General features: G+C 36.8%; 5 protein-coding genes and 2 pseudogenes across 6 annotated transcripts; 5 read left to right on the top strand and 2 right to left on the bottom strand.

The window, feature by feature from the left end:
- The window catches only part of LOC112910923 (olfactory receptor 52N2-like), a 1,013-nt pseudogene extending 171 nt beyond the window's left edge, over positions 1-842 (top strand).
- Positions 843-12,382: 11,540 nt separating this feature from the next.
- On the top strand, positions 12,383-13,345 carry LOC112910850 (olfactory receptor 52N2-like). The gene has a single exon (XM_025987159.1). It carries the CDS (start codon positions 12,383-12,385, stop codon positions 13,343-13,345), a length of 963 nt encoding a protein of 320 aa, XP_025842944.1.
- Positions 13,346-26,636: 13,291 nt separating this feature from the next.
- LOC112910922 (olfactory receptor 52N2) lies at positions 26,637-27,608 on the top strand. The gene has a single exon (XM_025987236.2). It carries the CDS (start codon positions 26,637-26,639, stop codon positions 27,606-27,608), a length of 972 nt encoding a protein of 323 aa, XP_025843021.1.
- A 1,376-nt stretch (positions 27,609-28,984) lies between these two features.
- LOC112910921 (olfactory receptor 52N1-like) lies at positions 28,985-41,968 on the top strand (annotated as a pseudogene).
- A 7,811-nt stretch (positions 41,969-49,779) lies between these two features.
- On the top strand, positions 49,780-50,952 carry LOC112910851 (olfactory receptor 52E4-like). Of its 2 annotated transcripts, none has more exons than XM_072727443.1 (2): positions 49,780-50,062; positions 50,285-50,952. In XM_072727443.1, exons 1-2 carry the CDS (start codon positions 49,780-49,782, stop codon positions 50,950-50,952), a joined length of 951 nt encoding a protein of 316 aa, XP_072583544.1. The 2 variants fall into 2 exon arrangements, with proteins under 2 accessions (XP_072583544.1, XP_025842946.1); XM_025987161.1 differs by having other exon boundaries at positions 49,780-50,077.
- Positions 50,953-56,029: 5,077 nt separating this feature from the next.
- On the bottom strand, positions 56,030-56,971 carry LOC112910943 (olfactory receptor 52E8-like). Its single transcript, XM_025987256.1, has one exon. The coding sequence runs from the start codon at positions 56,969-56,971 to the stop codon at positions 56,030-56,032; it is 942 nt and encodes a 313-aa protein (XP_025843041.1).
- An 11,260-nt stretch (positions 56,972-68,231) lies between these two features.
- LOC112910935 (olfactory receptor 52E8-like) lies at positions 68,232-69,170 on the bottom strand. The gene has a single exon (XM_025987249.2). The coding sequence runs from the start codon at positions 69,168-69,170 to the stop codon at positions 68,232-68,234; it is 939 nt and encodes a 312-aa protein (XP_025843034.2).
- Positions 69,171-72,089: the final 2,919 nt, after the last annotated feature.

Genomic DNA, 72,089 nt, shown 5'->3' with positions numbered 1-72,089 from the left:
CATCTAACTCATTAGCCATGAGGAGGCCCTGCATTGGCCCATGTATTACTTCCTAGCTTTACTGTCCCTTACAGATGTTAGTGTGTGCACTTCATTTGTCCCTAATATGTTATGTATCTTTTGGTTCAACCTCAAAGAGATTGACTTTAATGCCTGCCTTGTGCAGATGTTTTTCATCCACATGCTGACTGGTATGGAGTCTAGCGTGCTCATGCTTATGGCCCTGGACCGCTATGTGGCCATTTGCTACCCTCTACGTTATTCTACCATCCTCACCAACATGGTAATTATCAAAGTTGGGTTTGCCCCCTTCAGTTGAAGTGTGTTGCTCATGATCCCATTCACTTTCCTGATTAGGCGTCTTCCCTACTGCAAGGGCAACCTCATTCACCACACCTACTGTGACCATATGTCTGTAGCCAAACTGTCCTGTGGCAACATCAAGATTAATGCCATCTATGGTCTCATAGCTGCCATACTGATAGGAGGATTTGATATGTTCTGTATCTTCGTGTCTTACACCATGATTATCCGTGCTGTAGTGAATCTGCCATCTTCAGATGCTTGGCACAAAGCCTTCAGCACCTGTACATCACACATATGTGCTATTGTCATCACCTATGTCCCAGCCTTCTTCAACTTCTTTACTCATCGTTTTGGGGGACGCACCATACCTCACCACGTTCACATTTTTATAGCCAATCTCTACCTGTTGTTGCCTCCCACCTTGAATCCAATTGTCTATGGAGTGACAATTGGATTTAATTGTCCAAGTGACCAAGCAGATCTGTGAAGGAGTGATCAAACTGTTTTTAGAGAGAAATATTTTGAGGATGAGCTAAATTTATGGTATATAATTCTGTAGGTAGCATAAAGGTAAAGAAAAAAGTTATGAAGAAAAAGAATAAATGCAAAATTCATAGCCATGAGGTCAGAAGAAAACACTTGTCGATAGTCTGTTACAATATTTATGGGGAAACAATCTCAAAGAATTTATCATTCAAGACCTCTAACTTGATAGAAAAAATAAAATATGAAACGATTGTATTTCCTATATAGTTTAACTTTAGTTAGACCTGGTGGAATGAATTCACAGAATGGGAAATCTATAATTTGAAGTAAGCTCTTGATGATTACTCCTCTTTGGTCTAGGGCATTCTGAGGGAGTACACAGAAAAGAAAAAAGCAGGTCAGACAGCTGAGAGACTCCAGAGTATTGGAGAAAGCACTTATACTAACTGTCTGGGTTATTGTAGGGAAGTCAGAAATATTTCCCCACAATGTTTGTGTTGAATTCCATAGGTCCTGTCATCTTTTTTTATTTAATATTTAAGTGCAACTTGTATAACTTAAGAAAAAATCTTCCTTGTCTGCTCATTTATTTCTGACATTTTGCTGCCCCAGTAATTATTTGTATTCTTAATAATGTAGTCATGTATATACAAATGAAGCTGGAGTAGATATGATCATGGGAGTTCATCATAATCTGTGAAGTACCCCTTGGAGTTTATATCAAGCAGAATTTTGGAAAACATAGTAGATATATTTGAAGGGTATTTTAATAAAGGCCTTATGAGTAAAGGAAAGGAGACTTAAAGAAAATTTATATAATTTTCCAAACAAGATGTCTGGGCTTACCAGCTTTACTTGACTTTAATACAGGAGAAGAAATAGTTGAGTGATCAGGGACAATGAAGATTGAATGAAAAGTGAAAAAGAGCATTTTCGCATGTGCTTGTTGGCCATGTCTATGTCTTCCTCTGTGAGATTTCTCTTCATGTCTTTTGCTCATTTCATGGTTGGATTGTTTGTTTCTTTGCTGTTGAGCTTAATAAGTTCTTTATAGATCTTGGAAAGTAGCCCTTTATCTGATATGTCATTTGCAAATATCTTCTCCCATTCTATAGGTTGTCTTTTAGTTTTGTTGACTGTATCCTTTGCTGTGCAAAAGCTTCTTATCTTGATGAAGTCCCAATAGTTCATTTTTGCTTTTCTTTCTTTTGCCTTCGTGGATGTATCTTGCAAGAAGTTATTGTGGCTGAGTTCAAAAAGGGTGTTGTCTGTGTTCTCCTCTAGGATTTTGATGGAATCTTGTCTCACATTTAGATCTTCCCTCCATTTTGAGTTTATCTTTGTGTATGGTGCAAGAGAGTGGTCTAGTTTCATTCTTCTGCATGTGGCTGCCCAGCCATCAGGGAAATACAGATCAAAACCACAATGAGATACCACCTCACACCAGTGAGAATGGGGAAAATTAACAAGGCAGGAAACCACAAATGTTGGAGAGGATGCAGAGAAAAGGGAACCCTCTTACACTGTTGGTGGGAATGTGAACTGGTGCAGCCACTCTGGAAAACTGTGTGGAGAGGTTCCTCAAAGAGTTAAAAATAGAGCTGCCCTACGTCCCAGCAATTGAACTGCTGGGGATTTACCCCAAAGATACAGATGCAATGAAATGCCGGGACACCTGCACCCCGATGTTTCTAGCAGCAATGTCCACAATAGCCAAACTGTGGAAGGAGCCTCGTTGTCCATCGAAAGATGAATGGATAAAGAAGATGTGGTTTATGTATACAATGGAATATTACTCAGCCATTAGAAACGACAAATACCCACCATTTGCTTCGACGTGGATGGAACTAGAGGGTATTTTGCTGAGTGAAATAATTGGAGAAGGACAAACATTATATGGTCTCATTCATTTGGGGAATATAAATAATAGTGAAAGGGAATAAAGGGGAAAGGAGAAAAAATGAGTGGGAAATATCAGAAAGGGAGAAAGAACATGGAAGACTCCTAACTCTGGAAAACGAACTAGGGGTGGTGGAAGGGGGGGGAAGGTGGGGGGTGGGGGTGACTGGGTGGCAAGCACTGAGGGGGGCACTTGACGGGATGAGCACTGGGTGTTATTCTGTATGTTGGCAAATTGAACATCAATAAAAATAAATGTATTATTTTAAAAAAGTGAAAAAGAATAAGAGCATAACACAAGAAGTGATTGGAGTAATAGAATGTGATCAGGAAATAAATATAAATAGATAATTAGGTAGAAAATTTAATTATATTAAGATTATATTCTTATTACCTGCTAATATGAAGACTATATTTTAACATTATGTTATATATAGTCAAATGACTATAGAATGTATTAATCACATCATATATTTTTGCAATATAATTTCACATTTGTAAGAAAAGATTTTTTTTAATAGTAACATATGAAAATGCCTCTCTGTGATGTAAAATTTAAACTTATAATCAGTAAAGTTGCTATATCTTTGAATTATGTTTTTGGATTTTGTGAATTTTATTCAATTCAGGACTTTTGTTTAAGAAATACTAGCAATAAAATACTAGCAAACAGATCATGAACTTGCCTTTCCTAAACTGCCATTTTAAAATATATTGTGTCAGGTGTTATAATAATGATGCATATACAGCATTGCATTGAATTTTTAAGTTAAAACTATGGGATATCTATAATTATCCTCATTTTATAGAAGAGGAATATGAGCTACACAAATCAAGACTGGGTGAATCTGAAAACATTAAGACTAAAATGTAAATATAATCATGTTGATAGACTTATGCTGTAGGGTCGGGAGCAACAACAGCAATAGCAACAAAGCAAAACCAGAACACAAACGCAAAAATCTGGAGAAATAAAATGTAATAAATAACATTTATTTAAGGCACCTGAGTAGCAATTCCCTATTTATTTTATGTCATCTTCCATTACAAACTCAAAAAAAAAAAATGGGTTTCATGGAAACAACAACAAAACATTAACTCTGAAAACTAAGACTCGCAACCTATTTAGAACGAGCAGGCCAGAATAATTGAGATTTTTTAAAAATTAGAAGGTAGACTTGATAGAAATAAATTCTATTCAGTATTCATGGGGAGAGAGAGGAAGAAGAGGAGTAAAAGAGAGGAGAGGGGTGCAGCCCGAGTGGCTCAGCGGTTTAGCGCCGCCGTCAGCCCAGGGTGTGATCCTGGAGGCCCGTAATCGAGTCCCACGTCGGGCTCCCTGCGTGGAGCTTGCTTCTCCCTCTGCCTGTGTCTTTGCATTTCTCTCTCTCTGTTTCTCATGAATAAATAAATAAAATCTTAAAAAAGAGAGAGAGGAGAGGAAAAGATGGGAAAAAATGGTGGGAGACACTTTATTTCAAATTCTACCTCCTGCCCTAGAGACCAAGTCGTGAGCAAACCTCAATGGGCTTGGTAGAAAGGCCTAGCCCTCCCACATCAACCTCACCCAGTTTGATTAGCTCTAGAACCAAGGCAGCAGGTGTTAAGTACTCACACTTAGATTTCAATTTAGTTAAATCAAATTCCTTTTCAAACTAGGATATATTATTATTCCCAAAGGAAAGAAAGTAGAAGGAAATTACAAGATAATATAGCATAGTGAAAATTATTCTGTTCCTGAAGAATCTCCAGAACCATTGGCCAACCATTTCAGACTGGTCATATGTGCAGATGTATAGAGATAAAGACAACGTAATGATAAAGCAAGCCATACAGATGGGGGGACATAGAGTACAGTGAACATTCTCTATGACCCCTTCATAAGACTCCAGTAACAATTGTGTTTCTGTCTTATTGAACTGGTGAAATTAAGCCAAATATAATTAGAATCTTATCTCATCCTTTCCCTGAGTTCTGTCTCTCCATTATCAATGAACAGCCAATTTACTTTTCCTTGAAATAAAAAATGCTAAGGACATAGCTTGTGTTTCAAAATAACTTAAAACTATTTTCAAAGCAGTTTTATTACCTTTTTATTTTTTAAAAGACTTTATTTATTTATTTATTTATTTATGAGAGACCCAGAGAAGCAGAGAGAGAAGCAGGCTCCATGGAGGGAGCCTGACGTGAGACTCAATCCCAGGACCCCAGGATCATGCCCTGGGCTGAAGGTGGCACTAAACTGCTGAGCCACCCGGGCTGCCCTCAAAGCAGTTTTATAAAAAGTCTGAAAAATGAACAAGATTGCACAAGATTTGTTTAATCATTTTGTGAGATGATTATACATGAGAATTTTGAATTTAACATTTCTATATTTGAGATAAAGAAGTCAAAGGCATTTCAGTCAGTTGAAAAGAGGTTTTATATGGGTCTGGAATTTTCCCCTGATTCATTTGGAGCAATAAATATCAGTAGAAACTAAACAAGTATTCACATCTATCTACCTGTTGGTTACTTTTATGTTAAATAATAAAATTTATTATGTTAAATAATAAATATTGGTTTGTCCAGGCAATGCCATCTTCATGCACCTGATCATATCTGGAACCTTTGGATAACAATAAGGCATAAAGAGTTTGTAGGCTAATGTGCACAGTATTGAAGGTGAAAAGTGATGCCAGATGCACTGTGGAGGAAGAGTCGCAGATATGGAAAGTGGTATTTTGCTAAATATAACTCTCAAAGGTAAAACACTGCAACCTGCTGTAGTGATAAAAACTCTGGTTGCAATTAGAGCTGGAAATTTTGTGGTCATAAAAGAGGAAAATCAAGAAGAAAGAAGAGAATAAGAAAGAAGGATAGGAAGAGAAGGAAATGGAGGAGAGGTTATCACAATCCGAATATTGCACAGGAAGACATAGTATGATGAGATAGAGCAAACAGCAATAATCTTAAGGAAAGGAAAAGGAGAGATTAGGAGGAGGGGTGAAATTATTCTCCTCTTATTATTATTTCAAGTTTAGGTACTCCATTTAGAGTAACATCATAACTCATTATTTTAAATCTCATGCCTCCGAATAGGAAAACTTCTAGTTATGTACTTCATAAAATTGTTGACATTTTGGCGTCAATTTCCTTGCCCCCTATGTGTCTCAGTTAGCACTGAACTGGAGAAGAAGGAATGGAGTTGTTAAGAATAGACCATTGCAGGAGCATCAGGGTGGTTCAGCGGGTTAATGTATGACACTTGATTTCAGCTCAGGTCTTGAGTTCATGGTCATGAGTACAAGCCCTACATTGGGTCCTGTGCTGGGCATAAAGCCTACTTATAAAAAGAAAAAAAGAGAGAGGAAAAATAGGCCATTGCAAAACCAAAGTTTTAAGATGAAATTAGGACAAGATGGAAAGATACATGAGTAAGATAAAGAAAAAATCAAATAAAGCAAAAATAGAATTAGCACAGTTAATTTTACAGATGCAATGATGTCTCCAGCACAAATTACAAACATAAGATGTTTCCAGAAGAAATTAGTGTCGAAGTTGATGCTGAAGGATAAACTGGTGGTAATTAGGTGGAGTGAGGCTAGGAGGTGACAATTGATCCAAGAAGAAGAAATGGCCTGTATAAAGGTCTGAAAGGAACTATGGACCACACTCAAGGGACTGGGAAAAAGAGTAAGTTGGTTCAAAGGAAGGGCCAGTTCTTTATAAGTTTATAGCATATAAACACTAAAAGAGATCTAATGCATTACCTTTCTGTTGTTAGTTATTGTTTCTGTTTTGTTCCATACAAAACAAAGTCCTATGCATAGGAAGTCAAATGACTTCATGGAGTCATTTTTTAGACTCCATGGTAAAAACAAGAGAGAAAACAAAAGTTCTAAATAGATAACACAGGCTTTCCATTGGGAATAACAATTTTTCTGTGATGCAGAAAGTTGAGGATTTTTTTTTTCCAAAATAAGCTATTGACAAGAGTGACTAAAAATATAGGAAACATATTAAAAGTATTTGTAGTAGGTGCACCTGGATGGCTCAGTGGTTGAGCATCTGCCATTGGCTCAGGGTGTAATTCTGGGATCCTAGGATGGAGTCCTACATCAGGCTTCCCACAGTGAGCCCACTTGTCTATCTATCCATGTTTCTTCTGCCTCTCTCTGTCTCTCATGAATAAATAAATAAAAACCCTTTTAAAAAAGTATTTGTAATAGATATAAATTAAATCTTGGCCTCAAGATTTCTTGTGTGTGGGAAACAGGCCTGCTGTATCATAAATAGATCTAAGAAAAGAGGCTGTTAATATATGATCCTGAGAAATGCATCCCATGGTGTGACAAAGAGAAGTTTCTAAATATAGAAGAACAGTAAGTCCTTAAGGCAGGATGTAACCAACTGGAACACAGGAATGCACTGTTCATCATGCTTGAAATGTCCTTGTGCACTCTATATGGGAGGGATGTTTGTTAGAAGTTATTTTCATCTTGCCTCTTTGTATTACCCAACTTATCTAATGTAGATATTTCTCTTTCAAACACATAGGGTTAAGCACTGTACCTAATAAAAGCAGCAAACTTTATGAGCTCAGGACCTTCCGCCTTTGCGTTGGTCCCTGATCCCAACACTATTTTATATCTGTCCCTTCTTTTATTCCTAGCACACATTGCTCTTTTAGTTCCTGAAACTTCCAAGCTGAACTTGGAAGCAATACTTGTGTATATAATTAAATATAAAATGAAATTCATAAAAAATGGAAATGAAAAACAACTTTATTAAGAATGGTTAGCTCAAAAAAAAAAAAAAAAAAAGAATGGTTAGCCCTGTCAATTCCTAAACTCAAAGAAAATACTTTTTAGCAAAGTGATAGATTATAGGATACCCTATTACATCTCTTTCTAAAAGTCCCCTAGATTTTGATCCAGTTTAGGATAGCCAATTTGAGGACCACAGTCACCAAGTTAGGAATCCCTTCTGTGTAGTTAACTAACATTCATATTAATTCTTACTTCCCTAAATTTCAAATCTAAAAGGAGAGGATTTATAATGAGACCCATATGTAATTTTGGAATATAGTTGCATCAATTTAAATTTTATCAAAATAATTTCATGTGTGTTCTATTGCTTTATAACAAAACCAAACTTGTTATTTAATTGAAATCTGTCTTTCCAAGTAGTGAATTTGAGAGTTTCTTACAGTTGCCCCCCCTTATCCATAGAGGCATGCATTCCAAGACCCCCAGTGGAGGCCTGAAGCCATAGATAGTACCAAACTCTATGCATACAATGTCTTTTTCCTATACACAGATATGATAAAGTTTAATTTATAAATTAAGCACAATAAGAGATGAACAACAGTAACTCATAATTAAGTAGAACAATTATGATATACAGTGATAAAAGTTATGTGAATGTGGTCTCTCTCAAAATATCTTATTGTACTGTACTCATCCTTCTTCTCGTGATGATATGAGATGATAAAATGCCTACCTGATGAGATGAAGGGAGGTGAATGATGTAGGCACAATGAATTATGCATTGTTAGGCTCCAACTGACCTTTTGAGGATCATCTGCTTCTGGACCACAGCTGACAGGTAATTGAAATAAGAGAAAGCAAAACTGCAGATAAGGGAGAGAATTTTGGTACTCTTTTCTAGCAATATTGGGAATGCAAAAAGCTAAACAAAACAATATCAACTATACAGTTAAGGGATGTCCTGGCTGACTCAGCCGTGGAGCATCTGCCTTTGGCTCAGGGCATGATCCTGGGGTTCTGGGATCGAGTCCCACATCGGGCTCCCTTCAGGGAGCCTGCTTCTCCCTCTGCCTGTGTCTCTGCCTCTCTCTGTGTCTCTCATGCATAAATAAGTAAAAATAATAAAAAAAAAACACAGTTAATACACTAAAATTGTGTTAAATGCTTAATATAAGAAAACTTCTGGAAATATATACACCAGAATTTAGACCTTAATAGCATTCACTTTAGGAGTTAGGTGAGATGTGAGTTTTTGGAGTAGTGAAACTTTATTTTCTCTGTATGTCATTGCACATGGAGGGGTTGAAGCATAGAAAATTTTTCCTTCAATAAAAGAGAGTAAAGGGAAAACAATTTAATCTCTGTCAACCATAAACAAAATTTTAAGGCCAAACACTATTTTAGAAAAATGTTTGCAGACTATGACAGCAAATGGGTTTGTGTTTCAATATTGAAGGTGCCTAGCAAGCAATAAAATACAGACTAACACCTCCACTAAAAATGGATAAGGAGGATGAGATGCATAGGTGGCTCAGTTGGTTCAATGTCTGACTCTTGGTTTCTGCTCTGGTAGTGATCTCAGGGTCATGAGATCAAGCTTAGCAGCAAGCTCCATGCTCAGCAGAGAGTCAGCCTGAGATTCTCTCTCTCCCTCTTCCTCTGATCCTCACTCATTCTCTCTCTCTTTCTCAAAGTACAGTAAAATAAAATAAAAACTTTAAGAAAAAATGGATAAGAAGGTGAATTAATAATCAAAATATGAGAACAACTACTGAGCAAAATCACTTGAAAAAAGTTCATCATCACCACAAAAGAAGTTAATTTTAATTGAAGCTAAAATACCAAAGAGATGTATTCTCACCAATCCAGCTGGGGAAACGAAAACATATAATAATCAATAATCAGTATAATATAGAGGGGGTAGTCCACTAACACTGTATGAAAATAAAAATCAACACAGTTGTATGGAGATTATTTTTTTCCAACATTTATAAATATAATTAAAATTGTCCATGCCTCTGGTCCCACAAATTTTAATCCTATTTCTTATTATCTTTTTTTAAAAGATTTTATTTATTTAATTTAGAGAGAGAAAGCATGAGCAGGGGGAGGAGAAGAGGCAGAAGACAACTGACCACCCAGCAGGGAGCCTGCCATGGGCCTCAATGTCAGGACCCAGAGATCATGACCTGAGCTGAAGTCAGACACTTAACCAACTGCCACCCTGGCGCCCCCTATCTCTTATTATCTTAGGAGAGGAAAAATCAGTAATGCAGAATGGATTACAATATCCATAGAAGAATTATTTTTTATAAAAATAAGAGAAATAATTAAATATCCAGGAGTAATGAAATAATTATATTGGGTATAGCTATTAGGTGAAAGAAATTTAGCTATTGAAAACTTTGATTTCAAAATATACAGAATGACATAAGAAAATGTTCACAAAATAGTATTATGTAGAGAGGAAAAACTATTCAAAAGCCCATATACCCTGAAATTTATACAAAAACAGAATATTACACATAATAATTATAAAATGAGTAAATGCAATACAGAAAACTTTTTAGAGTGGTTATTCCTCTATGTTGGATTTACAAGTCATTTTCCAAATTTTTATACTTTTCTGAGGTTTTCTTTTTTTTTTAATTAATTTTTATTGGTGTTCAATTTACCAACATACAGAAAAACACCCAGTGCTCATCCCGTCAAGCGTCCACCTCAGTGCCCGTCACCCATTCCCCTCCAACACCCGCCCTCCTCCCCCCTTCCACCACCCCTAGTTCGTTTCCCCGAGTTAGGAGTCTTTATGTTCTGTCTCCCTTCCTGATATTTCCCAACATTTCTTCTCCCTTCCTTTATATTTTCCACAGCATGAATGTATTTTTTTTGTAATAATTTTTTTTACATGATGTTCATCTCCACCAGGTTTGGTGGTCATATTTTCCACTTGGGAAAAGGCATTAATTTTAATGTGGTTTGTTTTTGTTTTCTTTTCTACTCAAAAGCTTCTAAATATAGATCTGTTACCACTAGGCTGAAAGTTTCTTCTCTTTCAATGAGAATCCTTCTGAGGCATCTACTTCTGGAGACTCAATCCACCCGGGACATCCTGCTGGAGATTCTCCAGGGAAACTAAAAGTCCTATGTAAGAAGATGCCATCCCAGATTTTGAAGAACTCCTAAATATTCTCAGCCATGAATAGAATTGTGTCTAACACTGAGGTGAGTTTGGGCTTCATAACCTTTGGGCAAAAACAGTTACTTTAGGAAAAATAACAATATTTATGGCTAACAATATAATGGCTTAGAATATGCAGGCAGTTTTTTAAAGGCAATATTAGCAAGAGGGAATTATTTCTCTATCCCTTTCACTTCTGCAGAGGTAATGAGTCTCTTTCTTCCTTGGTGGCTTCAACATGACTTGTTCTTACTTTCCAGTCACCCATTCATTTTACTGTGGCATTCATATAAAAGACGGTGGACACTGGCGATTGTAATCTTTATATTTCTCTGGTCTAGGATTATGAAAGAATAGTTTCTCTACACAGGGACATTTCTGGAGAGGTCTGGGAGATGTCTGTCATAAAGACATTTATTTATATAAGAGGCAATCACCTTAGGAACCAGAAACCATGAGCCTGTGTAACTTGTATTCTTTTGTATCTTCTTTCTGTGGTGACTTCTATGTATCCTGGCTAGTAAGATTGGACACAACAGTGATTTCCAGGTTATTTAGGTGACAGGAACCTATGTCTGTTGTCTTCACAGCCATGTAATACATGTCATCACACTGCAAGTATCTATATAGTTCTGCTGGATGGTAGGAATGTTTGGCATTCACCTTGGTCCATGGAAAGGTGCCCATCCTGAGCTTTATTTTTCTCAATTGAAAAAAATATTTTAATCATTTGGTGACTTCAACTTTTTTCAAACATCCTTGAATCTGTAAATCCCTTCAACCATCATTCGGTTCTTTCTACTACCTTTACGAGAAATTGCAATCCAAAAATATGATATTGTCTTTTCTACTAATAATATGTCCTCTTATAACAAAAGAAATACTATTTAAATTAAAGCATTACAGACAATTAGTAATCCTTAGAACTTCAAGGGCTTCTTAAATGCAAGTCTTGCATTGAAAATGGATAGAAACCTAATTTTTAAAAAGTAGAAAAGCAGAGAAGCCAAATAAAAATGATACTACACCTGACTGAATTCACCCCTTTAATAAAATTTTTACTAAAATTCCATAAAACTTGCTAATGATTTAGAAGTATACTTTTTTCTTCTCAAGATATGTCTTTAAAATACCACAGTGTAAAAAAACATGATAAAGATGTCAGATACTAAGTCCTTACTAATTCAAACATTCATTTATTCATATATATTTTATTGTGCATCTACAGTGTATCATCTTAAGCAAGTTATGTGGAACATTACTGGGAAATTTTACATGCATTAATAGCTTTTTCACAACCTTCAGGGCAAGATGAAAGTCCTTTGTTAAGGACTGGTCATATTAAGGTGATCCTCTAAATATACACATATGATTTTAGTGACAAGATTCAGGAGGAATCTGTGGGATAAAAATAGAAATGGCTTATTGGGAGGAGGAGATCATTATAGCACAGTTCACTGGAATGTGGTGGAATAAAAGAGATGCTGGGGGAAAATTTAGAAAGTGAGTGTAGTTACTTAAAGAAAATACCAATGAGACATGGAGTAATACTGTGTAATTATTTTTAGATACCGTAATTCAAAGAATCTCCAGCTAGAGTAGGAGGGAAAAAATTATCCTATCATGAGCAGGTTCATGGAATTTGTGGGTATCATTATCCAAACCACTCTCTCTTATCTGGTTTTGAATCCCATTTTTCTTCTATGTAGAAAGCAATCACTGATAAAGCATGTAAAATGCCTACCTCCTATCAGCCATTATGTGTGGGGAAAACAGCTCCAGCCTGGCCCCAGGATTCTTTGTCTTGAATGGTATCCCTGGGCTGGAAGCTGCACACACCTGGATCGCCCTGCCATTCTGCTTCATGTACATCACCGCTGTCCTGGGGAACGGTGGGCTCATCTACCTCATCAGCCATGAGGAGGCCCTGCATCGGCCCATGTACTACTTCCTGGCCCTGCTCTCCTTCACAGATGTCACCCTGTGCACCACCACGGTACCCAATATGCTGTGCATATTCTGGTTCAACCTCAAGGAGATTCACTTTAATGCCTGCCTGGCTCAGATGTTTTTTGTCCATATGCTGACTGGGATGGAGTCTGGGGTGCTCATGCTCATGGCCCTGGACCGCTACGTGGCCATCTGCCACCCCTTACGTTATTCCACCATCCTCACCAACCCTGTCATCACCAAGGCAGGTCTTGCCACGTTCCTGAGGGGTGTGCTGCTCATCCTCCCATTCACATTCCTCACCAAGCGTCTGCCCTATTGCCGAAGCAACTTTATTCCCCATACCTACTGTGACCACATGTCTGTGGCCAAGGTGTCCTATGGCAATTTCAAGGTCAATGCTATCTATGGTCTCTTAGCAGCCCTCCTGATTGGAGGCTTTGATATGTTCTGTATTTCTGTGTCTTACACTATGATACTGAGGGCAGTAGTGAGCCTGTCATCTGCAGATGCTCGTCACAAAGCCTTCAGCACCTGCACATCCCACATATGTGCTATTGTTATCACTTATGTTCCAGCCCTGTTCACCATTTTTACTCATCGTTTTGGGGGACAAAGCATTCCCCACCATGTGCATATTCTTATTGCTAATCTCTATTTGATGTTGCCTCCTACTCTGAATCCCATTGTTTACGGAGTCAAGACCAAGCAGATCCAGGAAGGAGTCATCAAGTTATTTTTTAAAGAGAAAGATGTCTTAGTTATGAAATAGATTCATGAGTTAATTATCCAAAATCAAGGAAAGACAAGAAATGTTTCAGAGGAGATTCTTGAGCATAAGTTCAAAATCAATGGATTCAATGCAGAAAACAATATTTATTGAACACCTATTATAATATTAATTGAATTATTTTTTTTGTAAAATTCATCAACGATAAAAATTTGTTAAATAAAAAAGTATCTCCAGAACTTGAGACTTTTTTTTCTAGAAAGGAATTTCACATCAATGTAATTTCAATGTTTACATGCCTAATGTGTTTTACACATGAAACAAATTGTAAATGGGAAAAAAATCCTGATCCCATGTTGAGGATTCATTCATTCTTGGCAGGAAACCCACTGTAAAAAGAAGTGTCAGCATCTGTTTTCTAAAGACGTTTCACACATGTTTTAGTGACTTCATTAACCTCTATTCTTTTCACTGCATAATTTGGTATGACTTGTTTCAGTTGCAGAAATTATCTCATATCTATCTAACCATATTGAATTTCCACTATGGAGGAGAATAATTTTCATGTATTTCTATCAATACTATCTAAATAATAGATGGGATGATAAGCAAGGGAATAAACCATAAAATCTTAAGTCAATTTCTTGAGGATAATTCCGGGACACTTTTGAAGCAGACGTTGAATAAGTCTTATAAATGTTGTGAAGAAGTAGTAGAAAATAGAGGGGATTCTCCAGCAAAACTGGTAAGCATTTGGGTTTGGCTGACTTCATAGTTTTTTCCAACCTTAGTCACTACAGCTGAAAATTTTCTCCTATAATTTGACTCCAAGTGAAGTTGGTCACTCAAAGAAAGTTTATATAATGGACAAGCCATTTACAAACATTGGCCTTGTCTCTTGTAACCAGGCCCTGTTCCTACACAGTAAAATATGGAGAATTAAGAACCTGCATTCATGTCACTGTGGGGCACTTAACAAGCCTGAATATACCTTGCATACCGGTTTCTGTTCTCTGTATCCTTCTGCACACTAAGGAAATCTAGTTTTGAATGAAAACTTTCTGAATTTTATAAGGTTATTGCCAAATCAAACCTTATACCAACACTGGCAGATGTGAAATGCACATTTATTATTTAAGTGCACGACTGAAAGTAAGCAAAGTATGCTATCCTTCCACTAGAATGTTGAAGACAGTGATACGAAATATGGAGTTTTCTGAAGTTATATTGCACTAAAAATGCTAGTTTGTTATTACATGATACGAAATTGGTAGTTTGAGGGTCTCTAGCCAGAGTGGCAGTTTGAATATAAACAGGAATGTACAGTTTCCCCAACACTCCAAACACAAGGAAATGCTAAATTAAATACACTCATGAAATGATAGCAAGTAAAACTAAAATCAAATGAATTAATAAAGAACTTTAGAAGGTAAAATAAAATCACAGAGGCACTCCGGAATGAGAACTCACAGCCAATGCAAAGACTTTTACTCAAATGACTTCAGTGCTGAGACCCTATTGCCTGTGTATAAAGGCTGGACAAAGTGAGAAGTCTAGAATCTGGGATCACTACACTACACAATATTTGCATGGGAACTAAAATATCTATGCCTGACAGCCTAAAGACACAGAAAAAAAAAGTACTACTATTATAATCTGATAACACACCTGTGCAACACATCACTAGAGATGAATCCAAACAAGATAAAAACATACAAAGACATTTTCTGGCAATAGCCTTTCTCTATACATTCATTGCATCTCTCTTAACTGCTTACCTCCACATGGACAAACATACACACATCTTCAACATAATGAGAAAAATTGCAAATACAGAAAACAATTATATAGGAAGTAGGTATCAAAAGGGAGGGATAAGCATAAAAGGGTTTATATTACATTTAGTCCACAAGTCTTCTAATCATTACAATAGGTGGGGTTATGTGTGTGATGGACCTTGATTTCAGTAACTTCTGGGAATTGTATATTGTGCATTAGCAGAATGATAAGAGAAAAACGCTCCTTCAGTTCGAGAGAGACACTGATCAAACTTGGCTAGAAAGTAACATTTGGTGTAGGAATCTGTGTATTATCCTCCTCTTCATGTCTACATATGAGAAAGATGAGGGAGAAAGGAAACAAAGATATTTATACTCAATGTTTGTTAAAAAACACCAAGAATAGGGATCCCTGGGTGGCGCAGTGGTTTGGCGCCTGCCTTTGGCCCAGGGTGTGATCCTGGAGACCTGGGATCAAATCCCATGTCAGGCTCCAGGTTCATGGAGCCTGCTTCTCCCTCTGCCTATGTCTCTGCCTCTCTCTCTCTCTTTCTCTCTGTGTGACTATCATAAATAAATAAAAAATTAAAAAAAAACACCAAGAATAAACAAATCCAGTTGAAGATGAATAAAGAGAGGAAAGCAACACCATCATAGACAACAATAATTTTATTGTGTCTATAGTAACATCCTGGTAAATAAGAGGAAATGACAAGAGTATCATAGTTATCTAAATTCTTTACTATTAGATTAAAAAGACTAAATAATGTTCCAAAAATGGGGATGATTTCATATGAGCCACAAAGAAAGTAGAAAAATATCATAAAGACAGAAATGCCTTAGGTGATAAGATTAGAGAATGAAATAAAAAGGTAGCAGAATGGAATCAAACAATGATAAATGAGTAAAAGAAAACTTAATTAGGAAAGTAACATGATAAAAATTAAAATCTATGATTAAAGAGTAAAGAAATTGTTATGCTTTTCAATCAGTAATTACTATAAATTAGTAATTAGCAAATATTAGAAGCTATTATACAATGCATGAAGAGGAAACATAAATATCCTTGGTATAGATAAAGCAGAATTCAGAATAACCAGAGCAAACAATATTCAAAGCCATAAAGAAAATAATGGGTCTAAAGTTAATATTGATGCATGTATGCAAGTTTAAAGTCTATCATAGGGCACCTGGGTGGCTCAGTGGTTGAGCTTCTGCTTTTGGCTTTGGGTGTGATCCGGGGTTCAGGGATCTAGTCCCTCATCAGGCTCCCTTCAGAGAGCCTGCTTTTCCTTCTATGTCTCTGTCTCTCTCTGTGCATCTCTCATGAATAAATAAAATCTTTTTAAAAAATAAAGTCTAGGGATCCCTGGGTGGAGCAGCGGTTTGGCGCCTGCCTTTGGCCCAGGGCGCGATCCTGGAGACCCGGGATCGAATCCCACGTCGGGCTCCCGGTGCATGGAGCCTGCTTCTCCCTCTGCCTGTGTCTCTGCCTCTCTCTCTCTCTCTCTGTGTGACTATCATAAATAAAGAAATAATTAAAAAAAAAAAATAAAGTCTATCACATACAAAGAAAAAAAAAAAGCACTCCAAGAAACTCATTATAAAACACAGTTTAACAGCTGAACTATAACAATGATAAAAAATACAGTTCACATATAAACAGGAAATAACAGGTTACACGTAAAGAAAATAAAAAATAAGAGAAGATTATGGTACTGGAGAAACAAAAGAAGAGGTAAGGAGAAGAGAAGGGAGTTAAGGGAAGGAAAAGGGAGGAAACAGAATAAATAAGAAATGTCTAGTTATATGCTGCAACACCAAATTTTGGAAAACTGGTATAAGTTGTTAAGAATTTTTTAAAAGACAATGATTATATTTAAAATTACCCATATTGTATTAAGCATTTGTTTGATCACTTTCTTTCCTAAATAAAATGTCGATTTATGAATATGCAATAATTATATTCTCAAATAACATCTTTGATATGCTCCTATAAATAACACTACTCTGAACATTCTTTTATATGTCTTTGGGAGCAAATATTTGTACATGCCTTTGGTTTAATATCTAGGAATGAGATTCTGGATCACACTGTAGTTTTAGGTTCTCTCTTGGTGTACTATATCAACTCACATTCCAAGGCAGTTGTACCAATTTAAACTCTTGTCAAAACTATAAAACTATTTACTCTATATCCTTCCCAACATTTGGTATTGCAAGTGTTGCAGCAGCTCATTTTCATTTTAATTTGCATTTTCCTGATGACAAAGATGATGGAATATGTTTTTATCAGTTCTCTGTTTAGATACCTTTGCAGGGATGGCAGCTAAAACTTTTACCCTTTTCTCTTTAAAATTTTCAATTCATTATTGATGTATAAGATTTCTTTATATATTTGGGATGGGATTTTGTCAGTTACATATGTTGGCATATATTTTCTTCCAATCTACTTCCACTTTTTAAGTTAAATTATTTTGATGAGAAATTTTCTTTATCTTACTGTAGTCCAATTTTTATTTATTTTTATTTTTTAAATTTCTATTTAACTTCCAGTTAGTTAACATACAATGTAATATTAGTTTCAGATGTGGAATTTAGTGATTCAACATTTGCATATGTTACCGGTGCTCATCAAAAGTGTACTCCTTAATCCCCACCACCTATTTAATCCATCTCCCCACCTACCTCTCCTCTGGTAACCATCTGTTTGTTCTCTATAGTTAAGAGGCTGTTTTCTGGTTTGCCTCTCTCTTTTTTCCCCTGTGTTCATTTGTTTTGTTTCTTAAATTGTACATATGAGTGAAATAATATATTTGTCTTTATCTGACTGACTTATTTCACTTAGCATGATATTCTCTGGTTCCATCCATGTTATTGAAAATGGAAAAATTTCAGTCTTTTTATGGCTGAGTAATATTTCAATATAAATGTTTATATATAAATATTCAATATTTATATTAAATATATATATATTTATATATAAACATTGAGGTGCATGTATCCTTTCAAATTACTATTTTTATATTCCTTGGGGAAATATCTAGCAGTGTAATTGCTGGATCTTAGAGTAGTTTTATTTTTAACTTTTTGAGGAATCTCCAGACTATTTTCCAGAGTGGCTGGACCATTGGCACTACAGTGCCACCTACAGTGCAAGAGGGTTCCTCTTTCACTACATCCTTACCAACATCTGTTTCCTGTGTTGTTAATTTTAGCCATTCTGACAGGTGTGAGGTGATATTTCATTGTAGTTTTTATTTGTATTTGCCTGATCATGAGTTATTTTGAGCATCTTTCCATGTGTCTGTTGGTCATTGTAGGTCTTCTTTGGAAAAATGTCTATTCACATAATCTGGCCATTTTTAAATTGGATTATTCATTTTTTGAGTGTTAGGCTTTATAAGTTCTTTACATATTTTGGATTCTAACACTTTATTAGATTTGTCATTTGCAAATATTTTCCCCCATTCTATAGGTTCCTTTTTAGTTTTGTCAGCCATACCCTTCACTGAGTAGAATTTTTTTATTTGGATATAGTCCCAATAGTTTATTTTTGCTTTTGTTTCCATTGCCTCAGGAAACATATCTGGAAAGAAGTTGCTATGGCTGATGTCAAAGAGCTTACTGCTGTGTTCTCCTCAAGGATTTCTATGGTATCAGTTTTATCTTTTAAAGTGACATTCCTCTGAACCTTACCATCTCTGAGGTGGGATGCGGAAGAAGAGCACCAATTTGGGAGTAGGAAGACCTGTAGGGTTTCAGTTTGGTTCAGCCTGCTAACAGCAAGGTGACCTTATCAAGTCAGTAGGTATCTTCAAAGTGTGACTTCTTCATCTGGCAAAATGAATGCCAGGTTATGTGCAGAAGAGTGGAGGAGACAGGTATGGGAAAGGACTTTCAAAGACTCTGTGAGTAGAATGGTTGTTATTAAAATAGTATATAGTCACCCAAAAAATTAGCTCTTAGTTTCATTGATCTTTTCTAATGTTTTTACAGTCTCTGGTTCATTTATTTCTTCTCTGATTTCCTCTGATTCCTGCTATCTCCTTTTTTCTGCTAACTTTTATCTTAATATATTCATCATTTTTCTAGTTCTTGAAGTGTAAAGTTAGGTTATTTATTTAAGATCTTTCTTTCTGGGCAGCCCAGGTGGCTCAGCGGTTTAGCAATGCCTTCAGCCGAGGGCGTGATCCTGGAGACCTGGGGTCGAGTCCCACCTTGGGCTCCCTGCATGAAGCCTGCTTCTCTCTCTCTCTCTCTCTCTCCTGAATAAATAAATAAAATCTTTTAAAAAATCTTTCATTTTTATAATCTTTCTTTTTTCTTAATGTAGGCATTGATTACTATAAAATTCCCTCTTAGAACTGTTTTTTTTCTGTATCACTTGTTTTGATAATTTGTGTTTATACTTTTATTTGTTTCCAGGCATGTTTTGTCTTAATCTTTGACCCACTGCTCTCCAGGAGTGTATTGTTTAATTTCTACATATTTGGAATTGTCCAGCTTTTCTCCTGTTACTGATACCTAGTTTTATACCATTGTGCTCAGAAAAGATACTTAATATTCTTTTAATTTTTTAAGTTTGTTTTTTAAAGATTTTATTAATTATTTTATCTATCTATCTATCTATCATCTATCTATCTATCTATCTATCTATCTATCTATCTATCTATCTATTTATATAGAGAAAGCAGGATCAGGAGGAGGGGCAGAGGTAGGGGCTCCCCACCAAGCCCAGAGCCTGATACAGGACTCAGTCTTAGGACCCTAGGATCATGACCTGAACCGAAGGCAGACACTTAACCAACTGAGCCACCCAGGTGCCCCTCTTAAGTTTTCTCAGACTTGTTTTGTGGCCTAACATGTCATCTATCACAGATAATGTTTCATATGTGCTTGGGGAGAATGTGTATTCTGCTGCAATTGGATAGAATGTTCTGTATTTGTCTAAGTTTGTTTGGTCTAAAATGTAGTTCAAGTCCAATTTTTCCTCATTGCCTTTATGCAATGATAATGTATCTATCTTTAAAAGTGGGTAGGGAATTTCCTTACTATCATTGTATTGCTGTCTCTTTTTTCTGTTTGTTAATCTTTGCTGAATATATTTAGATGTTCCAATATTGGGCGCATATATACTTACAACCATTATATCTTGTTTATAAACTAACCCCTTTATCCTTATATGATAACCTTATTTGTCTCTTGTAACAGTTTTTGACTTATAGGATATTTCAAGTGTATGTATGTGTGTGTATGTGTATAATGAACATATATGTAATATATGTTATATGCATTGAATATACACACAGAGACACAGAGACACACTCAGGGTGGTAAAATGAACCATTTACTTAGGGGCTAAAAGGAAACATTGATATTATAGGTGTTTTAGTACATTTTTGGAATTTTATAATTATGTACTTAGACCATTATTTTATAAATCAATAAAAATGGAAAGCACATCATTTTTATGAATATCAGATCTATCACATCAGGAGGAAGACATTTAACTTTGATACACTTATTGTTTTATAGTTTCACTCCTGCTTAAACAGCTGATCAATGTAAAATAACCTCAAAAGTCCCAAAGGACCTTTACTTCAGAGCCCTCTGAGACATCAACTATAGAGATCCAATCAGATGTAGACACTCAAATCTGGAGAATCCTCAAAGGGCACAGCAATACTATGTAGAGGTGGAAACTGGTTGTTATAGAACTCTTACATGCTCAGGAGTCTCAGTCATGTCTATGAATCTGGTCTTTGCTGATACTGAGGTGAGTTTGGGTGATTCCCAAAGACTTACATTTTCCCAAAATGTGAAACTTATAGTCCAAGACATATCAGTGTTTGAAATGTGGTTGATTGTAGGCTCAGTATTTCTTCTTGACTACAACCAGAATAAATGACCATTTACTTAGGGGCTAAGAGGAAAAACAGCATACCCCTACTCATGAAATAAATTTAAAACTACCTCAGAATTCATTCGATAAAAAAGTTTCAACAATAATGGGCTCCAATGGGAGGAAAACAAAAGTTTTTGCCTTAATAGATATCTGTACTCAGAGCTACTTCTGGTGGAAATGGTCTTTGCAAGCAAATGGAAAGTAACTGAAGAATAGACTTGAATCCTAGAAGGCATTGAGAGGAATTCCTGAAAAAAGGATTTACTATAGAAATCTTCTTGTACAACCCCCCTACCAGGTGCCATACAGTGTCTATGTGAACAAGTCCAGAAATAGGAATCCAGCTATCTCACAGACAGGTTCTCTCTTACAGGAAGATTTCCTCCGCAAAGATACCTCCCTTGACTAGAGACTTATTTTCTGTAACTTTATACATTTATACATTTATTCTTTCTCTTCCCTAAGACACTGTTAAGAACAATTATTCTCCTCTTCCTATATCATATGAACTGTGTAAGCTAGTTATGCCCAGAAACTTTTCCTCAGGATTATGCCCAGAAACTATTCCTCAGAATTAGGATCACTAATTTAGGACAATGGATAGATATTGATTAAACATATGGCTTCAAAGTCAAACCAACTTAAATCTTGGCTCTATCATTTTTCAGTGTTGCCAACTTACACATTCATTGAGTTATTGTGCACTGACATTAACTTATATATAAAATGAGGATAATTACATATATCCATGGCATTATTATAGGTTTCAATACAAGAGTCAACCCTGCTGAAATAATAAGTCCATTAGTGGAGCAGATGTTGTTTGTTTTGTTCACTAATGTATCCCCAAAACTAGAATGATACTTGGTACGTATATCAATTAATAAATACCTGTTAAGTGAGTAATATGTATTTTAGCATATAATCTGACAATTATTAATATTATAATAGATCACATATACTGATTACTTACTAAATGCCAGGGAACACTTAAAGGATTAGCTCTCATTTAACCATTCTAATACCCTAGAGTCTATACTATTATCACCTTTACTTTAAAAATGATGAAAATTGTACAAATCTTTGAGATTTGTTCAAGACCATCCAGATAGTTAGTGTTGGAAGCTCATGGAGCCCCAGGGTCTATTTTTCCATAAGCAACCATAGGATAAGACTCTGCTCTCACATTTTAGTAGAATAGGTATGGTTTCTTCTTTAAACGTTTGATAGAATTACCCTGGGAAGCCATCTGGCCCTGGACTCTTGTGTCTTGGGAGATTTATGATGACTGCTTCAATTTCCTCCCTGGTTATTGGCCTGTTCAGGTTTTCTATTTCTTCCTGTTCCAGTTCTGGTAGTTTGTGGCTTTCCAGGAATGCGTCCATTTCTTCTAGATTGCCTAATTTATTGGCGTATAGCTGTTCATAATATGTTTTTAAAATCGTTTGTATTTCCTTGGTGTTGGTAGTGATCTCTCCTTTCTCATTCATACTTTTATTAATTTGAGTCTTCTCTTTCTTCTTTTTAATAAGGTTGGCTAATGGTTTATCCATCTTATTAATTCTTTCAAAGAACCAACTCCTGGTTCTGTTTATCTGTTTATCTGTTCCACAGTTCTTCTGGGCTCGATTTCGTTGAGTTCTGCTCGAATTTTAATTAACTCTCTTCTTCTGCTGGGTGTAGGGCCCATCTGCTGTTTCTTCTCTAGCTCCTTTAAGTGTAAGGTGAGCTTTTGTATTTGAGTTCTTTCCAGTTTTTGAATGGATGCTTGTATTGCGATGTATTTCCCCCTCAGGACTGCTTTTGCTGCATCCCAAAGATTTTGAACGGTTGTACCTTCATTCTCATTAGTTTCCATGAATCTTTTTAATTCTTCCTTAATTTCCTGGTTGACCCTTTCATCTTTTAGCAGGATGGCCCTTAACCTCCACGTGTTTGAGGTCCTTTCCAAACTTCTTGTTGTGATTTAGTTCTAATTTCAAGGCATTATGGTCTGAGAATATTCAGGGGACGATCCCAATCTTTTGGTACTGGTTCAGACCTGATTTGTGACCCAGTATGTGGTCTATTCTGGAGAAAGTTCCATGTGCACTTGAAAAGGATGTGTATTCAGTTGAGTTTGGATGTAAAGTTCTGTAGATATCTGTGAAATCCATCTGGTCCAGTGTATCATTTAAAGCTCTCGTTTCTTTGAGGATGTTGTGCTTAGAAGACCTATCGAGGGTAGAAAGAGCTAGATTGAAGTCGCCAAGTATAAGTGTATTATTATCTAAGTATTTCTTCAGTTTGGTTATTAATTGGTTTAAATATTTGGCAGCTCCCATATTCGGGGCATATATATTGAGGATTGTTAAGTCCTCTTGTTGGATAGATCCTTTGAGTATGAGATAGTGTCCCTCTTCATCTCTCACTACAGTCTTCGGGGTAAATTTTAGTTTATCTGATATGAGGATGGCTACCCCTGCTTTCTTTTGAGGACCATTTAAATGGTAATGGTTCTCCAACCTTTTATTTTCAGGCTGTAGGTGTCCTTATGTCTAAAATGAGTCTCTTGTAGACAGCAAATAGATGGGTCCTGCTTTTTTATCCAGTCTGAAACCCTGCGCCTTTTGATGGGGTCATTAAGCCCGTTCACGTTCAGAGTTACTATTGACAGATATGAGTTTAGTGTCACCATGATATCTATTCAGTCCTTGTTTTTGTGGATTGTTCCACTGAACTTCTTCTTAAAGGGGAATTTTAAGAGTCCCCCTTAAAATTTCTTGCAGAGCTGCTTTGGAGGTCATGGATTCTTTCAGTTCCTGCCTCTCTTGGAAGCTCTTTATCTCTGCTTCCATTTTGAATGAGAGCCTTGCTGGATAAAGTATTCTTGGTTGCATGTTCTTCTCACTTAGGACCCTGAATATATCCTGCCAGCCCTTTCTAGCCTTCCAGGTCTCTATGGAGAGGTCTGCTGTTACCCTAATACTCCTCCCCATAAAATTCAGGGATTTCTTGTCTCTTGCTGCTTTCAGGATCTTCTCTTTATCTTTGGAATTTGCAAACTTAACTATTAAATGTCAGGTGTTGAACGGTATTTATTGATTTTAGCGGGGGAGGGGGATCTCTCTATTTCCTGGATCTGAATGCCTGTTTCCCTTCCCAGATTAGGAAAGTTTTCACCTATGATTTGTTCAAATACATATTCTGGCCCTCTGGCCCTTTCGGCGCCCTCGGGAACCCCAATTAAACGTAGGTTTTTCTTCCTCAGGCTGTCATTTATTTCCCTTAATCTGTCTTCATCGTCTTTTAATTGTCTGTTTCCTTTTTCCTCAGTTTCCCTCTTTGCCATCAACTTGTCTTCTATGTCACTCATTCCTTCTTCCACCTCGTTAACCCTCATAGTTAGGACTTCTAGTTTGGATTGCATCTCATTCAATTGATTTTTGTTTTCTGCCTGATTGGATCTAAATTCTGCAGTCATGAAGTCTCTTGAGTCCTTTATGCTTTTTTCTAGAGCCACCAGGAGCTGTATAATAGTGCTTCTGAATTGGCTTTCTGATATTGAATTGTAATCCAGATTTTGTAACTCTGGGGGTGAGAGGACTGTTTCTGATACTTTCTTTTGAGGTGAGGTTTTCCTTCTAGTCATTTTGCTCAGTGCAGAGTGGCCAAAAACAAGTTGTATTGGGAAAAGGAGAAAAAGAGAGGAGAGAAAGAAGGAAAGAAACGAGAAAAAGAAAAAAGAAAAAAGGAAGAAAAAAAGGAAAAAAGAAGAAAAAGAGAAAGAAAAAGAAAGAAAGGGGATAAAAACGGTGGGAGAAGCAATCAGAAATCAAAAAAAAAAAAAAAACAAAACATCGGGGAGTACCTTCTGATTCTGTATACTTTAAGTCCCTTGACTTCCCCTGGAACTGGTCTGTCTAGTTGGTCTTCTGGGGGAGGGTCCCGCTGTGCTGATTTTCAGGTGTTAGCACTTGGGGGAGCTGCTCTGCCCCTGCCTGGTGCAGGGCTCAGTGGGGGTTGCTCACCCCATGAGGCCCCGGGAGGAACAACCGCAGTGGGGCGGCAGCTCTGCAGCCCTGGAGTCAGCTCCCGCAGTAGCTCCGGGGCTCTCGATCTGCAGGGCCTGGAGGCTCCGGGGCGGGGCCGCTGATCTGCTCAGTTCGGGGCAGGAGCGTCCTTTCTGTCCTGGGCCCTCCTGGCCTCTGCCTGTCCCGGGGGAGGCCGGATCCTGGGCTGTGTCCCTGCGCCCTGTGCTCTGGGGCCTGCGCTGTTGGATTCGCGCTCCTGCCCCGCAGCCTCCTCCGCGGAGCCACCCCCCGAGCCCCTCCGAGCTGCTCCGGGTCCCGCCGTGCGCGCTGCAGCCCTTAGGGAGCTCGGCGCACTCTCCCGGGGCGCAGGTGTCTGTTAGTGTCCCAGGGAGCCCAAGGGCTTCCCCGCCCTCCTGGGTCCTGCTCCAACTTCCTGCGAGCCACTTTCCGCCCGGGAAGGTTGGTGCAGCTCCTGCTCCTCCGGGACGGGGCTCTCCTGTCCTGGGGACACTCGCCCCGGCCTCAGCCCGGCTCCTCGCGGGGCCCCTCCCCCTTGGAGGCCTTTTGTGTCTTTATTTCTTTTTCCCTGTCTTCCTACCTTGATAGAAGCGCGAACTCTTCTCACTGTAGCGTTCCAGCTATTCTCTCTTTAAATCTCAGGCCCAATTCATAGATTTTCAGGATGACTTGAAGGTTATCTAGGTAATTTGGTGGGACAGGTGACTTGGGGACCCTACTCTTCCGCCATCTGACCCCTCCTCCACAGAATGAAATATTCTTCCTCCTTTGTTATCTTAATATCTTGGTCTTTTAATCTTGTGGCTGTAGTGTTCCCTTAGAAGGAAGTAGGCATCAGTAGTGACCTCCTATGGATACCATTCTCCTTGAAGGGGTTCCAATGGCCACATGCTTAGTTACCTGGAGTTACCAGGAGACTTGCAAGGATATAGCTGGAATAGATGTCCCTGGATATCATTCAAATGATGATAGATATTTATCATTTTTCTGCCTAAAATACAAATTTGAGATATGAGAATATATTTGCTTGTCTTGAAGGCTGTAGTAACAAGTATTTTCTTTCTAAAGTTCAATTCTCAATCATCCCATATAACTAAGGTTTTCAAAATCTAATACTACCTTCACACCCTAAGTGCACAGTGACACTTGAACTATAGCAGGGCTTAACAGCTCTATTTGAATTTATGTACATTAAATAAAATAAATTTGATCACATAGGATGCCTTATACAGGGGTGGGAATAGTAATAATAGTAGTATTATTGCTAATATTCATTGAGCATTCACTATATACTATGAACAGTTTTAGCACATTATACAAATGTATGATAGAATAATTCTGACAACTTTCTGGGGTTGGCACAATTATTGTCCTCATCTGAGATTTAGAAAACTGAGGCACCAAAAAGACTAAACAATTTGTCCATGTCACATGCAATGTTAAGAACCAAAAGCAGAATCTTATGATAGATATAATTGTAGAGGAACATACTACTTTTCATTAAAAAAAAGTGTTGTACTCGGTTTCCAATCCCCCTACTCCCTTTTGGGTTATTTTCTTATCCAGGAAATCACTACTTTTAAAGAATATAAAATGCCTACGTCCTATCAGCCATTATGTGTGGGGAAAACAGCTCCAGCCTGGCCCCAGGATTCTTTGTCTTGAATGGTATCCCTGGGCTGGAAGCTGCACACACCTGGATCGCCCTGCCATTCTGCTTCATGTACATCACCGCTGTCCTGGGGAACGGTGGGCTCATCTACCTCATCAGCCATGAGGAGGCCTTGCATCGGCCCATGTACTACTTTCTGGCTCTGCTCTCCTTCACAGATGTCACCCTGTGCACCACCACGGTACCCAATATGCTGTGCATATTCTGGTTCAACCTCAAGGAGATTCACTTTAATGCCTGCCTGGCTCAGATGTTTTTTGTCCATATGCTGACTGGGATGGAGTCTGGGGTGCTCATGCTCATGGCCCTGGACCGCTACGTGGCCATCTGCCACCCCTTACGTTATTCCACCATCCTCACCAACCCTGTCATCACCAAGGCAGGTCTTGCCACGTTCCTGAGGAGTGTGCTGCTCATCCTCCCATTCACATTCCTCACCAAGCGTCTGCCCTATTGCCGAAGCAACTTTATTCCCCATACCTACTGTGACCACATGTCTGTGGCCAAGGTGTCCTATGGCAATTTCAAGGTCAATGCTATCTATGGCTTAATGGTTGCTCTCCTTATTGGTGTGTTTGATATATGCTGTATTTCTATGTCTTACACTATGATACTGAGGGCAGTAGTGAGCCTGTCATCTGCAGATGCTCGTCACAAAGCCTTCAGCACCTGCACATCCCACATATGTGCTATTGCCATCACTTATGTTCCAGCTTTTTTCACATTTTTTGCCCACCGTTTTGGAGGACACAATATCCCCCACCACATACACATCATTGTAGCCAACATTTACTTGCTACTGCCTCCTACAATGAACCCAATTGTTTATGGAGTTAAGACCAAGCAGATCCGGGAAGGTGTGATCAAGTTTTTACTTGGAGATAGGTTGTCTTTACCCAAGACAAATGAATCATAAAATAGACATATTGTTTAGGAGGAGAGGGGCTCAAAAAGAGTGGAGAATTCATTTGTAAATGCTGTGAGTAAAATGGTATTAAACATATGAGTGCCTCTAATATGTAGATTTTCTGAAGCCTTTGTAAGTTTACATTATGAAATGTTTCTTCTGTGTAACGATCTGCCAAAGAAGAGAATGCAGAATAAAAAAGAAATGTACCCATTCCTTACAGGTTTTATGTCTTACAAAGGGATTATGTATTTCTATGTCTAGTGAGAACAGTCAGGGAACAGAATGAGGGATGCAGGCATGGTGTTGATGAGTGCACTCTAAGTGAGAAGAGAAGAGGAGACTATAGTGATGGGGATGTCTTCTCCATAAAGAACAAATTTACACAAATCAAGCACATTGCTATGCATAATGTGGGCCCGCTGTTGCAATATTCTTCAGTATTTTTTTTAAAGATTGTATTTATTTATTCATGAGAAACACAGAGAGAGAGGTGCGTAGGCAGAGGGAGAAGCAGGCTCCCTGGGAGCCCAATGGGGGACTCTATCCCAGGACTCTCAGATCACTCCCTGAGCCAAAGGCAGACACTGAACCGCTGAGCCACCCAGATGTCCCTCTTCAGAATTTTTTTTAAGATTGTATTTATTTACTTGAGAGAGAGAGATGGAGACAGAGACAGAGACAGGGAGAGAGAGCACGAATGGGGAAGAGAGAAGCAGGCTCCCCGCTGAGCAGGAAGCCCAACATCAGGGTTTGATTTCAGGACCCAGCACACAGGACCCTGGGATCATGACCTGAGCCAAAGGCAGACACTTAATCCACTGAGCCACCCAGGTGCCCCTATCTTCCAGTATTTTTAAAGACGATCTAGATTTAAATATTTTCAGACATCTCCTGATTTTGATTATTGGCTAAATGGTTTTTTAAAAAATATTCTAATTTTATTCAAGACATGTCTTGGAATTGTTTTTTGCCCATTTCATCAGTTTAGAATTTCCATTTAAAATGGCACAGTCAGTTGAGCATCTGACTCTTGGTTTTGGCTCAGACCATGGCCTCATAGTCATGAGATGGAGCCCCACATTAGGCTCTGTGCTCAGAATAGAGTCTGCTTGAATCTCTCTCTCCCTCTCTCTTCACCCTTCCCCTTACGCATTCTTTCTCTCTAAAAAAAAATAAAATAAATAAATAAATAAATAAATAAATCTTTAAAATGCACCTACAAAATGTAATTGTCATGTTATCAGTGAAACAGACAAAAGCAACAGTTAAATGATGAGTATATGTTATAATTCATTCACTTATTCACTCATATTGAGATACTTATTTAGGTCATATTATCTGTCATACCTTAGGTTTAATGAGAGAGAGAGGCAGAGTCGACTATGAGGTAATCCCTGACCTCAGGGTGCTCAGAATCTGGACTCAAGCCAGGAACACATGAGAGGAAGCGTAAATGAAGGAAAGAGGAGAGATGATAACAATGGACACAGTATAGAGAGAATAAAATGTTAGTTAGGAAAGAGTTGGGGGAAACAAGTTTTGTACTCAGATAGTCCCAAGATTTAAATCTTATGTCTTCATTTCTAGGCACTAGACTTTAACAGGCTATTTAATCTCTCTAAATTTCAGCTTCTATACTTTTAATAAAATGTGAGAAAAACATACTACAAAGATTTATCTGGCTGGTTAAATGCTTTAATGCAAGAAAAAAGAGCACTTAGCATAATATACGTACTAACCACTTCAGAAATTATAGCTGAGATTATTGTTATTATTATAACTTAAATGTTTCAACTCTGATTCATTCTGAACATTATAGTTTGAGGAGAAATCTTTCCAATTATAAAAGTAGTAGAGAATCAGTTTTATTTTATGTCCAAAATTATCATCAAAATCAGCCCACACAGTTTTCTGGATACATTCTATGTGACTAACTCCATGTTATGCACTGAAAAACATAAGTGAATACAAACACACTAATGAATTTCTAATATAGTATAAGATATAAAATGCAATGGAATCATTATTATAAAATGGTAACAGGGTATTGTACAAAAAATTGTTACAAAATTCGTGAAAACTAAATTATTATCAATAGCCATTGTGGCGGTAAGTAAAGATTTTACAGAGAACGTAGCAGATGAGATGAATCTTAATATAAGTATTTAAAGAGAAAGCCTGGTGGGGATTATTATTTTTTAAAAATGAAACAATATATGCAAATTATTAAGGCTAACCAAAGCATAGCCAGTTTAAGCCTAGAAATGTTTTGGAGTGACTGGAGATAAAAGAGAAAGGAGGAGGAACAAAAGACTCAGAAAGACAGATAGAGGTTGGACCTAGAAGTGCTCTGTCTGTGAGTTTCTGTGTGACCTCAGGCATGACAACCTCTGTTCTTGAACTTTGAGAGATACCAAGTTCTTAGAATTGCCCTTCATCTGAAAGTAGCTGCCTGGCCTGTCACCTGCCTGGACTGCTCAGATCTCCAGCATACTCTCTGCCCCTGAAGCCTTTCTCCCTCTCCTTCCTCCTCCATCTTTCTTCTCTCATTGCTGGAAACTCAATTTTTTCAGTTTCTACTCACTTCTCCAGCATCTCACCTGGCTTCTCAGTCTTTGAGTCTTTCTGGCAGAGTGAAGATTCCTTACAAATTCCTCCCGAGTAACTCTTTGTTGAAGGGTTGACAGCTTGCCTCCATAAAAAACAGTTTTCCAGAAAATGATAGTAACAACAAAAACATACACATTTATTTTCTAGGTACTTTTCCAAGAATTATATCCTTATTTGATCCTAAAATAACAATGAGGATGATGCTATTTTAGGCTCAGTTTGTAGACAAGCAAACTGAGGTACAGAGAGATTAATGACTAAATGAAAGTCACGTATCCAGTGAGTGATAGAGAATGGACTCAAACCCAGCCAGCTTGGTTCCAGAGTCTTTGATCATAATGTCTATGATATACTGCATGATGGGGAGGAAGCAAGATACCGGAAGAGTAGGTCCCCTACGTTTTACCAGGTACCCTGAATTTATCTAGATAACCATCAAACCATTTGAACACCTATGAATTCAACCTGAGAAGTAAGAAAAGAATTGCTGGAATTCTACAAATAGAAAACCAAACACTTTTTGCAAGGTAGGAGTGCGGAGAAGGAAAATGAGGGAATATACTGGAAGATAAATGGCTGTGGTTGGGGTGGGAGCCTCTGAAAGCCAGCTACTAGAAAGTGATATAGTACCAGAGCACAAAATCGGAACTTTTAGAAATCTACTCCAGTGAGAGATGTCCCTGGCTGAAAGATGCTCAGTGGTGAAGCAGGCCAGAATCTTAGGTGGGACTTTGTGGTCTCAAGATCCCAGAGTCACAGAAAGAACAGGGGTGCCTGATCCAGCAGGGATGGGATAGCAATCCTTATATCAGAAAAATTCGATTTTTAAGGTTTTTTATTTATTTATTGCTGAGAGACGAGAGAAAGAGAGAGAGAGAGAGAGAGAGAGATCTGTCTCTACACAGGCAGAGGGAGAAGCAGACACCGTGCAGGGATCCCGACATGGGACTCAATCCCTGGTCTCCAGGATCCCGCTGTGAGCCAAGGCCGGCGCTAAACCGCTGAGCCACTCGGGCTGCCAAAAAAATTAGATCTTAAACCAAAGATTATAGTACTGGATGAAGAGGAGCACTATATCATACTTAAAGGGTCTTTCCAACAAGAAGATCTAACAATTATAAATATTTATGCTCCTAATGTGGGAGTAGCCAGTTATATAAACCAATTAATAACTAAAATTAAAGAAATACATTGATAGCAATAAAATAATAGTACAGGTTGTTAACACCCCACTCATATACAAAGAACAGATCATCTAAGGAGAAGATAACAGGGAAATAGGGCTTTGAATGACACATTGGACCAAATGGATTTAGGAGATATATTCAGAACATTCCATCCTAATGCAAAAGAATACATATTCTTCCCTAGTGCCCATGGAACATTTTCCAGAATAGACCACATACTGCATCACAAATGAGGTCTCAACTGATACCAAAAAATGGGATTATTCCCTATATATTTTCTGATCACAATGCTTTGAAACTTGAACTCAATCACAAGTATAAATGTGGAAGGAACATAAACACTTCAAAGTTAAAGAACATCCTACTAAAGAAAGAATGAGTCAACCAGGAAATTAAATAAAAATTTTAAAAATTCATGGAAATAAATGAAAATGAAAATGAAATTGTTCAAAACCTTTGGAATACAGCAGAGTACATTGCAACACAAACCCTTCTCAAAAAATTAGAAAAATCTCAAATATACAAGCTAACCTTACACCTAAAGGAGCTGGAGAAAGAACAGCAAATAAAGCCCAAACTCAGCAGGAGAAGATAAATAATAAAGATTAAACCATAAACCAATGAAATAGAAACCAGAATAGTAGAACCAGTCAATGAGATTAGAAGCTGGTTCTTTGAAAGAATTAAAAAGATCAATAAGTCCCTAGCCAGACTTATTGATAAGAAAAGAGAAAGGACCCAAATTAAGAAAATCATGAGTGAAAGGGGAGAGATCACAATCAATGCTAAGGAAATAAAACAATTTGAAGAATATGTTATGAACAATTATATGCTAACAAATTAGGCAATCTAGAAGAAATGGGTGGATTCCTAGAGACTTATAAACTACCAAAACTGAAACAGGAAGAAATGGAAAACCTGAACAGATCCATAACCAGCAAGGAAACTGAAGCAGTCATCAAAAACCTCTCAACAAATAAGAGTCCTGGGCCAGATGGTTTCCCAGGGGAATTCTACCGCTCATTTAAAGAAGAAATAATACCTATTCTTTTGAAGCTGTTTCCAAAAAATTTAAATGAATGGGAAATATCCAAACTCATTGTATGAGGCCAGCATTATCCGGATCCTAAAACCAGTTAAAACCCCATCAAAAAGAAGAATTCATCTCTGATGAATGTGGATGCCAAAATACCTACCAAGATACTAGCCAATAGGATCCAACAGTATATTAAAAGGATTATTCACCATGACTAAGTGCAATTTATTGATGGGCTGCAAGGGTGGTTCAACATTTGCAAATCAATCAGTGTGATACAGCACGTTAATAAAAGAGAGGATAAGAAACATAAAGACTCCTAACTCTGGGAAATGAACTAGGGGTGATGGAAGGGGAGGAGGGCGGGGGGTGGGGGTGAATGGGTGACGGGCACTGAGGGGGGCGCTTGATGGGATGAGCACTGGGTGTTACTCTGTATGTTGGCAAATTGAACACCAATAAAAAATAAATTTATTTTAAAAAAATAAAAAAATAAAGGCTAAATAAATAAATAAATAATTCTTTAAAAATGTAAACACTTCTAACTTCATTTAGAAGATGTTATTTAGGGCAGCCCAGATGGCTCAGCAGTTTAGCGCCTGCCTTCAGCCCAGGGCCTGATCCTGGGGACCTGGGATTGAGTCCCACGTCGGGCTCTGTGCATGGAGCCTGCTTCTCCTTCTGCCTGTGTCTCTGGCTGTGTGTGTGTGTGTATGTGTGTGTGTGTGTGTGTGTGTGTGATGAATACATAAATAAATAAAATATCTTTAAAAAAGATGTTAATTAAAAAAATACACCCCTACAGAATTGTTCTAAGAATGAAGCAAAGTAAAGTATTATGCCAAAAAAAGAGAGAAAGAAACATGCAATCCTCTCAATTGATACAGAAAAAGCACTTGACAAAATACTAGCGTCCTTTCTTGACTAAAACTCTTCACAATGTAGGGATAGAGGATCTGTACTCTAAAAGCTACAGAACCCTTATATTCCATTTAACAAAGAAATGGAAAAACATCCCATGCTCAGGGATTAGAAGAATAAATATTTTTAAAATGTCTATGCTACCCAGGGAAATTCACATATGCAATGCAATTCCTATCAAAATACAATTGACATTTTTCAGAAAGCTGGAACAAAGAATCCTAAAATTTGTATGGAACAAGAAAAGATCTGAAATAGCCAGAGGATGTTGAACAAGAAAACAAACTTGATGGCATCACAATGCCAGACTTCAAACTATATTACAAAGCTATGATCATCAAGATAGTATAGTACTTGCACAAAAACAGACACACAGGTCATTGGAACAGAATAGAGAACCCAGAAATGGACCCTCCTGCACCAAGTCTCTTTGCTCTGGATTGTGTTTATCACTCGCCCCTTGTTCCTCAAATTTACTTAGGTTCCATTTTTCCAGAATGAAACAGACACCCATGAGAGGCTCCTCACACATGGGGCCAGAGAGGGTTGCTAGTTGGAAACCACTCACGATGCTGTTGCCAAAATCTCAGTATCTACTGGTCTCTTTTGAAGCTTTGATGGCTGGGCCTGTCCATACTGAGTTCTGAAAGTCTTCACTCTTAATTACTAATATGTTGGGCCCGCATTTCCTTGGGCCAAATGACCAGAAAGGGAGTAGCTTGGGTGTACTAGATCAGTAAGAGTACTGTACTGTAAGTGTATATATATATATATATATATATATATATATATATATATACACACATATATATACATATACATATATATATATATCACATATAGAATGGAGTATCACTCAGTCATCAGAAAGGATGAGTCTTTACCATTTACATTGATATTGGTGGAACTGGAAGGTATAATGCTGAGCAAAGTGGGTCATTCATAGAAAGACAATTATCATATTGTTTTACTCATATATGAAATAGAAGAAACAGTGCAGAGGATCATAGGGGTAGGGAGGGAAAACTGAATGGGAAGTCACCAGAGAGGGAGGAAAACCATGAAAGACTTAACTATAGGAAACAAACTGAGGGTTGCTGGAGAGGAGAGGGATGTAAGGAAGGAGAGATTAGATTATGGGCATTAGGGAGGGCACATGATGTGATGAGCACTGGGTGTTATACACAACTGATAAATTATTGAACAGCACATCTGGAACTAATGATGTACTACTATATGTCGGTTAATAGAATTTAAATTTAAAAAAAAATACTGCATGATTTCTCCAAGAGATTAAAAAATTTAAGGGTTTGTGGCCCATTCTTTATGACTGGGATGGTGAAAAGTCCCCTGTTGACCCTGTACTACTTCAACGGATTCTTTTAAATGACTTATTAAAATACAGAGGGTCTGACATCAGATTCTTCAGGTGCATCGTAGGACAGACTCAGGCACCAACACTATTATTGCCTCCTTTCTGGTTCATCCTGACAGAAGACTCTTTCAAAGGGTCAAAGGGCCTGATGACAAATATTAACAATTAAATACTTACATTGTAGCTACTGTAACTTTCTCTCATCATGAATGGGAATATCAACCTCTTGTTCAAGTGCAATCATATCAAAGATATCCAGCCTAACATCATATTAGGAAAGTCCTATCTAGCACTCCTGATTTTCTTTGTACTGCTCTCATTTTTTATAGTGCATAGTTCTCTCTGTTTTATAATACATCTTACCTAGTCACTATGTTACTGTTTATTAGATGCCCTCTCCAACTCTGCTCTTTAGGATTTTAGTATCATAAGACGTACACCTTATTTGTTTACTGATGTGTCTCAAACTCCAGAGTGATTGCCTGCCATATGGTAAGTACAATGAAAGCATTTTGTCAGGGACTTAATCTAGAAAAAGTGAGTAGGAAACTATGCTGAGAAAAAGACATTTAAATTGCCACGTGAAAGTAGAGAAAGAGCCAACTAGAAAATAGATAAAGAGGGAAAAAAAAGATCCATATCTAACATGTCTTATCATGTGTTTATATCATAAAAAATTTTAACTCTCATTTTATTTCATAACATATTATGAACATTTTCATGCCAATAAATATATTCCCAACTTATAATTTGTGTTTTAGATAGTGGTCATATATTTTGTTTTGTAGGGGATGGGGAAGTTTCTTCTTAGGTTCCCTGACAGGTCTGAAATTAAACTGACAAAGAGAGACAAACAGAAGAAAAGTGTGCACATTTTATTGAATTTTTACATGTACATGGGAGCCTTCATAAGAGAATGAAGAAATGACCAGAGCAGGAAGCTTTTAAACTTTTTTTAAGTTTTATTTTATTTTATTTATTTATTTATTTATGAGAGGGAGAAAGGCAGAGACACCAGCAGTTGGAGAAGCAGGCTTCATGCAGGGAGCCCGATGTGGGACTCGATTCCGGGTCCCCAGGATCACACCCTGGATGAAGGTGGTGCTAAACTGCTGAGCCACCTGGGCTGCCCTATACTTTTTTAGACAAAGAAACAATAGAGTTGGGGGGAATTGACACAGATGTTTGGGTCAGGGAGAGTAAATGGTAAAGAAGTAACACGGAAGATAACAGTGTCACAGGTTTGTTTGTAGGTTCCTTTGGTGCCTTGCTGGGCTGGTGAGAGTCTGTTTCCACAAATAATTTCTTTCTTGCCTCTAGACAAAAAAGTGGAAACTTTTTCTGTGCTTGCTTCTTAATTGCCTTCGGCTCAAAATAAATTTTATGCCACAGAGGCATATTATGAGTTTGCAAATTCTGGTTTCCTTCAGTTTCATACATATTGGACATATATGCATGAAATTCAATATTCCAATTTACCAAACATCATATAGTGAAATAAAATCTCTCACAACCCAAAAAATCCTCTCTGGATGCAATCACCATCAGCAGCTCTTATGTATTCTTTCAGATTCTTCCATGTATATAGACTTAAAAATCTAAATGGTAGCATATTCAATACTTCAATACTTTTTACTTTATATATTGTTATTTCTGCATCTCAAATCTCTTTATGTACAAGTTCTTTCATCTTTGTATGATAATTTCCCTTTTTTACATTTGGAATATATCTAAACTATGTTGGGGGGCATAAACTTTGCAAACCTTATCTTTTCCATTTAAGCTTAAATGGAAACTTAAAAATTATTTCTGGGAGGAATTGTTGGATCTTAGGACATCTTCCCTCTCTTCAGAGAGGTGATATCAATTTGCACACCCATGAAAAAAGTACAAGATCAACTCTTTCCCTATGTCCATTAAAAAATGTTGTTGGTTTTCAAATATTTGCCATTTGCAGGTGTAAAGCAATGCAATTTACACATTTTCTTATATAAATGGGACCATATGGTATATATTCTTTTGTGCCTGGCTTTCATTGTTCAACATAAGAATAATCCATGTTGTTGCATACATCTGTGATTCTACAATGTCTATTGCTATATTGTAATTCATTATGTGAATATACTACATGTCTTTCAATTAACTCTACCATCAATAGACATTTAAGTTCATTCAGGTTTGAGCTATTATGAATAACATTTTTATACATTTCTTCCTGCTAATATGCATATAATTACCCTGATCCAGGTTGATTTCTTAACAGTTTCTCCAGAATACTCAGCCATCCAAAAGCAGAGACCAGTTTTTGAACCTCTGATATGAGACCATTTTCTTGGGAGAAGTGCCCAGCCAATTGTTGGTGGATTCCATGATGATGTGAGTAATAGCATGAGTGACATTTCTTTATGTGAGGAGATATGAATGTCAAATGCAAATATGTCTTTATTGTCTGCAATACTACTCATAGAACCACAACATGTGGTTAGGGGTTCATAAAACATTATTCTGACTCCAAACAATTGATTTCTCAAATACAGAGGAGTTGTTAACACTCTAATTACACCCATGGAATTCATGGTATTTGCAATGTATTTATCACCCAAACCATATGGGCTAAGAGAATAATGGGATAGATTATACAGGATAAAGAAAACTGCCAGTTGGGAAAAAAACACCTCCAAATGGAGGTGCTATCCTACAGTATGTGGCATATGCTTGAATAAGAACAATTGGACAATTTATGGTGCCATATCCCCTCCAGCCAGATTTCTAATTCTAGTAGCCAAGGGATAGCGTGCAGAGTAAACTTTCTATTACATGCCATAACTGAGGGGGTTCAAGGCAGGCAACCACAGTATATGCCTCTTTGGCTTGTGGATTATTTAGAGCTAAAAACAATCAAGGCCCAGTAGACTCAGGAAGAGCTTTTTACCAAACCCTTAACTTCCTAAAAGAATTTAGATGACAGGTCTGTACTAGGAAGAGAGCTATGATCAAAAATAACTTCTTATATGGGAAAGACTTATTTGCATGATGCAGCAAAATTGTTTACCAACCATCTATTTTCAGCTTCCTGTGAATTCCTCCCCTTTGAGACCTCATCTCCCTCTCCCTTTCTGCTTAGCTCAGCATGGTATATAGGTTTCCCTTGCTTTCCAAAAGTAGTGCATTTCTGTAACATCTTTGGTAAGCTGAAATGGCATAAAACAAAGAAGCAATAACCTTTAACTTATATGAAAATTTTTTTTAGTTATTCCCAGAATATATCTTCCTATCTTCATAACTATTTATTTGGAAGGTTGGAAGTCTTAGTTACCAAGAGAGATATACTTCTACTAGAAAATACAGCCATGATTCTATTTAATTAATATTTAAGATTCCATGCCCCCCCGCCCCCACCCCAGTCATTATGGATATGTCATGGCATCTTCCTAGTTAGGATAGTTAAGCCTGATTATCAAGAAGAAATTGTATTGATTTTACACAGGTTTTAAAAGATGAAGTTAATTTATGGCTGTATTGGAAACATTGCATATTTATCTCTGGAGATATTGGATGTATAGTTTTTAATTCATGAATAAGCTAAGGACAGTAGGATTTATGATGTGTCATTTAAAGTCTGAGTTTTCCCTGGTGACTCTAAGGTCAGTTTGCAACAGTTCTCACTGATTAACAGACACTTCTTAAAAGTAGAAATTTATATAAGAAATAGTGAAAGGGATTAAAAGGGAAAGGAGGGGAATGGAGTGGGAATAATAGAGAGAGAAACAAACCATGAGAGACTCCTACTCTGAGAAACAAAGTTGCAGAAGGGGAGGTGGGCAGGGGGTTAGGGTAACTGGGTGACAAGCACTAAGGAGGGCACTTGATGGGATGAGCACTGGGTCTTATACTATATGTTGGCAAATCGAACTTAAATAAAAATAAAAGTAAAAAAAATAGAAATTTAAATAGCCAAGAAACAAATAACAAGATTTGAAACCTCATTAATAACAGGGAAATGCAAATTAAAATCACAATGACATATCTTGACATGTGTATCAGTTTGCTATATGAAAACACTTTCAATTATGGACAGTTAGAAAACAGAGCAATGGAAACTTCTATTCTGTGAAGTCCAAGGTATAAATTGGTATACTCCACTTTGGACAATATTTTGAAATTATTAAATAAATAAATAAATAAATAAATAAATAAATAAATAAAATCTCACAGACAGAATTATGAATTTCATTAGAAATGAATATATATGTATATACATATATATCTTTATATATATCTTTAACTATATATATAGTTATATATATATATATCACAGAATCATGAATTTCATTAGAAATGTATATATGTATATATGTATATCCTACTACCCAAAAAACTTCACCCTCAGGGATAGATTCTAATGAAAGTCATAATTCTGCCTGTGAGGATCTGGGTTTACTAAAAAGGACTGCAGATTGCAACATAATAATCAAAAGCCATGATGATCAATATAATGATTTATCTTCCAGTGAATGTATGGTTGAAGATCATGTGTGAGGCAACCCTCAAAACTGATCCCCCCTGGGGTACCTGGGTGGCTCAGTCAGTTAAGAATCCAACTCTTGGTTTCAGCTCAGGTCATGATCTCAGAGTCATAAGATGAACCCTGTGTCAGGCTCCACATTCAGGACATAGTCTACTTGAGATTCTCTCTCCTTCTCCCTCTGCTCCTCCCTCTTGTGTTCTCTCTCTGCTAAAAACAAAACAAAACAAAAACAAAAACAAAACAAAACCCACCTGATCTCCATCAAATGAATTAGAATATTCTCAGCATCCTGGGGATAGTAAAAGTGAAGAGTCAATAGTGGCTACACGAGAAAAAAGGAAAACCAATTCAGATACACATTGCTTCTAACCCTGGAACTTCTACTACTAAAAAAAGAGTTGTGAATCTGAGTGGCATTCAAAAGATATATCTTAGCTTTCTCTTTTGGAATTTGGGAGGTAGAAGAGGTGTGGAAACAATGACAAAGATAAATGATCACACAGTAGTCATGAAGAGTTACGAATCAACTAAATATTTAAGGAGACTATATGCTAAGCTATATAGTTTGGAATTGTTCAATTTCAACAAATAATTGTCAAATAATAATAATAGTTTGTTGAATAGCTGTTGAAATTGTTAAGTAATTATTGAAATAATAATCTCTACAAACTTAGGGAACAAAACAGGAAATGAAGGCAATTTGGAGTCTGTAATGCTTCAGTTGTCCAGGAAAGAGCTTTGGGGGCCTAAAACATGGTAAAAGAAAAGATAGGTTATAAGAAATATTTTTAAAAGTTAAAATTGGTGGAGGGGGGCGCCAGGGTGGCTCAATGAGGTGTGTCTGCCTTTGACTCAGGTTATGATCCTGGGATCCCAGGATGGAACTCCACTGGGCTCCCAATGGGGGAGCCTGCTTCTTCCTCTGCCTATGTCTCTGCCTCTCTCTCTCTGGATCTCTCATGAATAAATAAATAAAATCTTAAAAGTAAATAAAAAATATTTTAACATGTAGAATGTCCTGTCTGAAATAAAGTTCTATTATTTTCAGAATGAAAATATTTAATTTTGTCAATTTCTTTCTTCCAAAATGAAAATTCAACCCCTTCTTTCCTCTTGGCTTACCTTTTTGTTCACTTAGAATTCCACTCTTTCACTTTCACACACCTTGGACTTTAACTAGGTAATATGAATTAAAGTTTTATTTTCAACACCTGCTCCCACATGCCATCACCCAAATGGAAGTAATTAATTTGCTCTTCATGCCTTGAGGGACAAAATGAATGAATACTTGTTTTGCATGAATTTGCTCACTACTTAACAAGATAACAGAGATTCCTCTCCTTTTGATGCTTGAAGGACTTCAGTACAGTGGTGTAACCTTTTCTCTGGATTCCATGGAATACAATAAGCCAGTTCAGAATATTGTCCTGCAAGGAAACTTTGGACATAATCACTCTTATAGCAATGACTTTCAGTTTCAATTGTTTGTAATATTAGGCATATTTTCTACCACTTTCTTAGGAAGAAATATTGAATGAAAAAAAATAAAAATTGAAGGCAGAATACAGAGTTCAGACTAAATAAAAGGTAGCTTTTAGTAACAGGTATAACAGACAAGATTATCTTGATCTCTTTCTCCTCCTGTTAATATGTCCTGCCACCTAAATTTATGGTACCATAAAGTGAGGGGAGTGTATTATATACTTTGAAGCTGCCCTAGATCCACACAAGTGAAGTGAGACCCTACAGGTAGGGTGGCAGTGGGAAGGAATTATGGAATACCTGGCTTAGCAGTGCTTCTGCTTTAAACACGGGAAAAATTAGAGAGGAAGACAAACCATGAGAAACTCCTAACACTGGGAAACAAACAAAGGGTTGTGGAAGGGAAGAGTTGGGGGATGGGGTGACTGGGTGAGGGGCACTAAGGAGGGCATTTAATGGGATGAGCACTGGATGTTATACTATAAGTTGGCAAATTGAATTTAAATTAAAAAAATAAATAATTAAATAAAAAAGTAAATACTGGGGAAAATAGTTTTTGAAAATGGAGGTCATGATCCTGGGATCCTTAACAAAATGCTGTCAGCTTCAATGCTTATCTGATCCAGATGTGCTTTCTCTACACTGTCTCAGAGTTGGAATCTAGGGTGCTCATGCTCATGGCCCTGGACTGCTATGTGGCCATCTGCTTTTCCTCTTTGCTATGCCACTATCCTCACCAATTCTATCGTTGCCAAGGCCAAATATTTCACCTTCCCTCTAGGTGTGATACTCACCATTCCTTTTACATTACTCACCAAACATCTACCCTATTGCAAGGGTAATATAATTTCCCATACCCACTGTGATCACATGACTGTGGCCAAGTTGTCCTGTGGCAATATCAAGGTCAATGCCATCTATAGTCTGATGGTTGCCCTTCTGATTGGGGACTTTGACATCCTGCACATCACAGTCTCCTACTCCATGATTCTCTGGACAGTGGTCAGCTTCTCCTCAGCAGAGGCTCAGCAGAAGGCCTTTAGCACCTGAACTGCCCAAATCTGTGCTGTAGTCATCACCTATGTCTCAGCCTTCCTTAATTTTTTTTCACCCACCATTTTGGGGGTCATACAGCCCTCCATAGCTTTCATATTTTTGTGGTTAACCAATACCTGCTCCTGCCCACCCACTCTGAATCTTATTGTCCATGAGACAAAGACTAAATAAATACAAAAAGGGATACTCAAATTTTTCCTTAGCAAAAGACCACTGAAGAAGGAGATATAAGTAAATCCCAATGTAACAAAAGGAAAATGATTTCAAAGATGAAGAAGGCATCTATACTAGGCAGACAGTGGATATGTGTTTTGACAGTGACTAACCAATCTTCTTAATTGATTATTCCTATACTTTTCTAAGACCTTATACATCAACTTGAAAACTTTTCTTTAAAAAGGACCCAGAAAGCAATTTGATAAAATCCAAGAAAACTATTCCTAATGCCTTTTTATTATTTGCATGATACCAGACTTGGTGCCATTATAGTAATACATGAGATAGAGTTTTGTCCCTGAAGAATCTCCCAACTTGTAGATAAAACTCAAGAAAGGGATTATGCCAGTTATTAAAAACACTGTTAATTTATAGTAAAAGCACTGGCCCTAGGACTTCATAGTTTTTTGCTAAACTAGAAAATATATTTTCCATCAAGGAATAAGCATGCAAGGTTACCATTCATTTGTTTATGAATATATACCATAAATATATTTTGAGCACTTACTTTCTTAGGACATTATACTACAAACACTGATAAAAATGGATATTGCTACATATGTATATACACATGAAACCATCATTAACTTGATTACAATAAAGTTAATTAACATATTCATCACCTTCAAAATTTCCTTTTACATCTTTGTGATCCAACCATCGCCTGAACCTGACACCACTGACATGCTTTCTTTCACTATAGATTAGCCTCACTCTATAAAGATTAACTCTATAAAATTCTGGAATTTTATATAAATTAAATATTACTGAATGGGATCTTTTTAGCCCTGGCTGCTTCCATGACCACTTTGAGTTTCATCAAATTATCATTGTGTTAATCACACATACATTTTTCTTGGAAATACCAAAATAAATCTGTTATCTGTTGTTGAACATTTTGTTTGTTTCCAGTTTTTGTGTATTACAAATAAAGCTGCTATGATCATTCATGTGCAAGTCTTTGAACAAGCATATACTTTCATTTCTCTTGGGTAAATATCTAGGAGTGAAATAGCAGATATATATAAAGATTTTTTTTTAAGAAATTGACAAAATTATTTCTAGAATAGGTGTATTTTACATTCTCACCAGTGGTGCATAAAATTTCTTGTTCTGCACCCTGACAAACATTTAGTATGGTTAGTTTTTTTAAATTTTAGTCATTTTAGAAAGAGTCTATTGAAATCTTGTGTTTTTGAGTTATGCTTACCTAATGACTGAAGATGTGGAGCATGTTTATGTGTGCTTATTTGTCATCTGTATCTGCAGAAAATTTGTGAGATTAGAAATATTTGTTTTAAGCTGCTAAATTCTGGTATAATTGAACTATATTTTTATTATTTTTGAAAAATCACCACAGTGCCTATAGCTAACAATACTACATTGTATAATTAAACATTTGCTGAGAGGGCACAGTACATCTCACATGAAATGCTCTAATTGAGGAAAACGTACATATTAAGTAAAGAAGTTAGGATAAAAATTTTGGAAGTGATATATATATATATATATATATATATTTTTTTTTTTTTAGAGAGAGAGAGAGAGCATGATTAGGGGAAGTGGCAGAGGCAGAGAGAGAGACAGAGAATCTTAGGTAGGTTCCACTCCCAGTGTGGAGCCCAACATGGGCTTGATCTCAAAACCCTGAGTTGGTGACCTGAACTGAAATCAAGAGCCAGATGCTTGGGGTGCCTCAGCGGCTCAGTCAGTTAAGCATCTGCCTTTGGCTCAGGTCATGATCTCTAGGTCCTGGGATCAAGCCCTGTTTCAGGCCCCCTCTTCAGTGGGGAGTCTGCTTCTCCTTCTCTGCTTATTCTTTCTCTTTCTCTTTATCCCCCCCCCCACCTCTGTCAAACAAGTAAACAAAATCTTCCTTTTAAAAAAAAGGCAGATGGTCAACTGACTGAGCTACCCAGGCACCCTGGAAGTGATAGATAAGGTTGGGTCATCGGTTGTGGTGATGGTTTCACAGGTGTATATTTATTCCCAAGCTCATTGTCAGATACATTAAATATGTCTGGGCTTTTTATGTCAGTCATGCTTCAATTAAGTTAAAAAAGAAAACTTAAACCAATTAAAAATAAATTCTCACATGGGAGTTTATAAAGTGTACTTTCTATCACTAACTTCCATTCTTCAGATCTCTTCCAAGAAAAAAATGTCCAATGTTAGTTTCCTGTGATCCCTTCCAGAACCAATTTATGTCTTCATTTCCTTTGAAAGCTACATAGCATCACATTGTATTGATATACAATAATTAAATGTAATTAATTATCATTTAATAATCATGTAATTTTTAATATATGAAGTCATTAATGTTCAAGATGCTAACTTCTTGTCAAGTAAACAGAAAACTAAAATTGTTTTGAGCACAGAGACGTTAGCACCAAGTACAGAACTCATTAAAGGGAAAGAAAACCACTATAATAGCATGATTTTTTGTTCAGTAGATAATTCTTAGAACATATCAGGTGTTAAATAAATATTTATTGGAAGGATGAATGCATGGATGGACAACTGCTAGTCTATGAAATAGGAGTTCATTCACCAGCTGCAAAGTCAAATAGACTGAAATTAAAAGAAGTTTTAGAAGACTTTCTGCATCATAGATAATAAGATAAAGTGGAATATTAAGGAAGTTTTAGATCTACAATCAAATAGAGTTTAAAAATAAGGTTTAATTGAAGGATTTTCTCCATGCATGCATTCCAGAAATACAGTTGGCGTTTAACACACTTCCATGGAAAACAGTCACTGTTAAGTGCTCAAGTTTGATATTGGTAGTATCCTAAGAGGCAGATTAGAGCACTGGTCAGCCATATTATAATCAGCAACAACAAGGTTTGGCTGCAAGCCCTTTGGTAGTGCTAGAGAAGTGTTTGATTCTCATCCCCTGATACTGAGAGGCAGAAAGGGGTGAGTGGTTAAGTCTCTCACATGACATACTGCTAAATCAGCATTATTTGGAGCCCAGCCTTCTAATGACTCTAGTAATTATTCCCCCAAACAATGAATGTAAACTGATGGAATAAAGTTAGAAGCCAATTGTCTAGCCCATCTTATTCTCTAAGGTCCCAGTCTCTGCTTATCCCAGGCAAGGGATAGGTGATTTAATATAATTTAAGATCCCATAGCCCAAGGGTCAAGGTTATTTTCTTAGAGTCTAACATCTGGCCTCACAAAGTATCTGAATATTACTCTAGAATACAATTAACAAGGAAAAAAATCCACATTCATGCTACAACTCTTTCCTCTATAAATGTCTTCCATTAATTTTTTATCCTAAAGGCCTATCAGTATGCTGTCTGTCACCATTAGTTCAGTGAGTTAGGTATCTGGTCAGTCAACTCTGTGCCTTTTGGAAATGAACCAACTGAATGGATATTAGGGGTAGGAACAGTCTGCTTGAAGTGGCAGTAACAGTCAAAGTTAAGGAATGGAATGGGGAGGATGGTCATCAAATATTTATGGAAACTTGTTTTTCAATATGTGCAATTTTGCAGTAGTGAATCTCTCATAAACAGAGACAATATTCCAATATTGTTTTATAATTATTATTTTTAATGGCTCTGAAAGGACCTAACCAGGTTGTCACAGATTTATTGACAGGCTAAACTAGCATCTCAATGTGGGAAAAGGCTCCATGGTGCAGAAGAAAATATAAAGATCCAAATACAAGGAAGAGACTCCTGATGAAATTCCCTTGTATCTCTATATCATAGCAAGGTGATATGAACAAGTGAATTCCCTGAGTCTCATCCTGAGACTGAGAGGATCATCACTCAGATGATGCGTCATCCCTGGGCTGCTATTTGTCCTCATTAAATGGGAATAAGGAGAGAAGTTTACACACATATGGATGTATGGTACTGTGATTTCTCATATTCTTCCTCCCATCATGTAATTGATAATTGTGAGGGTACCAAGCAAGTTTATTGAATTAACAAGTGAGCTTCCCTCATTCAGGGAACACATGTGATGAGATTTACTGTGTTCCCAACTCTGTTTTATGGCAAAAACACTGGGCTGTAAGGGCTCTCTCCATGATTTTCAAATATTATGGAGCCAAAAACCTTGGATGGATCATTCACTTATCACTTAGCTCATGGCACACAGGGGATATTAATGGAGAATGTGAACCATCTAGAAGACGAGGGCAATGAGAATTACAAAATTATACTCCATTCCTAAGAGATGAGAATTGTCAAGCAGTTCTTCTACAGATGTGATTCTGGGGGACACATATCAAAGGTCGTCCTAGGGCTCTGGAGTTATCTAATGAGTTGAATGACAGATCAGAGATAGTGACTTCCAACTATAGACTACATTGCATATCCGTTTAAGCATTGCAAAAATAACTCACTAACTCAACTCAATAATAAGGTATCCAAACCTTATTTAATTGTTATATTATGCCTTACAGCTTCCAAAGTTCTGGAAGCAAGAGAACACCATAAAGGCTTGTATAAAGACAAATTGTGTGTGCCCAGTGCCTGCTTCCTCTGAAGAATAAAATGAAACACTTGCACTATGGCATAAACACCCTGAATAACGTCATTCCTCATAAACTGCATGTTGGTGGGGTTCATGAACACAGTGTTATCTTCAATGATGTCAGTGAGGAGACTCTCAACATTATAGATTTAAATGACCTGAGTTTCTGATGATATTGGATAGGACAAATAGAAGTTATTTGTTGGAATAAGCAGTTAGACTGTTAAGAAAAGGTTAACCTTTCAGATTCCCTGCAGTTGGTCTCCTACAGAACACCATGAAAACTGGCTACAGGTAAGTCATAACTTCAATACTGGAAGAATGTTGAGAGGTGGATCATGCTAGTAGTTCACTAAATCACATATGGCAGTAAATTATTTAGTTCTCTGACATTCCTTCCTCTTGTCTAATTCTCCCGTTTGTCATGGATTTTTCAGATTTCCATATTACATCCATCAATCTGTATCCACTAATCTATGGGGGACTTCTAGCCTCTTTACACCAATTATTCTGTTGTTCTGCTTGACTAAACCTATTCACCAGTGGTGTAGCCTACACCCTGCAAACTTAATATATATTGATCTGAACAAAAAGGACATAAAGCTTAGCATGAGAAGGAATGTCTAAGCTCTGAATTCTGACTTGCTAGAATAGGGCTGCTACTTCCACATCACAGGGATGTTGGATCCTAGGAGAGGATATATTGGATTCCTGTGTATGAATCCAAAATGCAATATGTAATGGAAGCCCTAAAAACCAGCTACTGCTACAATCCCTGTGAAATTTCACTAATTACATAATTCTAAAAGATTTGGCATGTGCATTGTCTAGCCATTCCCCCTAATTTAAACTAGAGTAGAAATAACTCAGAGGGCCTTGGAGCCCTCCCCCTCACTGCTATTCAGTACCACTTTTACACATCGTGTCATCAGCATTATTTTTATAGTCACTATTTCTCCGGGCTGTGTTATACATTACCAATTAAATTACCTTACTTCTATTATTGTCTTTTTTTAAAAAAATATTTTTTTTATTTATTTATTTATTAGAGACACACACACACACAGAGGCAGAGACACAGGCAGAGGGAGAAGCAGGCTCCATGCAGGGAACCCATTGTGGGACTCGATCCCGGGACTCCAGGATCACGAGCTGAGCCAGAAGGCGTATGCTTAACTGCTGAACCACTCAGGCATCCCTATTATTATAAATCAAAACCAAAATTTCTAAAAGTTTAATTCTGTCAGGCTAAAGGTAAAGCTGGGGGATAGAGTCTGTGGGGGTGGTCAGAGTAGAGAGTAATAATGCAAGGTAGCAACCATAGATCCGTAGTTCATAAATAAAATCACAGGAGAATTAAATATCTTTTTTTTCAGGAAGAGGAAACTTCCAGACCCTGGGGATTAAGGGTTCTGTGGGAGATAGGCTGGGGTTTGGACAGCTGTTGTAGCACAAGTATAAACTGTCCTTTGTAGGCATGACAAATGCAATGAAGTCTGAAGGGGAGATATTGCTGTAGTCTGATCCTAAAAGAATCATGGTCATGGCAAAGCCAGGTGGTGCTGCTCAAGGCTGGGTTCTGGAAGCCAGGCACTGGAAATGAGGGATAGATCTGAGAAATAGTTGCAAACAAGACATCTCTGAAAGAAGGTTGAAGCTGTGAGGAATAGAAGAGCATAAGGTCAGTATTTACGTATTTTTGATAGGGGTAAAATCTCCTACTTTGTTTCTCCTTAATTTCAGTTTTTTTCTTTTTTTTTTTTTAAATTTTTTTTAATTTTTTATTTATTTATGATAGTCACAGAGAGAGAGAGAGAGAGGCAGAGACACAGGCGGAGGGAGAAGCAGGCTCCATGCACCGGGAGCCTGATGTGGGATTCGATCCCGGGTCTCCAGGATCGCGCCCTGGGCCAAAGGCAGGCGCCAAACCGCTGCGCCACCCAGGTATCCCAGTTTTTTTCTTAAGTATAGATCAAACAGGATATTTTTAATATAAGGTACATTCTTTTGGTTTTCTTTTTGCTATCCATAATTTTTAGAGTAAATTTCATTAGAAATTCCCATAGAAAAATTGAGAAAGCCCTCAGAAATAAGCACTTCCTTGATCTGTCCATCTCACCTCATCTCAGTCTCACTGAGCTGATGGGCTTGGGGAACCTTTCAAGCAGAAGCACCTCACTCCAACTTACCACACCAACCATGGATCATAAAAAAGGAGGAAAATAAACAAAGGAGGAAGAGTTCAATTTCCTTCTTTATTCCTCACAAACCTGCTGCCCAATGCCCCCAGAGAGAGAGAGAAAGAGATAGAGAGAGAGAGACACTAGCTTTCCTAAAGCCCAATTTCACAGCCTTATCAGAGAAGAGCAATTATCACCACTTCCAGTTCATGGCCCACAAGGCTGAAGGAGCCTCCTTTCCAGATTCAAATCCAAGTATCATCCCATGTCTCAAATGTGTTTAATGTTGATGGTTGCCAGAGGGGAGATGGGTGGGGGGATGCGCAAAACAGGTGAAGGGGAGTGGGAGATACAGGTGTCCAGTTATGAAATGAGTAAGTCATAGGAATATAAAGCAAAGAATAGAGAATATAGTTAATAATATTTGCAATAGTGATGAAAGGGGACAGATGGTAGCTCTACCTGTAAATATAGAAGTACACTTAAAACTAATGTAACATCATGTATCAACTATACTCAAATTAAAAAATATATTTAATGTTCATTATTAACTTTACACTGAATTATCCCCATATTGCATTCATTTATCTGCTTAATTTTATCACTTTGTTAGAAGGAACTTCCCTCATGGTAAAATTAAATAGACACCAACTTCATTATTATCCAATTGTCATGCTTTGTTTCTCTTTAAGTCAGTTATATCCCTTATATCTACCTGTGTGTGTGTGTGTATAGATATATATATACACATATATATTTATCTATTTATAAATATATATATGAATGTATATATATATGACATCTGCACATGTATACATATAAACCCATATACTTCTTATTTATTTATTTGGATACTGTCTCATCCTCAAGATAATAACATTATAAAATCAGATTTTCTTAAATTTATTTGCTACACTTAGCAGAATTATTATTTTTTAATGTCTGAATGAAAGGCTAGCATAAAATCTCCCTCACAATTTCCTGCTAATAACCACTCCACGTTTATTGTATTCTTTTATTATATGTGGCTTGACTTTTTAAATGTTTAATAATTTGTTTTCTCTGCAATTCCAAAAGAACAGAGAGAGGATGTCCCCCTCAAATGATACCAAGTCCCATCCCTCCTGTTTCCTCCTACTGGGAGTTCCAGGCCTTGAAGAGATGCACATCTGGATTAGGTTTCCTTTTTGTTTTGTGTATTTGATTGCCCTTGTGGGAAACATCATTATCCTGTTTGTGATCAAGAATGAACACAGTCTTCATCAGCCTATGTTTTACTTCTTGGCCATGTTAGCCTCCATCGATCTGGGTCTATCGACATCCACTATCTCCAAAATGTTGGGCATATTCTGGTTTAATTTAAAAGAGATTAGTTTTGGATCCCTGGGTGGCACAGCGGTTTGGTGCCTGCCTTTGGCCCAGGGCACGATCCTGGAGACCCGGGATCGAATCCCACATCGGGTTCCCAGTGCACGGAGCCTGCTTCTCTCTCCGCCTGTGTCTCTGCCTCTCTCTCTCTCTCTCTCTCTCTCTCTGTGACTATCATAAATAAATATAAAAAATAAATAATAAAAAAAATAAAATAAAATAAAAGAGATTAGTTTTGATGGCTGTGTCACCCAGATGTTCTTTATTCATATATTCACTGCCATGGAGACTGTTGTATTGGTGGCCATGGCCTTTGACCGCCATGTTACCATCTGCAATCCTCTGAGATACAGCCTGATTCTCACTAACAGGATGATTTTTCTCATCCTTGTTGTGGTGTTTGGTGTCAATTTCATTTTGGTTATCCCTCTGGTGTTTCTCATTTTGAGGATTCCCTTCTGTGGACACTGTATAATCCCACATACATACTGTGAGCACATGGGAATTGCTCGGCTGGCCTGTGCCAGTATAAAAGTAAATATGATATTTGGATTATTTCTTGTATCAGTGGTGTTTGTTGATGTTGTTCTGATTGTCATTTCCTATGTGAAAATACTCCGAGCTGTCTTCTGCCTTTCTTCTCAGGATGCCAGACTCAAGGCACTTAATACATGTGGCTCCCATATCTGTATTATTCTAGCCTTCTTCACTCCAGCTTTTTTCTCTGTTTTGACCCATCGTTTTGGCAGGGATGTTCCCATATACATATACATTCGCATTCTCCTGGCCAATCTATATGTTGTTGTTCTAACTGCCCTCAATCCTCTCATCTACGGAGTAAGGACAAAGCAAATTCGGGAAAGGGTTTCAAGTATCTTTTGGAAAAAAGACTGATATTAGCTCAGATATATTCATTTAAATGTAGGGAAAGAGATTGTGTTTTTCAACTGAAGAATCTCACAACAGAAAAAAAAAATTCAGACCTTACTATTATTTCATTGAGAATTTCTCTAGGTATACCATCTAGAACATATAATAAGATTAATGCCACAGCAATCACTGTAAAAATATATGGAATACCTAAAAGTTTTGGACACTTAGTTACGAGATTTTATTACTTTCCTGTATAACCTTTACAGAGCAGGTCTTGTATTTCTACAATATATTTTCTACTATATGGAATGAAACACTTTTTATTTGCAAATAGTTAACTCTGTTGGCCACATTACTATATATATATATATAATTATATATATATAAAATCTCCTATATATATATATACATATATATCTACATCAAGGACTACAGGTATTTAATACTTGTTGACAGATTCTTTCATTCCTTTCTTAATTGCTTAATTGTTTTTATCCATAATTGTATTGATACTATATTATATGCCAGACACTGACATCATAAAATATAAAAATAAAAATACACATTACATTTCAAGGTCTTATAGGAGGAAGAATTTCGAGAAATTTACCCTGTGACTCACTCTGTGTGCAATCTTCCCAGGTTCATCACATCTATGCAGATCTCCAATAAGTGTCTTACTGTTCAAAGTGAACCAGTAAGTCTTTAGATGTATGTATATGCAATATTGTAAAATTTATATAATATAAATATATCTCTATCTCTGTTGTTAAATGGGAACTTCATAGAGGCATCAGTATGATAAAGAATTTAAGATGCTCAGGAATTAACACCTCTAAGTGAGTGAATTTCTGGATACATCAATTACATTCTCGAAGGTTGAATCTAATGCCCTAGATAGTAGTTACTCTCTGATTCACAAACTTTAGTTATTTTCATTTATCATTTATTAAGTACCTTGTCCAGAACTTTTTAATTTGCACTTCTTCCTTGTGTCTTATCAGATAAGCCTGAGCATCCTACCCATATTTTATAGTTTTTGATCAATGATATGTATTTGGCCAATGTTTACTTCATGACATCTTGCAACTCATATAGTAGGTGCTTTAATTGTTTACTTAAAAAAATTATCTTCCAAAGGTACATGAAAATGTGCTCAGCTTAACTAATCATCAGGGAAATGCACATCAGGACTATAGTGAAATAGGGGTGCCTGGGCGGCTCAGTCAGTTAAGCATCTGACTCTTGGTTTTGGCTAAGGTTATAATTTCATGGGTGGTGGGATCGAGCCCCAAGACACACTCCATGCTCAGTGAGTGGTCTGTGGGTGGATTCTCTCCCTCTACCTCTCTCATACTCATTTTCTCTCTCTGTCTCTCTCAAATAAATAAGATCTAGAAAAAACTACAGTAAGATATCACCTCAACTGTTAGAATAATTATTATTTTAAAAAGACAAGAAATAACAATTATTGGTGAAGGTATGGGAAAAAAATGAACCCTTTTGCTCTGTTGGTAAGCAATGTAACTTGGTGCAGCTTCTAAGGAGAACAGTATGGAGTTTCATCAAGAAATTAAAAATAGAACTACCGTGTGATCCAGAAATTCCACTTCTTGGTATTTATCTGAAGGAAAGGAAAACACTAACTGGAAAAGATATCTTCATCCTCGTGTTTGTTTCGACATTACTGACAATAGCTAAGATATGTAGAAATCTAAATGTCCATCCATGAATGAGTAGATAAAGAAAATGTACACACACACACACACACACACACACACACACACACACACAAGTACAAATATTATTCGGCCATAAATAAAGAAGAAAATCTTGTCATTTGTGGCAATACAGATGGACCTTGACAGCATCATGCTGAGTGAAGTAAGTTAAAGAAAGATAAATACTGCATGATCTCACTTATATGTAGAATCTAAGAAACAAACAACAAAACAAAAAGAACTCATAGATCCAGAGAACAGACTGTTGGATGCCAGAGGTCGGGGAGTGAGCAAAATGGGAGAATAATACGTTATAGGGATGCAATGTACAGTATAGGGACTATAGTTAATAGCATTGTATTATATATTTGAAAAGTGCTAAAAGAGTAGATCTTAAAAGTTTCCATCACAAGAAAAAAAGTATAACCATGTGATGAATGTTACCTAAATTTATTGTGGCATCACTTCACAATATGCTCAAATATTGAATCATTATGTTGTTCACCTGAAGCTAATAAAATTTACATGTCAATTATATCTCAATAAAAAATTTAAAAGATATTAACAAAAACTTATCAAGTACAATATACACATAGTAAAATGAAAGAATCTTACACATATCATTTGATATATTGATATGCCATTGATATTACATTTGTAATGTTATTGTGATATGGATTTTTATGAATGCACAAACTATGTATGGTCCTATACTTTGGAATACCATTCTTGAAAGTTTCTAAGTTCCTTTCCAGTGGTTGGAACTAGCAACCATTCCCCAAACTCAAAGTATCCCTCTTAAGCTCCTTCTCTGTTTTTCCACTTTAAGAGACTCCCTTTTGGGCCACTCCTCAGCCTAATGTTCTGCATTTATGATGTTGAACAAATGCCCAAAGAGCTCTAGGGGTAATGCCTATAGTTTCCCAAGGCCTTCTAAATGGTCCCTATTCTAGCATTGTGGCTTGTTTCACTGAGTAGTACAGTATTTATTTCATGGATTGCTAAGGGCCAGTTTACCAAAATGGTGCTGGCATGCTGATTCAAATTGTATATGTGGTCAGAAGACCCATATAAAGTATTTGCTGAACACTTGTACACCTTGTGGGCAGCCCAGAAGCTATGTAATTACTGCTCAGATGAAAATACATGGCACTACCAACAATCTAGAAGAAGACTTTATGCCCTTACCAGTGAATAATTTCCAGAGTACATCATTTTTTTATATCTAGTACTATAGATTGGATGGTTTATGACTTTAATATTAATATTAGTATTAATTAAATCATATGATATATGTCTTTTGTGATGCCTTACTTCACTCAAAATTATATCTGTGATATTAACTCATGTGACTGCATTTAACTGTAACTTATTACTTTTTATTATTGCATAGTATTACATTTTATAAATGTGGCAAATTTAATTATTATTTCTGGATGGACATTTGAGTTTTATCTCATTTTGACTATTTTGAATAAAGTTATGTGTATTTATTTGTTTGAGAGACACTTCCCATTGGTAATCATTCGTGTGTATGATTGCTGAGTGACTGAGAGGGTATGTTTTTATCTTTATTAGAAAGCTCCAACAGTTTTCTGAAATTATATGTATAATGTTACATTTTCATCAGTTATATAGAAGCCAGTTGCTGCACATCCTCATCAACACTATTGGTTTTGTATGTGTGTTGGTGCGAGGGTGGATAGGTATATTTATTTTTTGCCATTATTTGTTAGCATCATGTAATGTTATTGTGATGTGGCTTCAATATACATTACCTTACCATTAATGATGTTGTAAAAACTATAACTATTGGCCATTCTCTTTAGTTTTCTTTAGTGGAATACTATTTTATTTAAAGTCTTTAGAATTGTGTTATCTTTTCCTTAGGAAGTGGTACACGTTCGTTTTATAGTCTGTGAATAATTCCTTTCTCAGATATATATCCTGAAAATATCTGCTCCCACTAGATGAATTGGCTTTCCACTCTCTACAATGTGTTTTTGGAGGAATACTAGTTCTCATGTTCAATAAAAATCAAATTTATTAATATTTTACATTAAAATTATTGATCTTTGTGTCCTTTTGAAGAAATCTTTGTTGAACTCAGTAACACAAAGACACTCTTTCATGTTACCTTTAATATTCTTTTTTTAAGTTTTTATTTAAATTCCGACTGGTTAACATGAAGCATAATATTAACTTCAGGTGTCCAATTTAGTGATTCAACATTTCCATACAATATCCAATACTCTTCATCAGTAAGTTCACATCTTTTGAAAATAAGTATACATATTTCTTATTTTGATGAAGTTCTTACAGTCCCAATAGCAACTTTGTAGGTCAGGTGATCAGTGGATCTCCTAATCATCTTGTGGTTATTTCCCCCCATTCCAGAATGTATAATTGGAATAAATATACTCAGCAATTGCCATAATCCCTCTTGCTCCATGAAGGTCAGTCTTTTCTGTACAAGGCTTCAACTGATTGGGTAAGGCCCACACATATTATGAAGGTCCCAGTTTTTGCTATGTGACCAGTAAGTTTAAAAAAAAAAATTTCATTAAACTTGTGTGTTGGCTTGGGTGAAACAAAGGTATCTTTCCACATTTTTAGTGGTTCACAACAAAGATGAAGTTCATTGTACAACTGAGAAAATGTCCTAGGAGTTGTGCCTGAATTTTTTTTATCTTTCTGTTTACCTGTTCTATTTCTTGTTCCTGCTATATTTTACTTTGACCTTACTTAAAGCCTAAATGAGTATACCCTGTGAAGACCCATGAATCAAATATTTAACTCTATGTAGTTGCTGTAGTTGTTATTTTAAGACTTATAAAAATGGAGTACACAATGCTGTCTATGCTATTTTATTGATTATTTTCTTCCCTGTGGTTACATGATTAAGGAAGTCAACTGTGCCAAGGGAGAAATAAAATTGATATTTGATGTCTTTAATTGTTGCTCCTGGAACCCACACTCTACAGCTTGTCTAATCAGTCTCATAGCTATGATGGTTCTTGGAAGCTCAGTACTCCACCATAATCAGTGAACTCTGTAAAGAGACTAATAGATAGTACTCCAAAAAAAAAAATAGTACTTGAGTTGCACTAAGACTTTATCCTTGGATCCGAATTTTAGTATGATTTACATAAATAAGTGACCTGTATTTATTTAACGATAATATTTAGTTAGTCTAGGAACAATTATCTGTTTTGTCAATTTATCTCTAATTTGATACTGCACATAAATGAAGAAACATTGTGTTTAACATCATATACTGTAAAGAATTTACTCTAAAAAAGCTTAACAACTCTTGCCTCTTTTATGGATGAAAAGGAAAAAGATTTGAAGACTCTTTCCAAATCAGGTGTTTGTAGTCAAACTTCCTTAAAAAGGAAGATCATCACTACCTGCTCTCGGATCTGCTTGGTTCTCACCCCATAAATAATGGGGTTAAGAGCAGGAGGGATGATTACATATAAATTAGCCAAGAGGATGTGGATGTAACGTGGAATATTGTGGCCAAATCGATGAGTCATAAAGGAGAAAAATGCTGGAGTGAAAAAAGCTAAGATGACACATCCATGGGAACCACAGGTATTAAGAGCTTTGAGCCTAGCCTCCCAGGAAGGGAGTCTGAAGACAGCATGTAGAATCTTCACATAGGAGAGAGCAATCAAAACAACATCCAAAAGTATCATAGAGATGAGGATTAATCCAAACAATACATTGACCTTTATGCTGACACAGGCCAGGCGGGCAATGCCCATGTGCTCACAATAGGAATGAGGTATAATATTATTCCCACAGAATGAAAGCCGTAGAAGGAGAAACACAAGTGGAAGCACCAAAGCAAAATTTTTCAGCATTCCTACTCCAGCAATAATACAAACAGTTCTGTTGGTGAGGATTGTGTTGTATCGAAGAGGGTGGCAAATGGCAACATAGGGATCAAAAGCCATGGCTACAAGCATGAATGTTTCAAAGCCTGTAAACAGGTGTATGAAGAACATTTGAGCTAAGCATCCCCCAAAGTCAATCTCACTGAAGCCGAACCAGAAAATGCTCAGCATTTTGGGAATGGTGGCAGTGGAGAGGCCCAGGTCAGTGAGAGCCAACATGGCCAATAAGTAGAACATGGGTTGGTGAAGGCTGTGCTCAGTCTGAATCACAAAAAGGATGATGACATTCCCCAGGAGGGCAATCAGATACACCGTACCAAATGGGATACCAAGCCAGAACTGCATATTTTCCAGTCCTGGGATTCCCAACAGCAGGAAGGATGAGGGGTGAATACATGAGGTATTGGCTGGAGACATACTGGCAAAGGATTCTAATTGTTACACTCTCCTCACTTGAAGGAATCTTTAGTTCTGTATGAGGCTTCCCAATGCTTCATCAATACTGCTAATGCTGAATAAAAACAAAAAAAAATGTAAGTACTACATTTCCTCTAGGAATACAGATCATGTTTTCCCTCATACATCTTTTCCTCTTTACTTTCTTTTTTTCCCAACCATCTCGTTTTATTTCAATTAATTAACTAATTAAGTAATTAATTAATTGTTTCAGAGGTAAAGTTTAGTAATTTGTCAGTTGCATATAACACTCAGTGCTCATTCCATCAAATGCCCTCCTTAATCCCCATCACCCAGTTACCCCATCACCCCCACCTACCTCCCCTCCAGCAGCCCTGTTTGTTTCCTAGAGTTAAGTCTCTTGTGGCTTACCTCTCTCTCTGATTTTTTTTATTGGATTTCAATTTGCCAGCATATAGCATATCACCCAGTGCTCATCCCATCAAGTGCCCCCGAGTGCCCACCACCCAGTCACCCCAACCCCCCTGCCCACCTCCCTTTTCACACCCCTTGTTCATTTCCCAGAGTTAAGAGTCTTTCATGTTCTGTCATCCTCACTGATATTTTCATTTTATCTCCTCTCCTTTTTATTCCCTTTCACTATTTTTTATATTCTCCAAATGAATGAGACCATATGTTTGTCCTTCTCTGATTGACTTATTTCCCTCAGCATAATACCCTCCAGTTCCATCCACGTCGAAGCAAATGGTGGGTATTTGTCATTTCTAATGGCTGAGTAATATTCCATTGTATACACATACCACATCTTCTTTATTCATTCCTCTTTACTTTCATTGATACATACATATTACAAATGAAGGAGAATATTGCTTAAGAAATGACGGAAATCCCTGGGTGGCGCCGTGGTTTAGCACCTGCCTTTAGCTCAGGGAGTGATCTCGGGATCCTGGGATCGAGTCCTGCATCAGGCTCCCTATGGGGAGCCTGCCTCTCCCTCTGCTTCTTCCTCTGCCTATGTCTCTGCCTCTCTGTGTGCGTGTCTCTCATAAATAAATAAAGTCTTTAAAAACCAATGAATGGTTATTTAGATATTGTATGAGATCATCTAAATTAATTTTAGTGAGAACAATGACTAAGCCATTTGATATAAGATTCTATATTAGGCTCTAACTTTTAGAAAATATTTATAGATTGGGAAAAGATATACACATTGATATCCCACTGATAAAATAATATAATCTATGAGCACTGACAATATTGTAGGTTTCAGAAGCATTTTTTAAGATCATCTATTTAAAAACAAACAAAAAGCAGAAATAGGCCCATAAATACAGAGAACAAACTGATAGTTGCCAGAGGGCAGGGGTATGGGAAAACGGACAAAATGAATGAAGGGTAGTAGGAGATACAGGCTTCCAGTTATGGAATTAACAGAGATAAAAGCACAGGGAATATAGTCAATGGTAATGTAATAGCATTGTATGGTGACAAATGGTACTTACACTTGTGGTAAGCACAGCATAATGTATAAATGTGTCAAATCACTATGCTGAACATCTGAAACTAATGTAACATTGGGCATCAACAATACTTCAATAAAATAATAATAATATGGTTAAAGAACATTTAACTACAAATATGAATCCAATATATTCCTCTGTGCATTTCCACTTACAACCTATGGACTTTTATTTCTGATACTTAATATGGCTTGTCTTTCTTTTTCAACTTGTTTGTAGATAATTCTCATCAACATATCAGCATATCTTTTGCTTTTTCTAAATTAATGTTACTTTTGTCATTAAGGGATGAAGACATTTGCTTCCTTCTTTAAAACAAAGACCTTGCTTGATGAGGCCACAGAGTTCCCAAAATTCAATTAAACATAATTAATCTTAGATATAAAACCTTTATTAAAATATTGACTGAGGCTTAAAGCACTGACTGAACCATTCAGGCTCCTCATTTATGTACCTTATTCCTCATAGCAGACAAGTTGGGTTTACTTCACTTCTAAATAACCCATACTATTTCCAAGTTTGTCCCAAAGTGGGAATTCATCAATATTGTCATTGCTATTAGAAGGCAGAGAAGAAGTACAGAAATAATAGTGTTATATAAGCATTTAACACTATTTGAATTTCACAAAGAAATTTCAGACAAATTATACCACTTGCTACTCACATCAGCCACGTGGGGACAACAGGACAGATTCTGGCTCTTGAATCAGTAGATTTCTTTTATGTCTGGATCACAGGAACACATCTCCATCCTCAAAACAACTGCTTGGTTGCAGTCACCACCCTCTGATCTCCTCGTATTCCTAGAGTTCTACTCAAATTCATGTATTAATGGGATTTTCATATTGTCTCAAGCATTTAGCCCTTTATTGGGCTTCTTGAATTACTTACCCTCACAGTCAGCATTCCAAATTTCCTGCCACCTTCTTCTTCTTCATTCTCTACTACTTCTTGCATATTTTACTAATATACTTTCTCTAAATTAACATTTCTAAAAAATGAGAACCAAAGATAAATGTGTTCTTAATTATAATCAATAAACAACAGCTCTTTGAAGAGGATGAAAATAGCATTAATATGAGACATGACCTCTTCCTACAAGCCAAGGAAGTTTGAGCATTGCACAATATACTATGTACTTGAGATTGCGGACAATCAAGGTCAATTTTAAGAATAAAAGAGGACCTGAACCTGTGAGTATGCTGAGAAAGATGAAATCTCTAAAAGTGGAAATGTTTAGGAGAGATCCTCCAGACAGGTGTGAGGAAAGGGAGGAGGAACAAGTATCATCCTCCAGTTAATCCTCCACATCTTACCTAAGTTATCCACTCTCAAAAAGGCCATCACTGAATTAAGTGTATTAGCTGGTAAGAATCTCTTCTAAGACCCTCTTATTCTACTACACAGCTTTCTGTCTATCTACTTTATCAACGTCTGAGTTCCCATTTAATTGTAAGCTTATGCAGGTTGCAGAGGAGGCCAGAGAGCACTTTGGTCATCATTATTTCTCTAGCATAACATCTGGCAGATAGCTGCCACTCAAAACATTTTTGAATGGAAGACTGGATAAGCAAGTAATTGTTAATTCTAACTCCTTGTCAAAAGTCATAATGTTAGAAGGACGAGAACAGAAAACACTGTGTATGTGGCAGTTAAGGATAGAGAAATGAGATTCAAAACCATGATCCTTATCAGGAAACTACGAATATATAAAATAACTTCTTGATCAGAGGCTTTCCTGACAAGGGGTCTATTAATGGGCCTCCGGTATAGCAAAGAGAGAATACAAGGCAGACACTGTAGGAATACTTAGCAAAAGCAGGTGGTATGACAATCAAAAATAGGCAATAACATATGAATGATAACTTTATTTTGTATATCTTATTCTTCACATGGAAACTCTTGGCTATTGTGGTGCTCAATGGCATTAACTGATATCAATATAAAAGTTTCATAGTGGTGCATTTTGCAAAATCTGAGCTATTCAGTCTTTTACAATGCCAAGTGTTTTCACATAAAATCATTATTTTGTCTAACCTAGAGTGCCTAACTAAATCGAATTTTTCAAGGGCCAAAAGGATGAGGCCAGAGAAATTTGTAATCAAAGCCTTAGTATTGCAAGTGAATTTAAGAGACCTCAAGAAAAGAGACTAGGACAGGAGGTGGAAAAGGAATGACTGAAAGACAACATCATTCTGCATGCCACCTATCCTGGAGATGCTTATGCCATCTATCCAGGTCTTTATCCATGTGTAGAATAAACAATAAAAACTCAAGAACTATGATAAAACCAAAAACACATTCTATTGGGTATTCTGCAGTGCTGAGTAAAGGGAGAGCCTTCCCTGAGATAAGAATTGTTCATTTGCAAACCACGGAGCAAGACTAGTTTAGGAGCAACTACCATGTGCCAGATTCATATCAACACAAATGAGATCCACCCTCCTAATCCAGACCAAATAGGCAGATAGATATCTAAATAAATACATACATGTTCATGATGTGGGGGATGGAAAGAAGGTCATCTTATTTTTTTTTTTAGATCATCTTATTTTTACCAAACTAGGCCCTAGTATTAGGAAAATAGTAAAAGATAGATAGACTGGAAGAGTCAGTGAGTAATGACTGAATTTTGCCATTAGGAAAGTGATATCTTTAAATGAACATCATTTTTTCAAATGTTTTGTATTTTTATCCACAGCTTATATATGTAATGCTAAAATTGCTTGATAATAGGGAAGACTAAAATAAGAGTGAATATATATATATATATATATATATATATATATATATATATATATCTAAACATCTAAACCTGTGGCCATATAATATGCACAGATCAGAATAAAAAATAGAAAATGTATTGAAAAAAATTGAGAATATCATTTTTATATTAAATACAAAAGAAATTCTGAAATAAGCAATCACATAATAAAGTTAAGTAGAATTAGTCTGAAAGAGCTTTAGAAATGGGAGGGAAAGGAAGAGAGATAGAGAAGAGGAAAGACGGAACAGAGAGATTGGGAGAGAGAGAGGAAAATGAGGCAAGATGGGACAGAATGGGAAAGAGAAAACAGGTGAGAGAAAGGTCATAATACCTCCACAACATAAGCTTTTTGCTTAGTTTATTCCTTATCATTAAGGTAGTTATGCTTGTTGTGAAAAAAAATTGTAAAACACTAAAATATGCAAAATTACCTGAAATTCCACCAATTAGAAATTCCATGTAAAATATTTTGGTTTATGGCTTAAAATTAATATTTATATCATATATAACTATATATCATAAATTTAATGAGGGGATTAGATCAATAAACCCAAGCCCAAATCTTCCTAACCTATATGTTTAAATACACATAGCAGCCAAGCATATATCCAACTTACCAGCTTCAGGAAAAGCCAATATTGAAAGAATCTACAATCCTGACCAATATCTGCTCCAAGTATGTCTTAGCACCATAACTTGGGTTCAAGGAGAAAAGTTTATACTGATATTGAAAATCTTCTAACAGAGTAGCTGATCTTCTGGGGCCACACCAGAGAGAACATGAACAACAATGAATTCACAAGTTCTCAACACAGGTTTATGGGTAGAAAAAAAGCACAGGGGCAACAGAATCTCTTGGGACTTTCAAGTTTCTTCTCTTAGATTCCCAACTTGAAAGAATTTCTCATTCTCTACAATCCACTCTCTCTAATTATTCTCTTCCCATTAGCCCCACAAGAATGATATCTAAGCCAGCCTGTAATTTTTCCACCTCATTACCCATGGCTGTTCTACACTCTAATGATTGTACCACTTTTTTCCAGCAAATATCATTTACTTAATTTAGAAGTCAAGTTAGCCACTGAGCACTTATTTAAAATTAAGTATGTGATCAATAATATCTTGCATCCATAAATCTTTTCTCCAAGAAGTTTAAATTCTGGTTGCATAGTTAATACTAACCACATATGACTATACAAATAACTAAGTTTTAACATATATGGGGCATTTTAGAATTACAGAAATTCAAGGAACTGATGAGTTTTCTAGGCTTCCTAACTCAATTTCCTTTAGAGGAGGCTTTGAAAGTGGCACAATAAAAACTGCAAAGCAAAGTAGCAACATATATCATTTGAGGACATCACAGAAAGATTATGTACTGTGTTTAGCCTGGATAAGTATAAAATCATGAAAGACTGGCTCTCTTCTGAGAAAGAAAAAAGCTATATTAGGGATCCCTGGGTGGCGCAGCGGTTTAGCACCTGCCTTCGGCCCAGGGCGTGATCCTGGAGACCCGGGATCGAATCCCACGTCGGGCTCCCGGTGCATGGAGCCTGCTTCTCCCTCTGCCTATGTCTCTGCCTCTCTCTCTCTCTCTCTCTCTCTCTCTCTCTCTCTCTCTGTGACTATCATTAAAAAAAGCAGCTCTAATATCTGTCAGCTGATAGCTATCCAGACACCAATATCTTGACCATGATGATGTCCAGTTAATATAAACAATTTCACTAAGTATGATCATCAGGCAAGGTCACTTTGTGTTTGTGCTGATGGAGTGTAACAAAAACTCTTCTTTTGGGGATCCCTGGGTGGCTCAGCAGTTTAGCACTTGCCTTTGGCCCAGGGCATGATCCTGGAGTCCCAGGATCCAGTCCCACATCAGGCTCCCTGCATGGAGCCTGCTTCTCCCTCTGCCTGTGTCTCTGCCCGCCCCGCCCCCTCTCTGTGTCTCTCATGAATAAATAAATCTTTAAAAAACAACAACAACAACAACAACAACAACACTCTTCTTTCTGTAAGTATGTCTGAGCAGAGACAAAAGATACAGTTAAAAAAAAAAGTTTTCTCCTAGCTAATGTGAGTGACTGTGGCTATTTTAATAAAATATATCTTGAGCCCCACTCCATTTCTCCTACTTTCTATTTAAAAGTTATTGATAACCTATAATAGAATTAGTCCTTTTTCTTAAAAGCATCTGCTTCTGAAAAATATCCCCTAAACAAGTACAAATCCAATATCAAGCTCTTCCTTGAACACTCTTACTGAGATCCCTAACATTTCACCACAGCATGTAGCGTCTCTTGTGCAACAGGTGGTAAACTCTCCTTTTTAAAAAACTATAATCATATTCCTGGTGACTGTTGGCTAGAGATCATTAATACTTCCTATGTATGAGAGTGTCAGCTGGTCCACGTGCTTCCAGTAATTGGCGTTCTTGGGGTTTTTTCATCTGAATAAGTTCTAGTGCTCCCTCATTGTATTTTAGTGTGCATTTCCCTGAAGTCCAGTGATGCCAAGCATTTTTCATGTATTTATTTACCATCCATATAATTTTCTTTGCTGAAGAGTCTGTTCAAATCATTTGTCCATATTTTAAATTGGGTTGTTTACTTAATTTTGAGTTTTGAGAGTTCTTTATATATTCTGGATACAAGTCTTTCATGACATATGTGTTTTGCACATATTGTCTCCTACTCTATAATTTGCTTTTTCCTTCCCTAAATAGTAACTCTTTTTTATATAAATTTATTTTTTATTGGTGTTCAATTTGCCAACATATAGCATAACACCCAGTGCTCATCCCATCAAGTGCCCCCCTCAGCGCCTGTCACCCAGTCACCCCCATCCCCTGCCACCTCCCTTTCCACCCCCTTAGTTTGTTTCCCAGAGTTAGGAGTCTCTCATGTAACTCTTAAGGAGAAAAAAATTTTATTTATTAAGTTTTTGTTTTAATTCCAGTATAGTTAACATTTAGTGTTATATTAGTTTCAGGTGTACAGTATAGTGTTTCAAAACTTCCATACATCACCTGGTACAATTCACAAATGCACTCCTTAATGCCCATCATCTATTCCATCCATCCTCCCCCACCTCCCTTCTGGTATCCATCAATTTGTTCTCTACAGTTAAGAGTCTGTTTCTTGGTTTCTCTCTCTCTCTCTCTCTCTCTCTGTGTGTGTGTGTCTCTCTCATGAATAAATAAATAAAATCTTTTAAAAAATTCTATATGTAGAAAATCCTAAAATTGCCACCAAAAACTACTATAACTGATAACTGAATTCAGTAAGATAGATTGGTAGGAAAGAAGTAATGTTTTCATTATTTTCAAATGATATAATACTATGCATAGAAAAGCCTTAAAGATTCCACTAAAAATCTACTATAACTGATAGCTGAATTCAGTAAGATAGCAAAATCAGCATACAAAAATCTGTTGCATTTCCATATACTAGTAATGAAGCAGCAGAAAGTGAAATTAAGAAAACAATTTCATTTTTAACTGCACCAAAAATGATAAAGTACATAGGAATACACCTAACCAAAAAATTTAAAGACCTATACTCTGAAAACTATGAAACACTGATGAAAGAAATTAAAGGTGACACAAAGAAATGAAAAAGCATTACATGCTCATGGATTGGAGGAACAAATATTGTTAAAATATCCATTTTTTTTTCTCTTGCACTCTTAGTGGCTCAGGAAAAACAATTGCTCTAATTAATTTACCTTGTAAGTTTACTAGTAACTAGACATCCTGGTAAGGATAAGTCACTGCTATTGGTTTATATGAGTCTAATTTGACACTTCCGCCCTTGTAGTAACACTCTATTCTTGAAGTTTAAAAGATGCATGTGTATAGATGTAGGTAGATACATGTGTGTATTTTTTTCTACTTGGTTTATTTGTTGTTTATACTTACAGTTTTCATTCTCATTGGTACATAGTATTTCACTGTTTGAATATATCACACTTTCTTTATACATTCTAGTATTAATGTACATTTGAGCTGTCTCAATTGTTTATTGTTACATATAGTGCTTCTATGATCATTGATGTACATGTCTTTCAGTGAATTTATGTAATACTTTTATTGGGTATTATTTTAGGAGTGGAAGTTTGGGATCATGGCATATGCACATGACTAGTTTTCTGTGATTCTGCCAATTTTCAAAACTTTTTTAAAGATTTTATTTATGAGAGAGAGAGAGAGAGACAGAGAGAGAAGCAGGCTCCATGCAGGGAACCCAACGTCGGACTTGATCCTGGGTCTCCAGGACTGGGCCCTGGGCTGAAGGCAAAACTAAACCTCTGAGCCACCCGGGCTGTCCCTAGTTTTCTAAATTGATTTTACCAATTTACCTTCTCACTAGCAATGTCTGAAGATTCTAGTTGCTCTGGATGCATACTGCTACTTAACTAATTTTATCCATTCTGGTCATCCATAGTAGACCTAGTTGGTAACTTCAAATGTATTTTCTTTATGTTTAAGGAAGTAGACCATCATTTTGTGTTCATTGGCATATCCTCCTTTATGAAATCCTATACAAGTCTTTTACTAATTTTTCTATGTGGTGATGTTCTTTTTCTTTTCTATCTATAGGAGTCCTCTATATATTCTGTAAAACAAGTCATCTGGTTTACCTACTTTCTCTGTTAATAGTGTCTTTGATGAAAGATACTCTTAATTTGAACATACACTCACTAGTCAATATGTTCCCTATATTGTTAATATATCTGTATGTATGTGTGTCTTATTTTAGGATCTTTCCTTATTGTAAGGTTCTGAAGATATTCTCTCTTTTTTTTCCTAGAGACTCCATTGTTTTTTCCTTTCAAGCTTACACCTACAATTCATTTGGGAAGGATGTTTGTGTGATAAATATCAAGATTCATTATTTTTTCATGACTCTCCAATCAATCCGGTATCTTTTATTAATACTATATTTTGTCATGGTAGTGCCATGTTATCTCTGCCATAATTCAAATAAATATGTATCTTGGGGTCTTTTTCTGGACTCTGTGCAACCTCATTGGACTGGTTTTCTACAATTGAGTCAAAAGCAAACTATTCAATTACTTTAGCTTTGCTATCGGTCTTTATCGCCTTTCAGCAGGTCTTGTGTTCTGTCAGAATAAATCTTCTAACTTTGTTCTTCAGGAAAAACTTAGTTAATCTTAGCTAAGCATATATATTTGGGCTCTTTCTTGTCCATGAGTGTGATATCATTCCAGATATTCTTGATTATGCTGAGGTAACACCCATCGTCTCCCAAATTTCAGTGTGTTAAACAATCAAAGGTTTAATTCTTGTTTAGATTACACAACCAATAGAGGTTTTGGGGGTGGGGAAAGATTCTATTGTAGTCACTCAAGGATCTATTCTGATGAAGGCACCAGAATTTTTGATAAAGCATATTAACAAAAGCCTTCAGGGTACACAAGAGTAGGGGGAGGGAAATGGAGAAGTACATAATCACTCTTAAATGCTTCCTCTCAGAATTGACATATGTCAGGTCACTGATTTAACTAGTCCCATGGCCAAGTGTAACTGCAAGAATTTGGACACATGTAATCCATTCATGTTCCTGGAAGAAAAAGAAAGCTGGAAATATCAGTAAACACCAGTCATGTCTAACCTAGATGTGCCAAGCAAATATTTTTAACCTTTATCCTCTTATTACTAAAAAAAAAATTTGTAAGCTAGATGTCCTTCCTCAAAGGAAGAGAGGCACCTGAGTGTCTCACTCAGTTAAGTCCCTAACTCTTGACTTTGGCTGAAGTCATGATCTCAGGGTCTTGAGATGGAGCCACACGTCTGGGGTCCTCACCCAATGGAAAGTCTACCAGAGATTTTCTCTCCTTCTCCCTCTGCCCCTTCCCACCATGTGCACCCCCTCCCTCTCTCTAAGGAAAGAAATCAAAATGAAACAAACAAAAAATAAAATCTCCTTTATGACTAGGTCAATAATTTTCCATATGACTATTTTAGAAATTGAAAAAAAGTCAAATACAGTTCTAGTTTCATGTGGCTATTTTTAATATATTAGCCCAGCTTCTGAATATTTACTTAATATTATTACAAAGCTTCTATAAAGTGCCTCCCAAATATAAATTAATATGTAATCCTATAGCATGATGATGTTCTTTGCCTTAGTAGCCTAACTGCTATCATTAGTTTCTTAGAATATTGGATGCTGTCTTTCCATCCGTCTATCACCAACCAGCCACGTATCATTCAGCACATGCAGAAGTTAATAAATATTCACTTAATGAATGTATCTTTCATAATCATGTACCATTATTTCCTGCTCTATTTCATTTCTAAATGCATGCCTTCTATTTCTCTAGATGCCTGGGGCCAAAATATCAATCGTAGCTTTTTATGGACAAGTTTTTCATCTACAGTTTATTTATATGAAAATACAAATATTAAGTGATTACATCATAGGATCCACATAAGAAATAAGTGTCTTACTGTAAGTACATTATTTAGAGCAGTAAATCATAGTAAGTTAAATAATGTCATTAGTATTTTAAGAATTCTGTCACCAAAATTACGTATAATCCTTGAACAAATTTCATTCTGTTGCTTTCATATTTCTTCTGGTGATTCAGAAACTAGTATAATTCTAAAACTACCTGACTTAAGAATCTATTCCTAACAGCTGAATTTTCAGATGAATAATTTAGCAATACTCAGCATCAAACTCTCACTTGAAAGCTTGTGAATATAGTAATGACTTTATAGGACTACCTTGATTATCAGATAGTATAAGTATAAGCACTTTGTAAAAGATGCAATACTTAAAAATTGTAATATTATCACCAATAAATTTATTATTATCTGTAAACTCAGTGGATTACAGAGAAAGAAATGTTCATATTCACCTTTGCTACTTCTATCTTTTAAAACGATAACCCCCTTCTAATGAGTGAATGGAGCAAATATGAACTGTAATTCTAGGACTACCAATGGTTAAATGTCTTTTAAAAAAATCCTCAAAACCCGTTCTCTAATCTGCTTGGTCCTGACCCCATAGATTGCAGGATTGAGAGCTGGTGGAACAACGATGTATAGATTGGCTAAAAAAATGTGGATATATTTGGGGATGTTGTGGCCAAAACGATGTGTCAAGAAAGAGAAAAAGGCTGGAGTGAAAAAGGCTGAAATAACACCAATGTGGGACCCACAGGTGTTGAGAGCTTTCAGCCGAGCCTCCTTGGAGGGCAAGCAGAAAACAGCATGGAGGATCCTGACATAGGAAAGAATAATAAGAAGCACATCCAATAATAAAACAGACATATCCCCAAGACCAAATATTATGTTGACTTTGATGCTGGCACAAGCCAGACGGGCAATGCCCATGTGTTCACAATAGGTATGAGGGATGATGTGGTGCCCACAAAAGGGCAGCCTCAGGAGGAGAAACACCAGTGGGATCACCAGGCAAAGACTCCTCAGAATAGCAATGCCTGCAATGATGATGATGATTCTGTTGGTGAAGATCATGGTGTACCGAAGAGGTTTACAAATGGCAATGTAGCGGTCAAAGGCCATGGCCACCAACACAATGCTCTCCATGGCAGTGAAGAAATGGATGAAGAACATCTGGGAAAGACAGCTTTCAAAAGATATATCTCTGAGGCTGAACCAGAAGATGCCCAACATTTTTGGGATGGTGGCTGTGGACAAGCCCAGGTCAATGCAGTCCAACATGGCCAGAAAGTAGTACATGGGCTCATGGAGATTATGCTCAGTCAGGATCACAAATAAGACAGCAGTATTCCCCAGGAGTGCAACAAGATACACAAATAAAAAGGGAAATCCGATCCAGAAATGCACATCTTCTAGCCCTGGTATACCCAAGAGTAGGAATGAAGAAGGGTGAAACTGGGTATCATTAAGAATGGACATTGTCTCTGTTATTGTTGGTGACTGGATATAACCATGTTAGATGTCAACTTCCCATTAGTGACTCTTGCTTCAATTTCATCTTTTTCCTGACTCCTGGTTAAATGCAAAATGAGTGTGCAGTATTCATTTTCTCCCATTTCTTCCAATATTATCAAAACTTATCTGTCATCCTTAGCAGAACATCAGAGGGCTCCAGGAATAGAGCAAGTCTCTCTATTCCTCAGATCATTCCTCTATGTTAAAGATTGAACAAGAGAGGGAAGAAGAATATCCATCTATCAGATAGATATTCAAGGCAGGGTTTTGTTCTTTGTATTTCATGGTGTTACAGGCACTGCATTTAATTTATATGAAAAATGCTTTACCATATGTAATTCAACCCATTCTCTTATTGGGGAATTTGAGGACTATTAATGTGAGTTTTGTGTGTGCTTATGTATATGTATATTATACATATATATATGTATATGTGTGTGTTTGTGCATATACCTCTCTTTGATTCTGAAACAGAGACAACAAATTTAGTTTTGTTTACTCATGCACCTGAAACTATTGTATGTGTAATACAAATTCTCAGGGAAAAAAAAAAGTTTAAGTGAAAGTCAGAGGAAAGTCATAACAACAACCAGCACTCAAGTGAACTAGATTGTAAGATTGTAGAATTGTAGATTGATATTTACATCCAAAGAAGGAAACCAATCTCATTCCCACCCCTAATTTTCTGGGAGCATTAACCTCCTATGAGTATGTATCCTCCTGAGTGCTTCAACAGCCACATTTCCAAATCAGTTAACCAATAGTCATTTATTCATTCCATAAGTGTGTGTATACTGATCTATTCTATCAATATATATTCACATATCCTCAAATCTTTGCCAAATAGAGTGATGTGACTGGGCCCCAGCCTCTCCTCCTGGGGACCATGATTTCTACCATCCTGAAACAAATTGTACAAGACAATCATTTTCTCAATTCCACATCATGTTACTCATTACTTTACCATATTCCACGGCCTCCACCTACCCACTCACCTTGCCCCACATACATAAATACCATTTCATGTCCTGTAAATGATAAAGAAAAGGAGAAATGATTATTCCAGTGTTTTTCAACCAGTGGTCATTTTCTCCCTAGGGTATACTTGTTAATGTCTGGAAATATCTCTGACTGTCAGAATTTGAGGGAAGTGTTACCAGTATCTATTGGGTAGGTGCCAGAAATGCTGCTAAACATCCCACAGTTCATGGAACAGCCCCCACTCCCAGAACAAAGAATGGTATGCCCCCAAACGTCAATAGTGCCAAGGTTGAGAAACTCTACTGTGCACCTTTTCATCTTATCCATCCCTAATTCCCAGTCCCATGGTATATGCTACTCCGAAATAACCAGAACTACCCACATGCTATCCCATTACTCAGCTACCTTTTCACCTTGGTTTTGGACCCTATTCAAGATAAGACAAAACAAAATGAAACAAACTCTACCAGCATTCATAGTTATCCTTCATGATGTTTCATCCATGAATTTCACTGGTAAAAAACATACCTGTTTATCTAATTTATTAGGCCTGGAAATGTGTCAGTTACCAAGGAAACGTGGTCATTGATCTCTTAATATTCACATTAGTTTCCTAGTATATAAGGTAAGAAAAAGTAGCTGAGCTGATACAGAATTTCCTTCTGCATGTTACCTGGGGCTGCATGCATGAGACTAAAAAGGCAAAGAGATATATATACTCATAGGAATATCTGTAATCATGATTGTTTATGAGTATAAAATTTGGTAATGCCCAAATCTTGTTTGTGTATTCTCTTTACCTTTTTCCCTATGTTTATGCATTTCCTGCATTTATCTGTATTATGTCCTTACTTTCCTTCCCTCTCCCTATTCTGGGTAAGCCTGAACTCATTTCCCATTTCTCATGCTATTTCCCACAGCCCTAACCAATGACAACACAGCCTTACCTAGCTTTCCAAATGTCTCTGAGAGGATGGACTTTGGAAATATTGTCTGACATTTCTCTGGATCCACACTTTCCTATGCAAGGAGTAGGCATTTATATTGATGCAGCTGCCCTGCTTCCAGTGGGATCCGGCTGTAGTTTCCCCTGTTTCTTAGCATCAACTGTGATATTCACTGGAGGGTTATAAAACACCTCCCCATACTCACTGGAACTACAGGGCAAGAACCATCTACTCTTTCCTTTCAATTGAGATTCTGTATCTTTTCTGCTTTCAAATTAAAAGTCTAAGCTCCTGATTAATACTTGAGCTGTCAAGATGTTTATCAGCTACCTCCGCCAATGTTGTATTCCATCAGTCTGCCCTTGCTCTTTTGGTTCTACATCATCTGTGTTATAGCCTAAATCAATGTTTCTATAATTCCTCTGCCCCACTCCTGATGACCTATTCTTGTGAAAGGCAAGATAAAGCAAAAAAGATATAAGGAGACAAGATCCTGTAAAGAAGGAAGCTCAAAAGTTGAGCTAAACTTCTTACTTATCATTACCCCACTAATTGTTTAATGATTGCAGGAGCAAGGAAAGGCACTGATGATCAGGGTAGAGGAAAGCCACTCAGACACAAGGAAATTTACAGACCTTAGCTCCATATAACAGTGTTAGCTGAGCCTATCTATCCACTTTCCTAGTCTGGACCCCAGACATCAAACTGAAGAGACTAGCTTAGGGTGACCTACTCCACCTATTGAAGTTCTTTAAAACAACTTTATCCATTTCAGCTACCCTCACTTATAATCTTAACTTTTGTAGAGAAAATAAAGAACTTTCCTCAGTATGCTTTTTTTTAAATTCCTGAACTATACAATATGTGAGCCTTGGTGTCCATTGAAAGATGAGGGGATAAAGATGTGGTTTATGTATACAATGGAATAGTACTCAGCCATTGGAAAATACCCACC

Source organism: Vulpes vulpes, chromosome 11, assembly GCF_048418805.1.
Source record: "Vulpes vulpes isolate BD-2025 chromosome 11, VulVul3, whole genome shotgun sequence".
In the NCBI taxonomy this organism is placed as follows: domain Eukaryota; kingdom Metazoa; phylum Chordata; class Mammalia; order Carnivora; family Canidae; genus Vulpes; species Vulpes vulpes.
Note: the sequence above shows the minus strand (reverse complement) of the source record. Positions and strands in the feature narration are given on the sequence as shown.

Excerpts from the sequence above, each read along its gene's own strand:
- LOC112910850 (XM_025987159.1), top strand. The coding sequence starts at position 12,383 with ATGTGTGGGGAAAACAGCTCCAGCCTGGCCCCAGGATTCTTTGTCTTG.
- LOC112910922 (XM_025987236.2), top strand. The coding sequence starts at position 26,637 with ATGTGTGGGGAAAACAGCTCCAGCCTGGCCCCAGGATTCTTTGTCTTG.
- LOC112910851 (XM_025987161.1), top strand. The coding sequence starts at position 49,780 with ATGTCCCCCTCAAATGATACCAAGTCCCATCCCTCCTGTTTCCTCCTA. Across the intron at positions 50,078-50,284 it reads GATTAGTTTTGGATCCCTGG|AGATTAGTTTTGATGGCTGT; the intron begins GTGGCACAGCGG and ends ATAAAATAAAAG.
- LOC112910943 (XM_025987256.1), bottom strand. The coding sequence starts at position 56,971 with ATGTCTCCAGCCAATACCTCATGTATTCACCCCTCATCCTTCCTGCTG.
- LOC112910935 (XM_025987249.2), bottom strand. The coding sequence starts at position 69,170 with ATGTCCATTCTTAATGATACCCAGTTTCACCCTTCTTCATTCCTACTC.